We start from the raw sequence: 67,387 nt of genomic DNA, 5'->3' as shown, positions 1-67,387 counted from the left end.
TTTGGATAGGTCTGTGATGTTATCTATATAAAAAAGAAGATGTGGTATGATTGCCAATGAGACAACTCTCCACAAGAGACCAAATGACACAGAAATTAACAGCTATAGGTCACCGGCCGGCCTTCAACAAAGCCCATACCGCATAGTCAGCTATAAAAGGCCCCAAAATCACAAATGTAAAACAATCCAAACGAGAAAATTAACGGCCTTATTAATGTACTAAAAAAATGATCGAGACACAAATATGTAACACAGCAACAAACGACAACCACTGAATTACAGACTCCTATGTCGAGTTTATTGGGATAGATGTGTGATGTTCTCTATTCAAAGTGTATTGGGATAGATGTGCGGTGTTCTCTATTCAGAGTTTATTCGGATAAGTGTGTGGTGTTCTCTATTCAAAGTGTATTGTGATAGATGTGCGGTGTTCTCTTTTCAGAGTTTATTGGGATAGATGTGCGGTGTTCTCTATTCAAAGTGTATTGTGATAGATGTGCGGTGTTCTCTATTCAGAGTTTATTAGGATAGATGTGTGATGTTCTCTATTCAAAGTGTTTTGGGATAGATGTGCGGGGTTCTCTATTCAGAGTTTATTGGGATAAGTGTGTGATGTTGTCTATTCCGAGTTTATTGGGATAGATGTGTAGTGTTCTCTATTCTGAGTTTATTGGGATAGATGTGTAGTGTTTTTTATTTCAAGTGCATTAGGATAAATTTAGTCAACATACTTCCAAACTTTTAAATTTTTAGTGAAAGGAAAGTAACGGGAAAAACACATACAAGAATAAATTCATTTGTTATGTTTTATTAAATAATTCATAAAGAAAATTGAAACATCAACTGAACATAAAAGAAATATTGTCAACTTTACGAGATGGTATATCGGTTAGGTTCAGAATTTATGGTTATATCCAGGATAATATCCATGTTGATTGCAGAAGTAGTTACACTTCTGTTTGATGTATTGGCAATTCTGGCAACACTGCTGGTAGTAATAATATCCTCTGTTATAGTAAATTGGTCTGCATTGGTAATGTAGGCACTTGTTCAAGCCGTAGTTACACTGGTTGTAACATTGATACACATTTGACAGTCTGTTTCTGTTCCTCCAAAATCCAGTTTTAAGACCTTGTACAGTATTGGTATATAGCAAAACAGCACACAGTGCCAGCAATACAAATTTTATCTGGAAAATATATGTTATTGTTTAATCAGTGTAAACAGCACACAGTGCCAGCAATAAAAATTTTATCTGGAAAATATATGTTATTGTTTAATCAGTGTAAACAGCACACAGTGCCAGCAATAAAAATTTCATCTGTAAAATATATGTTATTGTTTAATCAGTGTAAACAGCATACAGTGCCAGCAATACAAATTTTATCTGTAAAATATATGTTATTGTTTAATCAGTGTAAACAGTAAGAGAAAACACTAGTATGATGTCGAAACTCTTAAAACAACAGTCAAGTTTGATGTCATAATCAATACAATCAACATGTGACTGAGGTAATCGAACGAAATCCAATGGGAGCGAGAATCACTCAATAAAGAGAATGTAAAAAAGTTTAAAGATCACATTTCATTCAATTTTTATCTCTTTTCTGGCTCATTGGTAAAAATTGAAAGAGTTTCATCAATTCTATAAACTTTCTCCGTCAGTTGGGAGAATACACGTTGTTATGTGGTAAGGTATGATGACTACTAAATATTAATTAAAAATGCTTTCAATGCGATAGATGACCCTTTTTGTCATACTTTTGTAAACCACTATAATTCATGTTTCGTAGTTGCGGACACACCATATATGCATATACATGTTTGATAGACTCAGCCATGATTTGTGTCTCTCCAAAAGACGACCGATCACATAAAATGTAAATTGTTTTCTCATTGAGAACGATTAACATACGACATACCTGCATGATTGAATTATGCTTTAAAGAAGATAATAAACTGTCCTCAAATTATGTCTTCAAAACCTGTAAATATATAAAGATAGAACATTTTGAAATTTAACACTTATATGAAATCATTTTTAAGTTTTAAAGATTTATAACAAAGATGTGTTCACCTTCATTTTTAAAATGTCGACAGGCGGTATAAATAATGCATTGTACAGGATTCTCTGTATGCATTTTCAACTTCGTATCTACGCCAGTATATTTTAATAAAGATGATCATTCATTAAAAACCAAGATATCTAAAAGATTTGCTTGAAATAACAATTATAAGTATAGACAGTTAACAGAACAGAATCATAGTGTACCCTGGAGGTTTTCCTCTAAGAACATTTGTCATTAAATGACACAGAATAAGTGTTAAGTAAACGTCGTTGAAGACAATCACTGATTAGGTTCATGACTCTCAATAGCATATCTCACTGGGGTCAACGTGATGATCGTAACTGCAATTACGATCATCCCAATATGGCGGACACAAATTCAGGGAAATTTTATAAGGCCGATTTCTCCACTTTAACAGCTTATATTTAGATTTGTATTATGTCAAGAAACATCTTTATAAGCATTGCCATTGAATATTTTTTTCCTACATGATGGAAAAGCAACAAGAAGAACGAAAATCGAGATACAAAAAAACATGATGATGATCGTAACTTTTATTTATTTTTATCAACGATGACCGTAACTTTTACTTAAGATGATCGTAGTTGTCTGTTCCAACGAAGCATTTTCTGATAAATAAAGCTGTCTGGTATGCGAAAAAATGTACTTAATCAGCTAATATTGTAATAATAATGAGGGACGATCACTGGAAGGGAGGGTAACGTCCTATTGATTGGTAAACGGGTAAGTGCACAAATGATGGTTATGATTTTGCGAGATTTTGTAATTTTTTTAATCTATTTCTATATTAAAATGCATTGGGGTTAACAACTTTTTATTGATTTTATATATTTTATATATTTAAGGTATTGGACATTTCATATTTATGCCCAGTTTGGTAAAATTTGAGATTTTTATTCTATGGAACACTTTGTAGGGACAATAGTACCTTTCGAGAACCTGATATTTTTGGGGAATTCGGATTTTATAGTTTTCATTAACAGATATAGGATTTTTTTTAAAGGAGAGGTTGAAAAATATAGCAATGCATTAAGAAGTGTAACCATGTCTGTTGAATGAAAAAAAAATTGAAACCATCAATAAAATAATTCATTGATATTTTTGGCTAAAACAACTTCTTCGACTAACTTCAATAATACATGTCATATTACCGTAAGTATGAGGATTAATAGTTTGAAAAAAAAACATGGAATCTACTATGAATTTGTATACCATTTATTTCAGCCTTTCCTTCAATACATAAAAAGCTTACCCGTGGTAAATATAGGTAACAATAGTCCAGTGGCGGATCCAGAAATTTTCATAAGCGGGGCCCACTGACTGCCTAATAGCCTGGCATCCTGACCCAATCTAATACTTCGTCGATACTGTCAAGCAGTTGGCCAGGATCCCAGGCTAACTGCCTAAGAGGGGACCTGCTCCAGTCATGCTTCAGTGATTCTCTATATAATCAACCAAATGTTTCCCACAAAAGAGGGGGGGCATCCTGGCCTTCCCTCAAAATCGCCTCTGTAGTCTACCAATATTTAATACTCATAGTTTGATTAAGAAAATTCAAAAGCAGGCAAAAGCTAAAACCGAGGGAAACACATTAAAATAAAGTCACTCCATGCCTACCATTACTTACTTCTAAAATATTCAGTGAAAGTTTAGGCCTGCAATCTTAAACTGTATCATGAGGATGATATTTATATTTACTTCATATAAACGTATTCCATTTTGAATGTTAACTAAATTACTCATATGAAAAAAATATTGATGACATTTGTCAGGAAAATGGCCATTGTTATATTATTATATAATTGTTCGTTTCTGTGTGTGTTACAATTTAATGTTGTGTTTTTGTTGTGTCGTTGTTCTCCTCTTATATTTGATGCGTTTCCCTCAGTTTTAGTTTGTAACCCGGATTTGTTTTTATCTCTATCGATTTATGAGTTTCGAACAGTGGTATACTACTGTTGCCTTTATTTTGCATATAAGCCTGCTAATTCCCCCTTATGTCATTGCTTTTTGACAAATTGCGGTGTTCATTTTGTTCAGTTTTAAAATCATACTATGTTCAGTAATACCAATATATCGTGACTGCTAAATAGAATGTTTTGAGTTACGATCATCTTTATATAAAAACAAGTCCAAGTTACGATCATCCATAGACGAAGTTACGATCATCATCGTGTTTTTTTGTATCTCGATTTTCGTTCTTCTGGTTGTTTTTCCATCAATTAGGAAAAACACATTCAATGGCAATGCTTATAAAGATTTTTCTTGACATAATACAAATCTGAAAATAAACTGTTAAAGTGGAGAAATCGGCCTTATAAAATTCCCCTGAATTTGTGTCCGCCATATTGGGATGATCGTAATTGCAGTTACGATCATCACGTTGACACCAGATCAGGTGAAATTGAAATTGGTATTCCTAACAGCAAATACAAAGAAGCATGCACCTAAAGAATAGTGGTGATTTTATTTTTACGAAGTTAACATAGCGTCACTTATAAGTCTTATATAGACGAAATGCAATTCTATAAGCCTGATGTTTTTGGTGAGTTTTTACCAATGCAAAAAAAAAAAAAAAAACGTATAGGAGACTGAGTTACTACAATATTGGAATAAATGTTGTCTTAATTAGAGAATGGAAAACAATTAAAAGCGTAAAAACACTCCGCTTTACGGCAAAATGGACATTGATTTTGAGTTTGCCCACATCTAAAAATACTATAGAACAAATAATAATCTATTTAGGAATAGTATTAAACTCAGTACATTTTTGATTGTCTAACACATCTTTAGATCTCATCTTTTATCATATCTGTTGCTGCTTTATTTTATTATTTCTATTATAACTCTATATGTATAATGTACTTACCCCTGAAGAGTCTTTAAAATCTATAATACTTAGGACATCTGACAACCTATATTTATATTGTGAAATTTCTGGCAATGTGAATAAAGCCTCTTCCTGATTTTGGTTGTGCACATCCTTTAATGCTATATCTGAATAAGAGTTATAATTTTCTTAAATTTTTAAACCTCGCATCCTTAACATTAACATATTCTTAGAATGATTGAGTAATTGTTTTAGAATTGAATAACCTGGAGATTAATACTGATAATTTAGTAAATATACGTGTGAATTGAGTTGTAACAAGTCCACAAAACTGCTGCTGCTAACTTTCTTCTATCGTCATGAAACCACCTATATCAAGTCATTTTCTTGAATTGGGACTTTGAAAATGGTCTAAATCAAATGTAGTAAATCATTGAGTTTTGTACGGTGAAAAAATGTTTTTTTTAACCACCGAACATTGATGTTAAAATTTTTTCATGTACCCTGCCTTTTATAAGCTTACATTAGATGCCATTGTTTTTATAGAGATGTGTGCACACTTTCATCCTTACAGCTGACAATCTTTTGTAGATGTTTAAGGTGCATTGTTTTATAGAGATGTGTGCACACTTTCATCCTTACAGCTGACAATCTTTTGTAGATGTTTAAGGTGCATTGTTCTATAGAGATGTGTGCACACTTTCATCCTTACAGCTGACAATCTTTTGTAGATGTTTAATGTGCATTGTTTTATAGAGATGTATGCACACTTTCATCCTTACAGCTGACAATCTTTTGTATATGTTTAAGGTGCATTGTTTTAAAGAGATGTATGTACACTTTCATCCTTACAGCTGACAATCTTTTGTAGATGTTTAAGGTGCATTGTTTTATAGAGATGTATGCACACTTTCATCCTTACAGCTGACAATCTTTTGTAGTTGTTTAAGGTGTATTGTTTTATAGAGATGTATGCACACTTTCATCCTTACAGCTGACAATCTTTTGTAGATGTTTAAGGTGCATTGTTTTATAGAGATGTATGCACACTTTCATCCTAACAGCTGACAATCTTTTGTAGATGTTTAAGGTGCATTGTTTTTATAGAGATATGTGCACACTTTCATCCTTACAGCTGACAATCTTTTGTAGATGTTTAAGGTGCATTGTTTTTATAGAGATGTGTGCACACTTTCATCCTTACAGCTGACAACCTTTTGTAAATGTTTAAGATGCATTGTTTTTATAGAGATGTGAGCACACTTTCATCCTAACAGCTGACAATCTTTTGTAGATGTTTAAGGTGCATTGTTTTATAGAGATGTATGCACACTTTCATTCTTACAGCTGACAATCTTTAGTAGATGTTTAAGGTGCATTGTTTTAATAAAGAAGTATGCACACTTTCATCCTTACAGCTGACAATCTTTTGTAGATGTTTAAGATGCATTGTTTTATAGAGATGTGTGCACACTTTCATCCTTACAGCTGACAATCTTTTGTAGATGTTTAAGGTGCATTGTTTTATAGAGATGTATGCACACTTTCATCCTTACAGCTGACAACCTTTTGTAAATGTTTAAGATGCATTGTTTTATAGAGATGTATGCACACTTTCATCCTAACAGCTGACAATCTTTTGTAGATGTTTAAGGTGCATTGTTTTTATAGAGATGTGTGCACACTTTCATCCTTACAGCTGACAATCTTTTGTAGATGTTTAAGGTGCATTGTTTTTATAGAGATGTGTGCACACTTTCATCCTTACAGCTGACAACCTTTTGTAAATGTTTAAGATGCATTGTTTTTATAGAGATGTGAGCACACTTTCATCCTAACAGCTGACAATCTTTTGTAGATGTTTAAGGTGCATTGTTTTATAGAGATGTATGCACACTTTCATCCTAACAGCTGACAATCTTTTGGAGATGTTTAAGGTGCATTGTTTTATAGAGATGTATGCACACTTTCATCCTTACAGCTGACAATCTTTTGTAGATGTTTAAGGTGCATTGTTTTATAGAGATGTATGCACACTTTCATCCTTACAGCTGACAATCTTTTGTAGTTGTTAAGGTGCATTGTTTTATAGAGATGTATGCACACTTTCATCCTTACAGCTGACAATCTTTTGCAGATGTTTAAGGTGCATTGTTTTATAGAGATGTATGCACACTTTCATCCTTACAGCTGACAATCTTTTGTAGTTGTTTAAGGTGTATTGTTTTATAGAGATGTATGCACACTTTCATCCTTACAGCTGACAATCTTTTGTAGATTTTTAAGGTGCATTGTTTTTATAGAGATGTGTGCACACTTTCATCCTTACAGCTGACAACCTTTTGTAAATGTTTTAGATGCATTGTTTTTATAGAGATGTGAGCACACTTTCATCCTAACAGCTGACAATCTTTTGTAGATGTTTAAGGTGCATTGTTTTATAGAGATGTATGCACACTTTCATTCTTACAGCTGACAATCTTTAGTAGATGTTTAAGGTGCATTGTTTTTATAAAGAAGTATGCACACTTTCATCCTTACAGCTGACAATCTTTTGTAGATGTTTAAGGTGCATTGTTTTATAGAGATGTGTGCACACTTTCATCCTTACAGCTGACAATCTTTTGTAGATGTTTAAGGTGCATTGTTTTATAGAGATGTGTGCACACTTTAATCCTTACAGCTGACAATCTTTTGTAGATGTTTAATGTGCATTGTTTTATAGAGATGTATGCACACTTTCATCCTTACAGCTGACAATCTTTTGTAGATGTTTAAGGTGCATTGTTTTATAGAGATGTATGTACACTTTCATCCTTACAGCTGACAATCTTTTGTAGATGTTTAAGGTGCATTGTTTTATAGAGATGTATGCACACTTTCATCCTTACAGCTGACAATCTTTTGTAGATGTTTAAGGTGCATTGTTTTTATAGAGATGTGTGCACACTTTCATCCTTACAGCTGACAACCTTTTGTAAATGTTTAAGATGCATTGTTTTTATAGAGATGTGAGCACACTTTCATCCTAACAGCTGACAATCTTTTGTAGATGTTTAAGGTGCATTGTTTTATAGAGATGTATGCACACTTTCATTCTTACAGCTGACAATCTTTAGTAGATGTTTAAGGTGCATTGTTTTTATAAAGAAGTATGCACACTTTCATCCTTACAGCTGACAATCTTTTGTAGATGTTTAAGGTGCATTGTTTTATAGAAATGTGTGCACACTTTCATCCTTACAGCTGACAATCTTTTGTAGATGTTTAAGGTGCATTGTTTTATAGAGATGTATGCACACTTTCATCCTTACAGCTGACAATCTTTTGTAGATGTTTAAGGTGCATTGTTTTATAGAGATGTATGCACACTTTCATCCTTACAGCTGACAATCTTTTGCAGATGTTTAAGGTGCATTGTTTTATAGAGATGTATGCACACTTTCATCCTTACAGCTGACAATCTTTTGTAGTTGTTTAAGGTGTATTGTTTTATAGAGATGTATGCACACTTTCATCCTTACAGCTGACAATCTTTTGTAGATGTTTAAGGTGCATTGTTTTATAGAGATGTATGCACACTTTCATCCTAACAGCTGACAATCTTTTGTAGATGTTTAAGGTGCATTGTTTTTATAGAGATATGTGCACACTTTCATCCTTACAGCTGACAATCTTTTGTAGATGTTTAAGGTGCATTGTTTTATAGAGATGTATGCACACTTTCATCCTAACAGCTGACAATCTTTTGTAGATGTTTAAGGTGCATTGTTTTTATAGAGATATGTGCACACTTTCATCCTTACAGCTGACAATCTTTTGTAGATGTTTAAGGTGCATTGTTTTTAAAGAGATGTGTGCACACTTTCATCTTTACAGCTGACAACCTTTTGTAAATGTTTAAGGTGCATTGTTTTTATAGAGATGTGTGCACACTTTCATCCTTACAGCTGACAACCTTTTGTAAATGTTTAAGATGCATTGTTTTTATAGAGATGTGAGCACACTTTCATCCTAACAGCTGACAATCTTTTGTAGATGTTTAAGGTACATTGTTTTATAGAGATGTATGCACACTTTCATCTATACAGATGACAATCTTTTGTAGTTGTTTAAGGTGTATTGTTTTATAGAGATGTATGCACACTTTCATCCTTACAGCTGACAATCTTTTGTAGATGTTTAAGGTGCATTGTTTTATCGAGATGTATGCACACTTTCATCCTAACAGCTGACAATCTTTTGTAGATGTTTAAGATGCATTGTTTTATAGAGATGTATGCACACTTTCATCCTAACAGCTGACAATCTTTTGTAGATGTTTAAGGTGTATTGTTTTTATAGAGATGTGTGCACACTTTCATCCTTACAGCTGACAACCTTTTGTAAATGTTTATGATGCATTGTTTTTATAGAGATGTGAGCACACTTTCATCCTAACAGCTGACAATCATTTGTAGATGTTTAAGGTGCATTGTTTTATAGAGATGTATGCACACTTTCATCCTTACAGCTGACAATCTTTTGTATATGTTTAAGGTGCATTGTTTTATAGAGATGTACGCACACTTTCATTCTTACAGCTGACAATCTTTAGTAGATGTTTAAGGTGCATTGTTTTTATAAAGAAGTATGCACACTTTCATCCTTACAGCTGACAATCTTTTGTAGATGTTTAAGGTGTATTGTTTTATAGAGATGTATGCACACTTTCATCCTTACAGCTGACAATCTTTTGTAGATGTTTAAGGTGCATTGTTTTATAGAGATGTATGCACACTTTCATCCTTACAGCTGACAATCTTTTGTATATATTTAAGGTGCATTGTTTTATAGAGATGTATGCACACTTTCATCCTTACAGCTGACAATCTTTTGCAGATGCTTAAGGTGCATTGTTTTTATAGAGATGTATGCACACTTTCAACCTTACATCTGACAATCTTTTGTAAATGTTTAAGGTGCATTTATTTAATTACCACTGATTAAAAAAAATATTTCTTTCAAATTAAGGTAAATCATGAGGAGACTAGTTTATGTCACTGTGTCGCTTTGTTGCTTCTCCATCTACTAGATTGAATGTAAACAATATAACTCTGTATCCTAAAGCTAACATGTCGTTTGTTATGCTCATTTTCCATTAACGGTTGGTGTGAAATACTACTGTTTGTCCCTGAGATTGAATCGTGCTTCTACGATAATCCCAATATATCTGTGATATTATTCCAAGGTTTTGTCCGATTTAAGATATAAAAGTTTATCGATGTCGTGGATGTTATTATTATTATTATATGTACCAGCACCTAGAATGAAAGGTGAGAGGATTTTAGGCCTGTATATGTTTCTTTTCTTTATTTCATTTTTAAAATTTAGATCTTTCTTTTTTATGTAGCCGTTCTTAACATGCATGACATATTTGCCACTGGACGTTGCTCAACCAACACTCAAACAGCCATTTATATGTAGTTTGCTTTCACCAGTCATTTATTTTATCTGTATTATTTTCTTCGATTAGTAGTTACTTCATTTTCGGGCGTCGTCCAAAATATTTACGAAAATATCTGTCAGCTATATAAATTGGCGAAAACGTTTATTCAAGTGAATGCTTGCGCAGATTATTATTATCTAAATTATGTCTAATGAGTTTTAAGACAATTTATTAAACGTCTTATAATCAAGCTATAATTGTCTATGCTACTTATAAACAAACACAATTTTCGAATATCAGCCCAGTATCCAGTACTTCGGCATGACAATACAGATTTTGTGTTATCAAAATTTTCTGTTACAAAATTTTGGAAATTATTTTAGATCAAGAAATATATCACCTCATGTAAAGCTCTGATTCTTTTCCCGGCTTTGGCTATACTTGTTTTTGTTTTTTTTTTGGTTAATAGGTAACATCTTTTTAATAAGCTTTGGATTTTAAAATCTTTTGGCCTCGAGCATCACTGAAGAGACAAAGATTGTCGAAATGTTCATCTGGTGCAGAAAAATTGGTACCGTTTATGATTTTATCAATATAAATAGCATAATGCAAAGATAAAAATGCAATTAAATATATTTAATATTTTAAAAAGTACATGAATTGTCAGCATAACTAAAGCGTCTCAATGGTCTACAGTTTAGACAATTCTTACAGTGAACGATCCCTCCACTTAATGCCATGATCCACACTTTGGAAAATTTAGTGGTGGTTTCGGATGTTCATGGAGTTCGCCAACTTGAAAAACTAGGCCCATACCTATCTCTGCGTGAAATTCTATGTGACAGTGAAAAAACCAAAATCCTGAAAAAGACAATAAGTTATTGAGTATAATTGATTCTATCGGGACTACCAATAATATGTTTTCTTTCCTTTAAATTCCTGGTTTGTTTTAGTCAGCAATGCATCGAATTTACATGCAAGAAAGAATGTAACTGACCGGTTTTTATATAATATTTTGTGAGAGGTGGAAGAATATTCTATTATCTAAATCAAGATATCTAAGGTTGTTTTTACTGTAGCTGTGAATGGTGATTAAAAACACAGTTAAATCCGATTTCGATTTGACTTGAGACGTTTAATATCATAAGTTACTTCAAGACTTGTCGTGCTTGATAACCATTTTTTCTTCATCTTACTACTTTTCATTTAAATTTACGCGACTGTTTCTGATTAACAGATCAACGTTACTTTCCGTAAAATGTCTTCATAAATTATATTTTTTCAAATACAGAGCTCATTGCAAGTTTTCTATGGCAGCTTCAAGATGTGTAAAATTGCAACATTGTGTTTTACAGAAAAAATAGTACTGAACATATTCGTCTAAAAAGGTATGACACCAACTTCAATGCGCATGACAGGTTTCTCTGGAATAACCCTTCGAAGATTCGCTCGAGACTAAAAGGTTCGAACGCAAACCTTGCAAAATGTTAGAGAGAATTTTTCCCAAACGGAACAGCCAAAGTCGTCGATTTTAAACTTTGCCTGAGAGAGTTACAAGCTTAATTTTGTACAATAACAATACTAGTGAATTTTAGACGGATGATAAAAGTCCAGTAAACGCACAAAACGTATTTTTTGGAATTATCCTGATCATATACGCTCTGAACCAAAAGAATAAAAATGAAAATAGAATGTCATAATTGCACTCGTATCGTAAAATTCTACTGTCCTTTGGGAGATCAATAAAGCGTCAATTTCATTTAAAACTATCATACTAACTGCAATTACATGACGGGGTATTTGAAATGCACATAAAGCTTTAAAATTCTTTTGAGTTATATACTAATTCTAGTATACAAAATTATCAACTTAAATATAGGTAGATCTTCAAAATTATAGTGAAATAAAAAAAAAACTACGAGTCCACAAAAGATTTTGAATACTTAATTTACCAAAACATTGGAATGAGGTTATGTGTCTTGATGGGGAATTTATGAATCATTGCCATGCTATCACATTATACTCAGTTTTAGTTTGTTTTTTAAAGGTAACACATATAAAACATATTTACCTGGATTAGTAGCATGGAACCTGATAATAGTGTACCCGCCATCTGGTACAGTTATAGTGTCTTTAGCTGCCCGTTTTGTAAGATTTCTGTTCAATAATCCAAGGTCGTCTAGTTTTTTTACTTCCTCTAAAGTTGTAGTGGATCCAAGCTGTAAGTAATATGCAAATGCAAATTATTTATGTCATTATTTTGTCGTCAGTATTCCTATTCTTTAATCTGTACAAAGAAGAATTATTTATGTCATTATTTTGTCGTCAGTATTCCTATTCTTTAATCTGTACAAAGAAGAATTATTTATGTCATTATTTTGTCGTCAGTATTCCCATTCTTTAATCTGTACAAAGAAGAATTATTTATGTCATTATTTTGTCGTCAGTATTCCTATTCTTTAATCTGTACAAAGAAGAATTATTTATGTCATTATTTTGTCGTCAGTATTCCTATTCATTAATCTGTACAAAGAAGAATTATTTATGTCATTATTTTGTCGTCAGTATTCCTATTCTTTAATCTGTACAAAGAAGAATTATTTATGTCATTATTTTGTCGTCAGTATTCCTATTCTTTAATCTGTACAAAGAAGAATTATTTATGTCATTATTTTGTCGTCAGTATTCCTATTCTTTAATCTGTACAAAGAAGAATTATTTATGTCATTATTTTGTCGTCAGTATTCCTATTCATTAATCTGTACAAAGAAGAATTATTTATGTCATTATTTTGTCGTCAGTATTCCTATTCTTTAATCTGTACAAAGAAGAATTATTTATGTCATTATTTTGTCGTCAGTATTCCTATTCATTAATCTGTACAAAGAAGAATTATTTGTGTCATTATTTTGTCGTCAGTATTCCTATTCTTTAATCTGTACAAAGAAGAATTATTTATGTCATTATTTTGTCGTCAGTATTCCTATTCTTTAATCTGTACAAAGAAGAATTATTTGTGTCATTATTTTGTCGTCAGTATTCCTATTCTTTAATCTGTACAAAGAAGAATTATTTGTGTCATTATTTTGTCGTCAGTATTCCTATTCTTTAATCTGTACAAAGAAGAATTATTTATGTCATTATTTTGTCGTCAGTATTCCTATTCTTTAATCTGTACAAAGAAGAATTATTTGTGTCATTATTTTGTCCTCAGTATTCCTATTCTTTAATCTGTACAAAGAAGAATTATTTGCGTGTATTATGCATTCATGACAGTCAATAACAATGACCATTTTGAAGACTGTGGTAAATGGGGGAAGTACAAAATGTATGTGCATAGAGGAACGTTAAATAAAAAAGCATGGTCAAATGAAAATAAATTGAAGGTTTGGACGGTGCATTTTTAAATTTTTCAATATACATTTATAAATGAATGAAACTATAATTTCGAAGCTTGGTTAAGTTGGATCTATTTTGTCTATTAGAGATTTCCAATAAAATGACATACGTACCTAACTCGACGTACGCACGTAACGGGACCGGTAATTGCTAACCTATTAATTTTGTTAAATGCGTCACTTAAGTTTTAACTTAGTATTCCTAAACTATTAAACCCATTCATGATAAATTTTATCAATATCAAGTATTTCTAAGATGATGAAAAACGAAAGAAATCATGATTTTTATATATCACGTGATTATTGAGATTCCCGCCAAAACTTCACTGTCATAAGACTACGTATATACACGTATCTTTACCTATCATACAATTGATTTGAGTCTTCTATCATGGTTTTGACTTTGCAAATGAACCTCTTATTATTTAATATTTGACATGCTTTTATTTTTCGTTATCAGATTGGTGTCCCTTTTTCCTTTCGTCTCTTAATGTTTTATAATATTTAATTTCCGTGGGTATTTATTATTAGACAGAGATTTTTCTAGCAATTTCAGAAATATCGAATTCAAAGTGTTAGTCAGAATTTGTCTCTGTTAAAGTTGATAACTGGGATTACATCATACTTTATTAAGCATCATTTCAACCGTTCTTTTCTTCTGCAGTTAATCTTGTTATTTTTTTTACAATCTCCGATTTTTTTCCCAAGGAAAACATTCGACAAAGGGATGTATGTGTATATTTAAAAAAAATATTAACACAGTTCTTGTACTTCTTGAAATTTTAATAGTTAACATACACTTTTCTTTCAAATGAAAGTCAACATTAAAAAACGAGAATTTTGTAATCAATAATGATATATGTAAATAAATATGTACACCAATTCGTTATATAGATTTTAATTTGGAAGGTGTACTTGATTAGCAATTGATGACTAATCTGCATATAAACATTGACCGCTGTGGATAGTAAACTATCAATTTATAGTACATAGTAATTGGCTAAAAATGTCCTGTCCCCAAGTATCTCTGATTAAAAGTGGACGAGAATGCCAATTTGTATACTTGTTGCATTGTTAAGACAACTATAATGCCACTCCAGTCTTTACAGTAATTTTCTTTTTAAAATGTACTTTTAATTAATAAGGCTTGATATTGTCATAGTTGTTTTTGGATTATGGATTCTAAAACTATCACACATTGATTGAGTTAAGCAAAACATTTTAGTTTCAATTTTTGACTCGCCTTAGAGGTATATATTTATATATAAAAGTTAAACTCTACGACATATCCATGCATAGGATCACCAGTGAAGGTGATACACGGCTGAAAACACATTTTATATTAATAATTTCTTTAAATATGTATATAGTTATCAAAGGTACCAGGCTTATAATTTGATACGCCAAACGCGCGTTTTGTCTACATAAGACTCATCAGTGACGCTCAGATCAAAATAGTTAGAAAGCCAAACAAGTATAAAATTGAAGAGCATTGAGGACCAAAAATTCCATATGTAAACCAAGCTCTCTGAAAAAAGGTTTTTCCAGGTTGTTCTTATGTCGTGCTGTTGCACCACTGTCCCAGGCTTAGGGGGAGGGGGTTGAACACTCATTCCTTATGTGCCTGTCCCATGTCAAGAGCCTGTGATTCACTTGTTGACGTTGGTTCATATCTGTTATATTTGTTTTCCGTAAATTGTTTTGTTTTAAATCAGGCCGGTAGTTTTCTCAATTGAATTATTTCATATTTTTCAAGTTGGTTCCTTTTATAGTCGACTATACGGTATGGATTTTTCTCATTGATGAAGGCCGTACGGTTGCCAATCATGGCTTACATCCACTTCATTTCTTATTGGCAATCATACCATATCTCCTTATTTTTCTTATTTTTTTTTAACTAAATACGTTTGATATTCTCAGATAATTTAACATGTAAGAATTAGCTTTCAGTACCTGTGGGTACTTTAAGATCGGTACTCTTTGTCTTTCATTATAAAAATGTAATTGTTTTAGGCTTAGTTCAATATTGATTAGTTGAGCTGTTTCGAACTGAATTTTACAGGTTTTTTTCTTCTTATATTGTACTGTTACACCAGAGTGTTGAGCGCTGGTAAACGCGTTTAATCAGGCCAAATTCTATATTGGCTTTCCAAAGTCAGGAGCTTTCAATTCAGTGGATGTCGTTGGTTACTTTCTGTCATTTTGGGGTTAATTTTACTCTTGTAAAAATGTTTATTTTCGTTTGACATGTTTACATTTTTCAAAGTCAATGCCTTATATACTATAGTATCTGATAATACGGTATGAGTATTTGCTTATTGTTGACGACAGCACGAGCCACTGTAGTCGTAATTCACGCCATTTGGACTCTGTTTGATAGTTGGACGCTCCAAACGGATCCAGGTATATACATGTCGGAGTGTAATGAATAAATCGAAAATAGAATGCATGCTAAGCATACTAATGCTTTTGAAGAGAAAATTGTAAATATTTGTTGAACCGGGATAGACTGGCGGACGGACAGACAGAGTGCTTGCAATATGAGTGCAGGTACAATATTTTATCAGTGCATGTATCTTAGATGCTAGTGGTAAGGAAGTCTGGATAAAAACGGGGTAATATTTACTTGTTAAAAAATATTTTATACTATTTAGAATAATAATTGCATACCTACTGGATATTAATACAATAGCAAGTCACAAGGATAATGGAAACACCATTTTACAATAAAAACTAAGCTTTTTGATACAAAGAAACAAGGAGAAAAACCAAACAAATTATGCAACAAAACAAGTGTTGCTAGAATAGTAATATATGCACATAAAGTATGAAATATATAAACAGAATTTATTAGATATGGGATTGACTGGTAGCAGATTAGCCTCGATTACGGGTTCAATTATTTTGTTGGACCCCCTGATCGAATGATTTTAAAACTGGATTTTTCGGCTTCACCACCAAGCATGATGCATTCACGAGTAAGAGCAGGTGTTGGTTTAATCAAAGAAAGACAAGTGTGTCTTTGTATCGGGTACGCTAATTTACCTAGCATATAAAAATGCGCCTGTAAGTGTTGGTCATGTACAAAAAGGTATAATCATTTATCATTATCATTTCATCATCCTTAATATATATGTAATATTAGTCGCTGGATATAAGACAAGCATCAGTATCATCATCATCATAAGTATTATAGCTTGAGGCTAAATATTCGTCGTATTCATTATAGCTTGTAAGTATCGTAGCTTGAGGCTAAATTCTTATCTGATATTTTAGCCAATTTATGTCGAGAACTTATTTTACGCATGCATCTCTTTTCTACATAGTTTTTATAAATGTCCAAGTTAAAGCTAATAGAGATCATAGAAGTATGTTTATCAAATGATCATGTCTACTCACAATTAAAACAGTTAGAAAGGGATTGACTCGTCCGACTAAAACGAAGCACAAAAACAGCAATTACTAGTATTTCCAAATAAACTCCATGTACCGATCTTAGAGTATATATTCACAGCTACTGAACACTATGATCTTAAAAACAACTACTACTAATAAATACAGAATAATTATCCAGTCTAGAATATTAATCAATTATTTCGTACTGTTACACCACTGTATTATGTAAGTGGGCCCGTTAACATGTTTAACTCTGCCACATTATGTATGGATGTGACTGTCCCAAGTAAGGAGCCTGTAATCCAGTGGTTATCGTTTGTTGCTGTGCTTTCGTTCATTTTTTTGTACATTATTTAGGCCGTTAGTTTTATACTTGTAGTTGTTTTACATTTGTCATTTTGTGGCCTCTTATAGCTGACTACTCGGTTTGGGCTTTGCTCATTGTTGAAGGTCGTACGGTGGCCAATAGTTGTTAATTTCTCTGTCATTTGGTCTCTTGTGAAGAGTTGTCGAATTGGCAATCATACTACATCTTCTTTTTTGTACACATCACAAATTAAGTAAAAAAGTACATAAACCTGTCCTAAGTCGGGAATCTGATTACAGTAGTTGTCGTCTGTTTATGTAGTTCATACGTGTTTCTCGTTTCTCGTTTTTATATAGATTAGACCGTTGGTTTTTCCGTTTGAATGGTTTTACACTAGTAATTTTTTGGGGCCTTTTATAACTTGCTGTTCGGTGTGAGTCAATGCTCCGTGTTGAAGGCCGTACCTTGACCTTTAATGGTTTACTTTTATAAATTGTAACTTGGATGGAGTGTTGTCTCATTGGCACTCATACCACATCTTCCTATATCTATAAACACTAGAAAAGCAAGACCTTGTGTCATGTCAAAAGCACAGAGTGCCTGTAGGACCATTCGTGTTCATAACTGTATAGCAGATTATATGTAGTTTCTATAAAATGTAATGATAATTTATCAGTAAAAGATACATGATTATTTGTTAGTGGAATTATATATAGCTAGATAAATGAATATCTATATTAAAAGAAACATCAGAAACGAGAATATGTGTCCATTAGATTTCACGCCAGTATCACATTTCCGTGTTGAGTGAGCTCTAAATCTAGGAAAAAATCCAATTCAGTTTGTAGTCTTAAACTTTTAAATCTCGTGCGAGATGTCTAAATTAATGTTCAAACATTGTTGTTTTTAAAACGTATTTATCAAAGTCAAACGACAATCATTTAATTTTTTTTTTTGGTGCCATACAATTTGTGATTATAGCCGGATCCAAGATATTTGAATGAGGGCATAGTTCCCGATAATTGAATTTATACTGCCGAGCGGAGCAACGCGAAAAAGAATTAGACGATTTTATACTAAACATTTGTATAGATAACATGGAAAACGTGAGATTTTCCAAATTATTTAGCGATCGAAAGGGGGGAGTACGCCCTCTACCCCTGTATCTGTGAATGCACGTTTAGGTATACATGGACAAAAACCTCGTCCCATGCATTATTATAGTTGAAGACTAAAAAATACTATTTGATAAATGTATCAATGATATAAATTTCTGTCAAATTATCCTGAATTAAATTATAGAATTTTTATTTTTTTTTAAAGTTAGTCGCGTACACCTTTTACATTCGGGTGTGTTGGAATCTACTTTTTAAACGTTAAAACGTATAAAAACAAAAAAAAGAGATAAACTTCTCGCTTCGAATTTCATTATTTTAATATTTTCATGCTAAATGTTTATTTGGTAGTTTTTAAAATTCACAATTTGAGAAGAACTGAAATATGGGTCCAGTGAAATGACAAGAAATGGTGGGTGTATTTGATTACAAGTTGATAGCTTAAGTATTCCATTAAAATATTTTTGTCAATAAAATCATTCAAAATTTAATGACAAAATATTTAAAGATTAAAAAAAGTAGTTGGGATTGATTTTTACATTAAGTCTATATCAGCAAAAAATGCGTGTTCAAACAGCAAAAAGTGCATGCAGTGTATGCTCCCCTCCGTCATGCTTCAATGCAATAGGACGAAATACGTTGAGTTAGGTCGGTTATGTCGAGTAAAGTCATTTTATTGGAAATCTCTATTACTACTCGATTAAACTTTTCAAATTTTGTTTTATGTTTTTGAATTCTTAAATAAGCTTGTCTAAATAAAGCATGTGCCGCAATACTGAGGTGTTGCATCAACATTACTATCTGTTAATTTTATCTTATCTTCCGATTAACTGGACGTCCACGCTGAAACACAAACCCCCGTACATGCAGTTAAGTTCTCTATGCTTTAAAAGAAAGGAGATAGTAATAATCAGACCACATATTTAGCCCCTGCAATTCAAAAATCAAAGCGAATTATAGAAATATTATAATATATCCTTCAAATTTTCTCAAAACATTATTTTGTAAGGTATCCCTTTTGATAGTCTGAATAGTGTCGTAATTATTTGTTTCCATATATAAAAATTGAATGCAAACCTTATAAAGCTACTAAATGAAAAAGACATACGATACCAAACTTATCAGGATTGAATATATATTTATAACATACTGTTCAATGACTGAAATATGCATACGATCTTTAACAACACAACAAAAGGTACAATTCTACCAACCCTATCCATCCCAACTACTCGGAAATAATTCCCATGTAAATGCATGGGATGGTTTGCATCATATGTATGCCCTTCATCAATCAGCACCAGTTCTACTGTATCTCCTAGTGACACTTTCTGTACATGTACACATTCACAATACTCATTGGTACAGTCAGTTGTCTTACTCAGTGTCTCTGGATTGCACAATAATTCCTACATAAAAAGAAATAATTGCTTGATTAGGTTAGTCAATGCACCTGTTCTAGATATATTCACACAAATGAGTTCTTAACTTAATAATAAAAAAGTATCACTATGTTTAGTTTATTTTATGAAGCTGGTACAATGTATATCTTTGTATATGTGTTTGAGAATAATTCTTAATTTTTCTTCATGTTATTTCTAGTAAAATTTCATCTTAAAATGGCATCTGTCATGTGTTTGTTGTTAGTTAGCTATACCTCTACCAACTTAAAAAAGGAAGTCTTTCTCTGACATTACTGGATTAAAATATAATGGTGTGAATAACAGAAAATGTAAATTGTAAGTCAGTGAAACAGCAACCCAACGACACAAACAACCAACAAAAATCTAGAGGCCAAGAAAAATAGTTCTCATCAAGTTTCAATGAATTAAACAGAGAGTAGCAGGGTTCTGCCATCAACACTAACTTCTCCAAATGAAAAAAAGCATCAAGATATGACGTCAGACAACCACTGAAGAGGTTTCTGAGTTAGGACACAAAAAAATTTAACATGAAGATGTGGTAGGGTTAAACTACTTTATCGAGATCTCATCAATCCCAGTGTTCCAACATGAAGATGTGGTAGGGTTAAACTACTTTATCGAGATCTCATCAATCCCAGTGTTCCCACATGAAGATGTGGTATGGTAAACTACTTTATCGAGATCTCATCAATCCCAGTGTTCCCACATGAAGATGTGGTAGGGTTAAACTACTTTATCGAGATCTCATCAATCCCAGTGTTCCCACATGAAGATGTGGTAGGGTTAACCTACTTTATCGAGATCTCATCAATCCCAGTGTTCCCACATGAAGATGTGGTAGGGTTAAACTACTTTATCGAGATATCATCAATCCCAGTGTTTAATCTCGATTAATCCACTAACAAACGGGAAAAAGAACTTCAACAATGACCATATCTATCCAATCAGCATGACCTCATTATACTATATGTGGAACAAACTGATGTTATTTTTTCTCACTTTGAAAGCGCAAGACATCAATTTAACTTTTATTGCCGTAATAGTCCCCAAGTTGTACTGTCAAACCTCTAGACAGAGGTATTTACCGCTTACAGTACCATAGATATTACTGTCATCTTGGAGGCAATAATATTGCCATCTATATGACAATTAATTTATCATCGCAACACATAACAACGTGGTAAAACGTATAAAAAGTATAGTTCATTAACGTACGATCGAATGTTTTTTGCGCATGACAATATTTGAATTTCTACTTTTGTTACTAGCTGAAATTAATGACAACTTAAAGAAATTTTAAATTATGCTTGACGATATAGATTCTGATTTACCATTGTTTAGAATATTTGTCATTTAATCGATTTGCACAGATTCGATGAAACCGAAAAAGTATATACCTTTTTCGGTACCCTAAACTATGTTTTGTATAACAAAAGTTATGATAGTTTTTCTTGAAATAAAATCTACAAGATTTAAGATATCTTTTGGTTGTTTGTGCTGATGGGTAACTGATCCAACATCTCATTTTAAACATACCAATAAATAACATTTTTTGTATAAAATAATATCACTGTTGGATGGACGTTACACTTTCAAAGAGTTTTGTTGTGATGTTTCAACTTTTAAGACTAGAACTATAGATACTGTCACCCAGTAGACAGAACACATTATCATCAGTCTAAATCGTCAGTTGTTGTTCTTTTTCCTATAAAAAGCGTGTACTTAACAGAGTATCTGCATGCAAATATACGATGCATGTACCAATTTTAAAGACTTTTATAGACTTACGAATAGAGCATCTAGCAGTTTAGACTAGACGGTCTACAATCGTCGAAAAAGAATGTCATATTCATTTTTTAAGTCTTCTTTTAACTTACCTTTGGAATGGCATTAAATTGCGATAATACAGGTGATGGTGGTAAAATGTTAGATATGTGATTAATCTGTGGCGTAAAATGGATATGGTCATGCATTTGGTACATATCATTTAATCGGTAGTTGCTAATATTGTAGAAGTCCATCGCCAAATAAAAGCGTTTGTCGGGAATATCTTTAAGGGATGCATCATCGTCAAGTTTTGATACCAAAGTGGAGACTGGAATAAGTGTCTCTGTCTCTTTAGTATTCAATGGGTTCAGTATCTGTAATTAAAACGATGGTAGAAAATAAAATATTACTGTATTGACATACATGTTTAAACGAATGATATGAACAAAAAACGCCGATATCACAATAGAAATTTCAACCAAAAGTTAATTTGTTTTTTTGTAAAATGAACATTCTTACAAGGAACTCTTATGAGTTATGTTTGTCTATCGTTTCTGATACACAGTTTATTCAATTGAAGGCGTCTTTATAGTTTTTTAGTATTTTTTTAACTTGTCCCCCCCCCAATATCTTTGCCTTTATCGGGGGGAGGGGTGTCTCCAAGGATACATGTATGTTGACGTGACGTTGCTTTGTAAATCGGGCAAATATTTGTTTTGTCTATGCTATATTGTTTCAGCGTTTAAGGCATGTCGTTATGTCATATAAAGCTTACTTCTTTGAATTAAAAAAAAAATTTGCCATACATTGATCTCAAAGTGTTCATTTTACGTTTTTTTTTTGTTCTATTAAATGTTAGATCATTGCGTTGTTGAGGTTTTCCAATATATATTTTTTATTTATAAAATATTTATAATTTATGAATAGTCTAGATCTATTATACTTTATAAAAAATATTAATTAGGATGACATTTTTACAGAAAGTCATAAATATTAGTCATTCATTTATACCCTGCATGTAACTTTATGTACTACAGGGGTGTTTAACGACCTTCACTACCCATGCAAGTCTCTTACAGTCGGAACTTTGAACTTATACTACCAAAATAGGGACTTCTATATACCTTTCCATCTCTTTTTCCATCATCATGAAATCTTGATTCCGAGGGGTCAGTCTCATTGGCTCCTCGATATCTTATTATAGCAAGCTGAGAAGCATTTTTCACTTCGCAGTCTGCAAGTCCTACTACTCTCATCCAGTAATTGTCAACCGGCTGATCACCGTTTATGATGACGTCATAGCGCTCTCCGTTGTACATTACCAGACTTTCCACTTCTATTGGTTCGACTGGAGTTCCGTCCGTAGCTATAACTGTTAAGTTGTGGTCATCAATAGAGATTAGTTTTGGACAATAAAGTAGACCGTTACTGATCAGTCGAAAGCGGTATTGGCGACCAGAGTCGATTGTGAAAACTTCAAATGGCGTGTAGACTTCACTTCCTGTAGACGCCGTAAACTTTTGAAATGCTCCCTTTCCTAAGACATAAAATTATGAATAAAAACAAAAGAAATCATTAAAACTTAAGGGATGATAAGTGTATCAAAATATTCTATATGAGATATAAGTAGAAGATCCTTTGAAATCGATAATCATGGTAATCTTTCAATTCCCGCGGAGACGAACGTTACTTTACCTGCTTTACACGGAGAGATTAGAGAGATGCGAGCGGGTATGGGAGAAACGAAAATAAAAAGTTCCTGAAAATACGTGTTTGGAACTAAAACCGGCTTTATTCTAGAAAGAGCATACAAAAACTGTCTTCAGTTAAGACGAAATACACATTAGACAGAACTCGTTATCCTTTAAAAAAAAAAGAAAAGAAAATAGATCTTATTACGTCAAGAAATTGTCAAAAACATCGCATTTCCACTATAATTGTTAAGTTCCCATTATAGAGATCACACAGTCCTAGAAAAAAAAATTGAAAGTAATATAACAGGAAAATCTAGATAGCAAACAAGGTGTTCAATTAATCAAATAACCCAACCATTGCTCAACAGTACGTTGAAATTAAGAGATACAAATTGTTTGAATTATCTACAGAAAAGGTACTTGACTCGAGCCTACCAGAAACAGATAATGTCTTTCTGAGCTATCTTCGACAAAGTAGTCATTTGTCCCAAATGATACGTTTTTTAAAAGTGTTTTAAGTTGGGATATATCCTAAAGATAATCGTAAGGAGCACCTAAGATCACCCCCAGTTTTTGGTGGGGTTCATGTTGCTCAGTCTATAGTTTTCTATGTTGTGTTTTGTGTACTGTTGTTCGTCTGTTGGTCTTTTTCTTTTTTAGCCATGGCGTTGTCGGTTTATTTTCGACTTGTGAGTTTGAATGTCCCTTTGGTATCTTTCGCCTCTCTTTTAAGTTAGTTCATCAAAACATATGTCTTAAGATGTGAATTATAAGATAACCATTTACTATAACTTACTTACTTTAATCAAAAGAAGTAAAATATAATGAAAACATTTATGATCGTAAATTTTCTAGACATTAATAGTTGTTTCAAGGCTGGTTTACAATTTCGACTGATATTTCTAAAAATACAGTCATTCCAAATTGTACCAAAGTCTTGGCCATTCCTCTTATAGCAAACTTGTACGATCTAATCACCCTCCATATGTCACGTGTCCTTCAGAGAAAGCTCTGCGTGAAACAAGACTTGAGATATCTTCAATGTACTTTTCTTTAGATCTAAATTCATTGCATCGTTTAACAAAATGTGCTTTTTCATTTATCTATTGATAATTAATTTTGTATTCATCTAAATACCTTAAACGGTAACGACACATCATTAAATTAACAGAACCAACATCATCTATTTGGAAAATTAATAGGGTCTCTTTCAGATAGTCCATGTACATTCACATATTGTTGTATATCTTAGCGATTTTGAGCTCGACATATGATATAGGTAATGTCTACAGTTAAAAACGTAAACTATGTTTAATTTTATTGTGTCGTTTGATTATTGTATTGTTGTTTTTCACTCAATGCCCCATTTTTATTTATATGTATCGTGTAAAAAATGTGCAAAAAATGTACCGTTTATTAGCATTGATGCTGGTTTATTGTCACCATCCGCAAGATAATGATGGGCAAATTTGTTGATTGACAGCTCTGTTAACCAATCGTTAATGATTACTGTATACTCTGGTGTGTCAATGTCGTACATGTTGTACTGTGGATCTTGTTCAGGGGTTTGACGTATGACTAACGGTCCAAAGAATCCATCAGATCTCTGTAATCCTGAGTGAGCATGCCAAAAGTGTGTTCCTGGTGTCGATGCCTTAAATCTAAAGATACAATATTAGAACTATTATTTGGATCGGTCTGTCTGATCTTTATTTGTTTAGCTTTGACATAATGCGTGGCAAAGTAATGACAAGGTGGATGAACGGGTTAATGTATTGACTGTGCTACAATGCTTGGTCGAAATTAATAAATGCCTATTGTTCATGCCACATTATAGTATATCTTTTTGCTTTCTTTATTTGTTGTCGTCCAGGCTACATTTTGTAACAGAAATACGAGTATGCTGGATATTTGATGTCTGTTATATTTTTAAATACAAATTTTGTTTGCATATAAGATCATACAAGTCAGTTAGAAATGATAAGATAAGACATTACTGCTATATTATTGTAGGAAAATACAATATAGAGATTCATTTCTATAAAGTTGCGTTTATCTCTTTGAGTTTGTTTGTAAAATCTCCATTATATAATAATAATAGTTTTTCACACTGTTATAAACGTACTTGTACTGGAATGAAGTGTATGGTAGTATTGGACACTGTGTTACCATGGCTACACCATCCATAAATTGTGATTCTTTCTGGTGTATACCATGCCAGTGTATAGATGTTCCTTCGCTACCCTCCAGCTTATTATGAACATTTACAACTATTGTATCATTGTAACATACCTGTAAACATAAATATGGTTTCATTGTGGTTTGAAGTACATGTAGATGTAACCGTACAAATAAAAATACACGGAGAGAAAATAATGAAAACAAGAGCACAGGTTGAAGAGCGAATAAAGTTATTGGACACATAAACCTTCAAATATATTAATCGTAGGAGGAAGACCAATTATAAATGTAAATAAGGGATCTTTATGATTTGCTTGTTCAGTTTTTATTTACAAGACTATTTTTCTTTTCCAGTTAAGAAAAGCAGGTGGTATTTACTACCTTGTTCGCTTATCTTAACCGCTTTCTTTTACATTTGTTCGATTGTATTTGCAAACCAATCACTCAATAATCGAAGTACGTGCTACCGAACGCATACACAATTCATTCGGACGACACATCCGTTAAAGTATTGATCGGCCACTTATTGTCATTTTTAATGATTACGTAAGGTATTTTGACTTACTTAAGGAACAAAGGTTACCTTTTGTACTTTGCTTCGTTTTATCTTTATATGATAATCGGGAAAGTAGTGATTACCTTTGGAGTTGATATTAATGGAAGCATTTGAGGCATGGTTCTAAAGAGACACGAAGACATATGACCCAATAACTTTCAAAACTGAGAGATACGTGATCGTACAATTTTCATAAAACAAAATCGATTTTAAGGTTGAATAATAGTTGGACCTGGTTATTCGTCCTTGTAACATATGAATTTCATTACAGATATTAAATAAGAGGTTAAGATTTCCTTCAGATTGTTTAAAAGGATCTGACATAATAAGCTTAATCAATAATATCATGTTGATTACTAGTAATACTAGACTCTAGAATCTAGACTCCTCATACATTTTACTTCATGGTTTTCAATTCTATAGTCTAGGCTGACCTTAGACGGCCTTTGCTGTGTTTGTGCTTTTTTGTAATAAACGTACCCTTTATGCTTATTCAAAGCTTATTTAGCTGAACTTCCTTTTTATCAGAGATGATGTGCTTAATTGTGACTAAAATAACTCATAATTAACGCATGGAAGATACTACTATCAAAACGGTGATTGATATATGGTGCTCCGAAAGAGTTATTAAATCTATCCTATTTAAGAAGTCTTTCTTAATTCAATCGCTGTAAAGTTATGATAAATGTTAAGAGTTTAGAGAGAGCTTTTATCTGAATGAACATAAATTCAGCTAACAATCAATGTTTGTGCAGAGGCTTGTACAGTTTTTGGAACGGAATAATTAGATAAATTTATATATCTTACATGAATTCCAGGGCCAGGTAACATCCTGTTCACAGTGATTATTCCCCTTTGATTCCCATCCGCTGGAACACAATGAGGTCGTTCACAATCTGTTGTATTGTAAGGACAGTCGTAACAAGACTTTGTAAGAGTATAATAGTATTCAACTGTAAAGTTGTATTCACATGTCATTGGATAATCTGTTTTACATGGTCTTATGCACGGGTGGTCCTTGTAGTCTGAAACAAATATGTTAGAATGCAAAGAAAAATATGTCAAAATAAAAATGGGTGTAACTATATGTCCCCACACCGGACAATCTTCAAAAATAAGCAAAACCCTATCCATATTTGGCTTTAAATGACCCCGACATGACAATATGGAAAACAAGTCAAATCAGAAAACTACCGGCCTGATTTGTGAACTTGAAAAACCCTAGGTTAAGAAATGTTGTACTGAATTGCGAAATTATATTAGTTTTCAGAGGATATTACTTTTAAAAATATACCATCTGAACCATGAATCAGCATTACATGTAGCTACGTGGTATAAAACAACATCTAATGTGATGTGTAAGCTGAAATTTTGTCTTTACAACAGTAACATAATATCCGTTTCAAAAAATTAAATGTATATGTACAGTCTCGTATGATTGACAGTAAATATCTTTTCATGCAGCTTATTGGCTGAAAAATCCCTAAATGGCTTATGCCTTACTGGCCATAAGAACTTTCTCAGATTTATTCAAGTAAGTACATATTAGTTTTAAAGAAAAACCCAGAAAAGAAATATCTTAAATATCCTTTTATTTTATTCTTTACAAAAAAGAATTCCATTGAATACATAGTGAATTCAAAGAAACGAAAATTAGCGATCGTGCCGACAGTGTTGTTTTAGATTTGTTTTCATTTTAATTGAACGGTCTTGAGGGTTTCTAAGACAGTAAATGTTTTGACAGTTCTTTTTATACAAGATACAGTGTATATTTCTTTAAGGAAAGGGATGTTGCTAGATTGCATTGCTGTCTCATTTACTTTAAACACCATCTATTTTCTTGCATATTTGATAAGAATATTTGCATTCTTTTCTTCTTAAAAAATATGAAATAATATTGTAGTTTATTTAATATTACCTTTTTTTCTTTAAAAGCTATGCTCAATATTATTATTTATTTCTATGTTTACTTGTTTCTAAACTTATCCGTCTCCAAAAATTAATAATTCATACCTCGTAATAAAATATGACCATGCGATTCCACCAAAAATAGTAATATAATTGTCTTCAAAATGAGCAAGTTTGTTTCCATAAATTGTACCATTGTATTTTTTTTATTAACCGATGCTTCTTTCACTTTATTTCAGATTGAAATAGTTCACTTTTATAATAGTTCACTTTTATAGCATACGGGAAGTTTAATTAATTTGATAAGAAAATCTTATGTCAATTTACCCTCTTTTTCATCATGTAAAATAAAGTTCACCCCTGCTCATATATAATAAATCATCGATTTTAACTGATAGGTACTTTAGTACGTGCATAGTATATCGTATACAAGTACTTATGGTCATTGAAAACTCAGCTTTAATTATAAAAAAGGCATGTGGTATCAAAGAAAAGTAGATGCAAATTATAGTACATTTAAATAAAATTAACTCCACTTACCTCTTTCGATCAATGATTTTTCTCCCTACTTTTTAAGAAGCATGGTCGGGACGCTTCTAGAAATGCCCTAGGTTTGTCTCGGTTTATATAATAATAACTTCACTAATTCTTTTCGATCACCCTGCATCCAAATGGACATGACATAGAGGTTATAACTTATCCAAGTTTTAAAAAAGTTAATAGAAATTTTTATACAAATATAATTTTAATTATCATAATCGTGACTCTCTATATTCTATAGGGAACTATGTAATTTGATCACTTAGAAGTGTGCAATTAAACAAGGCATTTTGCCCAAAAAAATATGCATACTCATGGTAAAGAAAACAGTAACGTCAAAGATATAAGTACTGTTTATGTCTTGATTAAGAGACTCATGAGTTAAATTATGAAGAGTTAAGCCCATTTTAATATGTGTTAGATGTTTTTCTGCTTTGTATCGATCTGAAGAGTTAAGCCCTTTTCAACTTATATTTATAGTTTGTTCTTGTGTTGTACTGTTACACCACTCCTAAGTTAGGGGAGGGTTGGCGCCTTCAAAAATGTTTTATACCGCCCCATTCTTTATGTGCCTCTCCCAAGTCATGAGCCTGTAGTTCAGTGGTTGTCGTTGTTTCATATGTCTTCCATATTTGTTTTTCGTAAAATTAGGCCGTTAGTTTTCTCAATTGAATTGTTTCATATTTTCATGCCCAAAAAAATATGCATACTCATGGTAAATGAAGTGAATATAAGCAATTATAGGCAACCGTACGGCCTTCAAAAACGTGAAAAAAAAACCGTATAGTCGGCTATAAAAGGCTCACGAGTTAAATTATGAAGAGTTTTTATAGCCGACTATACGGTATTTTTTTTCACGTTTTTGAAGGTTGCCTATAATTGCTTATATTCACTTCATTTGAACTTTGAGGGATAGTAGTCTCATTGGCAATCATACCACATCTCCTTCTTTTAAACTATAGCAAATTATCTGATATTACACCCAAATCTGATGAATTTATGTTTTTTTTTTATTTCAAATCTAATGGTTTTGTTTTTTATTCAATAAGACGTATATGCGAGTAAAGTATACAGTAGTTCGTGAAACTACTTTTATGCTTGCAGAATATCAGCTTAGAAAGTTGAAATTCGGTCTGTATTATCTTTTTTAGATTTTTGTGGTGAAGCGGACGACTTATTCAACGAATACAATATATGGTCACTTGAAGAGCTGACACAACAAACGACGGTTTCAATAAAACAGAGTTTTGCTGCATTCAGGCAGGCAGGCTGACCCCATAAACATGTGTTGATATTTTTATGTCAATAGTATTCTGAATTTAAAGAACAAACATCATGATCATAACATCATAATATTTTTTTCCAATAGCCAAAATACCATTTTAACTTGACATAAGCCTATGTTAAAATACATGTATCAGCATTTAGTTGGAAAAGTTTAAGTTTGTAGGACAGTGCCCAATACTTCGAGTTGACCTTTTATAATGAACTTTTAAAATGCTTTAACTATTTTCCCAATAGTTTTAAGTCACTATAATAAAACCGATGTACATATTCTCATAAGATCTTCGAACTCTATCTAATCAATCTAATCCTCAATGTTCATCTTATCAGAACAAAGAAACCTTGAACAATGGCAGACAATCTAGATACCGTTGACTATGTTGTTATAGGAATCTATTTTATTGCAGTTTTATGTGTCGGCATTTGGGTAAGTTAAATATTCTCGTCGCTGACATTTACATGTACCGTTACGTTTTTTGACTAGTAGTGTTGACAGTTATTGAGTAAAACAATCGATAGATAAAGATATTAACCTCTGGTGTCATGTTTGTTGTACCTACGATTTCTGACCTAAAACATAGATTTTGATATGAATGAAAGGTGAATGAAAGGTGATGTAGGTATCTGACAATGACTTTAACCCCGTCGCATTTTTGCGCCTGTCCCAAGTCAGGAGCCTCTGGCCTTTGTATGTTTTTTTAATTTTAGTTCATTTATATGTTTTGGAGTTTAGTGTGACGTCCATTTTCACTGAACTAGTACACACTTTTATTTAGGGGCCAGCTGAGGACCACCTCCGGGTGCGGGATGTTCTCGCTGCGTTGAAGACCCATTGGTGGCCTTCGGTTGTTGTCTGCTCTTTAGTCGGGTTGTTGTCTCTTTGACATATTCCCCATTTCCATTCTCAATTTTATTAGTAAAACTATAAAACAGAAATATAATTATTGGCGAGCATACTAGAGTCTTTAACGATAGGCAAATGTATAAACATGAGTCATATAGTAAACTCTAAATATCATTCCTGAATACAGGTTCTAGACTAGTTGCGAAAAAATTTAGTAGAGACTACCAAAAATATCTAGAATCACATCAACATCGTTTAAAGTACAAACTGAGATATCAACAAAAGACAATCGATGACAAACACACTGTGATATCAACAAAGACAATCAAAGTACAAACACACACTGTGATATCAGCAAAGACAATCAAAGTACAAACACACTGTGCGAATCAAAAAAAACAATCAAAGAACAGACACACTGTGATATCAACAAAGACAATCAAAGTACAAACGCACTGTGATATCAACAAAGACAATCAGAGAACAAACACACTGAGATATCAATAAAGACAATCAAAGTACAGACACACTGTGCTATCAACAAAGACAATCAAAGTACAAACGCACTGTGATATCAACAAAGACAATCAGAGAACAAACACACTGAGATATCAAGAAAGAGAATCAAAGAACAGACACACTGTGATATCAACAAAGACAATCGAAGTACAAACGCACTGTGATATCAACAAAGACCATCAGAGAACAAACGCACTGTGATATCAACAAAGACAATCAAAGAACAGACACACTGTGCTATCAACAAAGACCATCAAAGTACTGACACACTGTGATATCAACAAAGACCATCAAAGTACAGACACACTGTGATATCAACAAAGACCATCAAAGTTCAGACGCACTGAGATATCAACAAAGACCATCAAAGTACGGACAAACTGAGATATCAACAAAGACCATCAGAGTACGGACACACTGTTATATCAACAAAGACCATCAGAGTACGGACACACTGTGATATCAACAAAGACCATCAAAGTACAGACAAACTGTGATATCAACAAAGATAATTTAGTACCCCTATCTATATCGATTAGTAGAAGAACGGACGTTGTGTCCATATGTTCATAGAAGAGCATAATTTACAATAAAAACTGGTTCTGAAAATGTATCAGCCTTACAATACCAGATGATAAAAGTAAAAGTACAAGTAAAGTGACAATGAATATTATATGTGCCATACTAAAGAAAATACTAAAAGCAAGCTCTTTGTAATTACTCTGCAGCTGATAAACAAATATGCTTTCGTACACTTTGATATTTTGCAATACTATGACTCTTGGTATTTTCTCCCCTTTCTTATACATCAACATCAAGAACATTGCAGAATACACAATTGTGCGGCAATTGAGAAAAGCAAATATCAAATGAAACTTGTTAGTCGTATTTCAAACTGCAAAAAGGCGAATCGCAATTTATCCCCGAAAAATACATGATGCAATGATTTAAAAATATTGTAAATCATAAATTTTGCCAATAAGTCTATTCCACTATGCAGCAACAAATATTTGAACAATTCGTACAGCAATGTAAACAAACAATTATATCATATTAAACTTGAAAAGTTCGAAGAAGATATTTAATTTACACGTATATTCATAGATTTTCATTGTATCAAGATGTGTTAATTTCTTTTAGTTAATGCAAAATACAGATTTGATAATTGTATGATTTTAGTCAACATGTCGTCCAAACAGAGGCAACACAACAGGATACTTTTTGGCGGGAAAATCAATGCACTGGATACCCGTAAGTACAAAGTATGAGAGATATAATCATCAAATCGAACGAAATGGAACGTATAAATTGCTTTAAAGTCAAGTATTATAGGCCTGTATAGGCGTTAGTGTTGTGTCTAAATAAATCAGAATAAAAATATCATAAACTGAAGTCGTACTTAGTTTGTAATTTTAACCAACACATGAAATCCGTCTAGTCCAGTTTGTAGGTATCATGCGCCTCGTAGCTGGGGTAATGTAAAGTGAAATATGAAAATTAATGTTGCCCGCGCTATTTCAAAACTCCTTTACTGCATGAGAAGGGATGAGGTATATGTCTGTATGCTTTTGATACCTTTCTCTTTCTTGTAACAAAGGTCTGAGACTCAGAACTTTTCTATACAACTTCCCATGAAAAACTTATTCGAACTATTACTGGGGACGCTTGTTTTGAAAACCCGGAGTAGGTGTAAATCAAACCATTTTAAAATGGAAAACTTCTGTTGAATAGTTCTCTGCTTCTGTTTTGATACATATCAGAAATGGTTAAAAGCGAACATGTAATTTGTCATTCAGCAGTTTCTTATTTCCTATTTCTGCTAATACTTTTTCTGCCATTAAACTAAAATTGTCCCTTGTATATTTGGTTAATGTTTTAGTTCGTAAGATTTATTGTACATGATTGTTACACTTAGGTCGGTGCATCCATTTATGCCAGTAACATAGGAGCTCCAATGTTTATTGGTTTAGCTGGAACAGCTGCTGCTTCCGGGTTGGCTGTTACTATTTATGAGTGGATTGTAAGTATTTGATTGAAGTTGATTTGACGGAAAATGCTTACAGTATTAGAGTCTAAAGTAATGGAAATAAAAAATATTCTAAAATGCACATTCCATATTCAATTTGAGTGGAAAATGATATATGGCTACAGTCGTTTTCCAAAAAACTCCAATAACGTGATCGTTTTTCTGTATACTGAATAGCTTTCGTTAGTCGAGTAATGCCTTTCCTCGTCGGCTTTATCTGAGGTTGTAACATGGTACATGGTATATAGTGGCAAGTAGATGGTGTACCTTGCAGATCAGCTGGGTCCCCCCCCCCTTTTTTTTTGTCTGTCTCAAAGGATGATAATTTTACTTACCATAATGTCACATAAAATTTTATCGTCAGTTAAAGACCTTCTTTGCTACACTCAAAAACTATAGTTTAGACTGCAAACAGTACAAAATGAAACAAACAAACACAAAGAAGCTTAGGATGCCACTTGTATGTACATATATGTATTGTTATAAATGATAATTTATTGAATCTCATTTTAGGCTGTATATTTCTTGGTAGCACTTGGATGGGTGTTTCTACCGGTTTATATTTCTTCTGGTGTGAGTAATGTGATATATGCATATGCCATCAAATGAATGAAATTAATTACCTTTGTTCCAAAATTAGATATTTGCTTTTTATTTCATTGCAATTTTCTAATGTGCTATCTCGATAAGCAATATTGTTTCAATTTATCATACCTTGGTATATGAATTTAAATATCCATACTTTTCAACACAAAAAGAAAATCTCCGTTTCCGTTGAGCTAAAATTGAAATTTTCAATACTAGGAAATTCCTGTAATTCAATCATTTACTAAATTAAATTTCGTTTTGCAGCAGCATTCACGTTTGAACTTTTTGTAAAATTTGGTACATGTCCATGAAGCCTTTAGAAACAAACGTTCAGTCTATAACTAAATTTAGAAGATGCCAAAAAAGACAACCGATAATCAAAGATCGAAGGAAGACCACCAAAGCCAAAACTATTCTGTTTAATATAACAATTAATACGAAACCAAAGTTCAAACAACCGATCGTAAAACACTACACACAATGTTAAAGGTTATGAACAGGTAACATACGATAACGGGACCGAACTTAGGTATTTCAAAAGGATAAAGCAGTTCCTACTCCTTTAAACCATTGTGGTGACGTCAGCCTATTCATTTACCGTGGATTCTTTTTCTAGAATCAACGCTTCCTAAATCTGACGCTGAAATTGACTCACCAAATTATATTCAATTGTTTCCTTTGTGTGCCTAATTTCATTAAGTTTGAATTGGCTAATCTACTGATTTCTGTTCACTAATGAAATTAATTTAAAAACTTACCTTTAATTTTTGTAATTTTTATATGCCTTCACTGGGAATCGAACCCTTCCTTGAAATCTGTTATGTGTGACTGACATCAACACATCGACGAAACCTCTCGGCTACCAATGGGTTACACTATAGATGTCTATTTTATATATTTAAATGAACATCTGATATACATTGGTTGGTTCATCGGACACACAGGGCTTGTACCTTTATATAGACACAATAGGCAGTCGTATAGTATGTGTTGGTAGCCGCGAGGTTAGCATGGTTAAAATCAATGAGTTAAAGATAGGGATTTGTAAGTTTAGGTTCGAATCCCTGTATTCTCTCTGTTGTTCCAATTCTGAAGTTATCCTGGTTTGATTCTAATTTTGCATGCTACAGTGGATATTTTTTTATAATAATAGCGAGTTTTACCGGGTTTGTTTTTATTATTATTGGCTATTTCACATGTTTGAAACAAAAATGATTACATTCTATTTGTCAATTTTTCTTTAATAAATATAGTATGATTTCATCTGTTTTACTACATAATTTTACAAAGGTTTGTTCGCAAATTCCTATGCGAGAAAATCGTGATGTGCATAGAGTGCTAGAAAAATTTCGATAACATACTTATTATATATACTTTATATATGCTTTTTTGTCGGGTTGTTTTCTCTTTGACACGTTCCCCATTTCCATTTTCAATTTTGTTAGAAATAATTTCGAATATGTCTTATTTTGTATAAACAGATAATATTCATATGCCTGGTAATATAAAGATCTTTAAAGGTAGAAGTGTTATATTGGTATTTTGTTAACCAATTAATTGTGATCTGAAATTTATCAATGCATCGTTGGACACGATAACATGGTTATTTAAACTCACTTACAATACCTTCTAATTAAGAAAAGTCTTTAATTTTGAAAAGAAATTAACACAATAGTTTAAGTTATAGATACAATGGATAAGCGTAGATTCATGAAAAACAAACCATTCGCCCTCCGGGCTCATGGTTTCTTTTTCAAGAATCCACGCTTATCCATTGTATCTATATAACATAGATACACCCATCATGTTGCTCATGACAAATACAAATTCGATGATAAGTTGTATTTTGTGATATTATACACCAGGAAAGGTAAACGGGATTTTGGCTACGAGAAATGGATCTAATAGGTTGCATTGATTGTTCTATTTCTTTTTATATATATATGTCTATGTTAAAGATATGTTTTTCTTTACTATCACTTATATCATAATTCTCTAACGATTTGATTTTGTTTTTAAGGTTTTTACGATGCCAGAATATTTGCGGAAACGATTTGGTGGAAAGAGAATAAGACTGTTTTCCTCGTTCTTTGCATTAATAGGATTTATTCTATTTAACATCTCGGTAAGAACATGTTATAAAATATTCCAATGGTGTGGACGTACTGACAGCGACCTCGGTAAGAACATGTTATAAAATACTCCAATGGTATGGACGTACTGACAGCGACTCAATATATGAAAATATAAGTTAATGAACACAAAGTAATCAATTTTATTGATTAATACAAAAGTTAGTCGTATTCAACTAAATCCGACATAAATATAATTAGAATATAGCAAAGTGCTCTCGACCAATGAAATTGTAGGATTTGGTGTCTCTTAATTGTGAAGAATGAATGAAATCATGTTCTTAGTAAGGGATTATCCTATTGTTTAGGCCTACTTACAGTTTAAAACAAAGAGTTTCTATACATGAGTTACAAATGCCCCAAAGCACATTTATCAGTTTGAAAGAATTTGTGATTAAAACTGACTAAAAGTTGAATTTTGAAAAAAAATCAAAATTAGATGAAGTTTACTGGTGCAGTAACATTGGTTACTGGATCTGCGGTTGGTGAAAATAGTAATTTCCAATATTCTGATAAAATTCTAAAAAAAGGAATTTAATTTAACTTTTGAATATATTTTAAACTATTTTAAAGGCATTGTATTTGAACATTTCCCTGACATAATGAAGTAGTATTTGATGTAAAGGACTGGACTAAAATATTGGCTGTAAAATAAAATTTATTTGTAACTCATATTTTGAATTTATTGATTTGAAATGGAAATAAACAAAAAAAAAACACTAAAATATTACATGATTTACATTCATACTCACAATCAGGAAACATTTCTTACCATTTCATTGTACTGTTGTGTCATCTAATGTATAAAACATAATTTATTATATTTTCCAAAATTATAAGAAGGTCCTTACATCACTAAAACTAATCCATAAATCAAATCATGCCTAAAAAGGAAGTCATGCATTAATTACAAACATTGCACTGACAATGAAAGTAATTCTTAAATACAACCAATCAAGAGATCATTTAAGCCTTGAGCACTTTACAATATTCTAAGTTTGTAAGAGAATGATAATCCCTTACTTCATGATAAGTACTCGCTAACGCTCGTACTTAATCATGAAGAAAGGGATTATCATTCTCTTACATATACGTATCAAACAGAAGTGATTATGAGTACGTCATTTTGTGCCGAGGACATTACATTACCGACAGCAATATAATACCTAATTTTCTACATTCAAAAACAGAAGTTAAGACGGCATAACATACCAAAATAAAAACAAATAAATTGAAGGCTTCTAACCCTAGAGATCAAACTGAATGCTTATTTTTTAAGATCAGCGGTGTGATCATGTACAGTAACTGTACATGCGAAAAATTATGAATTATAACAAAAAACATTGAACAAATTACACAAAAAATGGAAGAAAAACACAAAAGAAACATCAATATCATTTCACAAAATCGGTATATTTGCCGTCGATTTGATTGCTTTTTGCAATGCATGCAAATATTTTACTTGAATTCTTCGTGTATTGGATAACTGAATAATTCAGAATATAACTATTAGATATACAAATTATTAACCATTAAATAAAACATGAACATTTATTTTATTTAGATAGAAATATACTCGGGCGCCATTTTCCTGCAACAGATTTTGAAATGGAATATGTATTTATGCGTTGTCCTGATATTGATCGTAACAGCTGTATTTACAGTTATAGGTAAGTTTTTATAAATTCTTACGCATATCTTTTAGATACGGGATTGCGTTACCGAAAACAGTATGATTATTGCTCTCAAGTGTATAAACAATTCAATTTTTGATAAAGATCAACTTGAAAGATACGTGTAGCAAATAACTTTCCGCACGTACCAGTACACAACTCATTTATCAAAGAGTTCTCTTGTTTTTTTCTCCTTTTGAACTTCTATTATTTAATTGTAATTTCATATGATATTGAAAACTATAAAGAGAAGAAAGGATGTAACAGACTCAATTATCAAAATGAAATTTTTAAAGAAAAAACAAAATAAATAACAAAATAAAAGTTTTCTTAACAAGAAACAAGCAGTATAATGGAGTCGAAGAATTGTCTCGTGGTAGTCGTTTACATTAGGATTCTAATTACTAGTAGATCAACCTTTTGGATGCACTAATTGGGTAATCTGTCTATTTAGGTGGTTTAGCGTCCGTTATTTACACAGACACCTTACAGTCAGCTGTTCTTCTCGTCAGTGCTACGATCTTAGCGGTCATGGGTAAGAATATTCAATGAATATACTTTACTATATATATAAACATAACACTGTCAGGAATTTATTAATTAATTTGGTAAGAGGAAGTACAAAAAAATCACAAGATATGCTTAATAGGTTGCTATGCGGTATAGGTTTTGCTCATTGTTGAAGGCCGTACAGTGACCTATATTTGCTAACCTCTTCGTCATTTGGTCTCTGGTAGAAAGTTGTCTCATCGACGATCCTACCACATCTTCTTATTTTCATATTAACATGGTAAATCAATATATACGTGAAACCTTTTCCCTTGATGTACCATTTTATGCGGTACATATAAGTGCTTGTCTGTCCTTTCTCTGGCTAGACAATTCTAACTCGTTACTTTCTGGGAAATTAATTGAAAGAAGGAATTTGTCAGCAATTTGATGTTTATCATAATATTTGCAGACATGTCAAAAAAAGCCTAATCTTTTACAGATTGAACTTCTGAATTTTTTAACTGTTTAAACTAATTTTAATGTATGTTGAAAAAGACTAATCTAGTCACACGTGTTACTTGTGTGTCTCAGTACAAATTTTACATTATACAGTAATTTGGTGATATTTTACTGACAAACATGTTGTAGTAAGCAAATAAAACAATTAATTGAAAGAAATACTAGTATACATTATTGTTTAAGGGCCAGCTGAAGCCCACCTCCGGGTGCGGGATTTTCTCGGCTGTGTTTAAGACCCATTGGTGGTCTTTGGCTGTTTTCTGCTCTTTTGTCGGGTTGTTGTCTCTTTGACACAATCCCCCTTTCCAATTTCCCCTCTTTCAATTCTATTTATTATTACACGGTTTTCTGAGAGCGAACAGTAAATAGTGATATAGGAGTCCGTTCGTAGGTCCGTTCTTTTTTATTCTTTTTGTCAGCAATTTTATATGAAAAATAATATTTTTTCAAGACGACACGCAGACTTGCCCTCATTTCCAGTATACTGAAAACTCTAACTTTTATCAACAGATAAACGCGTCATTTATTACTTAATAACATCCAAACAATGGTTACCGTTCGAAAATCAAACCTCTACCTTTTTTTAATGTTGAAACTCGTTTACCAAGTTTTCCATAGTAACGTTTTAACATAAGTGGAAGAGACTGATTAATTTAAGTTAGACTTTACAGAATTAAATATTACCATAATTTAATAAGTGACATTTTAGGCCTGAAAGAGGTTGGTGGATGGAGTGGTTTGACAACCAAGTATATGACAAGTATCGCCAATCAAACTTTCAACAACCAGTCATATCAGGAATGCGGTAAACCACGCGTAGATTCGTTTCACATTCTTAGAAGTCCTGTTTCCGGCGATATTCCATGGACTGGAGCATTTACAGGGTTATCGTTCTTGGGACTCTATGTATGGAGTCAGGATCAGGTAATTTATGTCAGCCTTTAAAAACTTAACGAATAAATTCATCTTACAAAAAGAGCTCAAGTTTTTATATTTTAAAATTTCGAACAACTCGTTAATATCACTGCTTGTATGTAAAAAGGAGATGATATATAATTGCCAACGAGACAACTGTTCAACAGAGTTCAAATAAAGAGTATTTAAGAAATTATAGGCCACCATACGGCTTCAACAATGAGTAAAACCCATACCGTATAGTCAGCTATAAAAGGTCCCTACATTACAAAATGTGAAACAATGCAAACAACGATGAACGAAAAAAACATATATGGCAACTGACAGCAACAAACGGCAACTACTGAAATACAGGCCCCTGAATTAGTACAGGTAAAATAGAATGTGGAAGGGTTATACATATTTGTGAGCTCCTAACCCTCCCCTAACCTGATACAATGGTGTAACAGCACAACATATTAAGAACAAACTATAACAGTTTGAAATAGCTTGACTCATCAGATCGGAACGAAACACAACACAACACATTTCATAAAGACAGAAGACACAAAGTACCGATCTAAGAGTACTTCTAGTTACTGAAAGCTAATTCTGCTTTTATGAATCATAAATGTATACATATTTTGTTATGTATTTCTTATGTTTACATCGTAGCATTTTAGTCCGTTGAAATCTGGTTCAGGAGAGTTTGTACCTTTAATGGTATTACTAAATAAAACTAGTGGTCAACAACCGTTAATGGTATTATTAAATAAACCTAGTGGTCATTTTAGTTAATGCAAACATACTGGAAAAAAATGGTCACATAACACGAAGAAAAAAAAGGAATTGCAAAGTCAATAGCCATATCAAATGTAATTGACTTTGTATAGAATGGCGATTTTTAATAATTAATTTTTGAAGATTTTTAAAACTCAGTGAGTTTTAGCTGTATATTGGCTGTAGTATGGATTCGTCTAACATTTATTGTATATCTTTTCAGTTGATTGTACAAAGAACTCTTTCTGCTAAGAATATGGTGCATGCTAAAGCTGCAACTTTGTTTGCTTCCGTACTAAAATTGACCGGATTATTATTATTCATAATACCTGGAATGATCAGTAGAATACTATACACAGGTTTGCAGATAGACAAACTCTAAATTTGTTAGACAAAATATGAATCTACAGATAAAGTTCTATTCAAGTAAATTTCAATACATCATTATACATATGAATAGAAAGAAAAGGACGTTGATTTATATTAAACGATAATCCCAATAATTTTATTACTTGAAGATAACAAAATATATATGAACGCTCTTATACACTGTATGTGCTTGTATGTTGAACTTAAAATATTCCTTGATATATATAACTATGTTTACTTGTGATTATTTATATATGATTTTCACTACATAATTATATTGGATGATAATTCAACAAATAATCCACAAAACCCACAAAAGGATATAAAGTATATTCAAATCCCAAAAAGGAAAGTGCATGTCAATTCAATTTTGTTCAGGCAATGACCAATTCGTTCTATATATAAGTTAAATTTAATAAATTAGAAAAACGATAAAATTTAAGAATGGAAACACTTTTAAAAGGCACTAATAACAAAAGAAAAGATAAGGATGGATATACATGGGAATAAATATCAAAAATCAATGCAAAGTCATAACCAAGTTATTAAAAAAAACCAGTTTGTATTGCTGGTATTAGTATGTACAAGTCTTCAACAATAAACTAAAAGATAACATCTGTGCCAATCGGACGGTTTGAGGCATACTTTATGTTATTTTCTTTAGATATAATAATAGACATCTGACTATGCGGTATGGGTCATTTTCATTGTTGAAGGCCGTTCGGTGATATGTAGTTGTTAACTTTTATGTCATTTGGTCTCTGGTGGAGAACCAACCACATCTTCTTATGTTTATATTACTTAGATGAAATAGCCTGTGCTGATCCCAAATCCTGTGATGAATTCTGTAATAACAAAGCTGGATGTAGTAACTTTGCGTATCCTTTGTTGGTTATCAGACTACTGCCAAAAGGTAACGTATCTATTACTATTATGATTGTGAAACGTAAGATAATATATGGAATTCAATCAAAAAATAGAAGTCAAAGAAAAAGAAACAGAAACATGGCTTAAATATAAAGTCGAAAATACAAGTACAAAATATTACAAAGTAACTAAATAAAAGATCAAACAGCACACACCTAACTAAAAGGTAGTAAACTCATTTGCTCTAGAAAGGTTAGCAGTTTCTGTTTCCTTAGTGGAACTGACTGTTTTCCTTTTCAAATTAGGTGATGAATTATAATTACCAAGGCACTTTTTTTATATAGATTAGACTGTTGGTTTTCCTGTTTGAATTGTTTTACACTATTCTTTTTTGGGCCCTTTATATCTTGCTGTTCGGTGTGAGCCAAGGCTCCGTGTTGAAGGCCGTACTTTGACCTATAATTGTTTACTTTTTACAAATTTTGACTTGGATGGATTGCTGTCTCATTGGCACTCATACCACATCTTCTTATTTATGTTTAACAAATTATTAGAAAAATTGAAATCACGATGGTTATCCGTACCCTTTTACTGTAAACTTTTTACATAATATGATCATTTATGTGGGAATATCAATGAACCTTACATTTTTAATCTGAAAAGACATCATGTGCGTTTATTTGCACGTGAAAGAAGGCTTGAGATAGATAGAGAAAGAATAGCTTTTAACCTGATGTTCAGTGGTTGTCGTTTGTTGATGTGGTTCATAAGTGTTTCTCGTTTCTCGTTTTTTATATAGATTAGACCGTTGGTTTTCCTGTTTGAATGGTTTTACACAAGTCATTTTTGGGGCCCTTTATAGCTTGCTGTATGGTGTGAGCCAAGGCTCCGTGTTGAAGGTCGTACTTTGACCTATAATGGTTTACTTTTACAAATTGTGAATTGGATGGAGAGTTGTTTCATTGGCACTCATACCACATCTTCTTATATCTATTTTAATTTCAAAATTGTTATGAGCATTTGAATATTATTTCTTGTTGTAAATGTATTAGCTGTGTTTTCTTTTGAAGGACTGCGAGGACTAATGTTAGCAGCTCTTTTGGCAGCGTTAATGAGTTCGATGACATCTATATTGAATAGTGGTAGTTCTATTATGACCATGGACATTTGGAGACAATTCCGGAAACAAGCACCACAATCCGAACTGATGATTGTAGGAAGACTAACAGTTCTTGTTCTTGTCGTACTTAGCGTGTTATGGCTTCCGATATTAAAGACGGCGGAGGGAGGAATAATTTGGTTTTACATGCAAGCGATCAGATCTTACCTGATACCACCTATGTGTGTTCTGTTTGTCTTGGGTTTGTTCTGGAAGAGACTCACAGAACAGGTAATTTGAGCTTGTTAAATGATAATCATTTACTAAAAAAAAATATGATAGTCAAAATCAAAACCAAAATGAATATTAAGTAAGTCATCGTGCCATCTATGCTTAATGTTTTGCCGTCAATGGTTTAATATCTTTTATATGACAGATAATTATGGCGTTATACACGAAGCCTACATCATATGATACTCTGGTGAAACACAATAAAGGGAACAAGTAAGGCTGCTCTTGAGGTCAAAAATAAAGGTCAACACAATAGAAAAAAAATTGTGATCTTGAATAAGTAATGCTTGAAATTTGTAAAACTCTTTGGTTAGTGGAAAAAAAACAATGAGAAATGTTTTATTTTCTACTTTGTATGGGGTAAGGTAAGTGCTGGTTACGGACACTACTTGTAAAATTAACCTCTAGAAAATTATGTCTTTAATGAACTATTCCAAGTCTTTTTGCACAATTATAATTACAATGCAATTCATTAACAAAATACCAACCAAAACAAATCACAGGAATTTTTGCAAAATTATACCTCTTTCTTAATTAGTGGAAAAAGGATTATTGTAAGAACAGCACCACTCTTAAAATGAAAGACTGTATTGTATACATGTCGCCCATTAAAACCATTAAGAGTTGACCTTCTATTCATTGGAATATAAATCACAGCAGGAGATGTATTCCTTACATTAAATGGTATATAAGATAAACTCAGTAAGTTATTTGAGTTACGAACACTACATTTATCTTATGTTTTTAATTTACTCAATATGAATAACTATTCATGGGTAACATATTAAGTTAGTGCATTTTCTTTTTATTGTTTGCATTTTTTATCAACAGAATGACCCATGATTGTAAATAAATATATTTAATTAAAGTAATTTCCAATGTAAACATACATGACATGTTGACATGGATGGGACCAAGTATATCATTTCAAATCTGAAGTTATACCATAAACATAATTATCTAAACAAAGTAGGTGCTATGCACTTAAAGGAATAATAAAAAAAGCATATTTTCAAAAAAAAAATCATTAGAATTACATTTGTTAATCGGGAAAAAAAGAAATGCTGATGGTTACGGACACTACACACTGGCTACTTTTCCCAACAATTTTCTATAAATAACATACTTTTTGTTGATTAAAGAGTAGTCATTTATACAGAACTTCATGAAATAAATGTTATGCTATCATAAGACACTACCAGAATTGTAGATAAAACAAAAATAAAGCATACTTTACCTTCAAATATACTTGAGCTCATTAAATTATTTTTTAAGTGTATTTTATAAAATGTCATATAATACTAATGTCAAGTACAGATCTTTAACAAATCTACATGCTAGTATACATGGTATAAATCAATTGGAGGAAGAAAAAACACAAGATTTTGAAAAATGAAAAAAAAAATTTCATTTTTTTTGACTCCGAATAAAGAAAATCCCTGGGTTACGGAAAATAATGTGAAGATATAAAAACCATAAAAATAATCATGGAGATGAATTTTCTTAACCTAACATTACAAAAGAACTCATCTTTTGAGTTTATGACAAACTGATACCAAAATGGGGGTTTTACAATATGATTTTCTGGTTACAAATTTGTATGTCAAGGAATATTATCAGCTCAAATATTTTTAACAATTATCTGTTTTTATAATTTTTAATCAAAAGACATTGATGATGGAGCAAAGTAGACATCATAAAACCTAGAAATTAAGCCTATTTTGATGAAATAAAAATATTTATAATATCATGGTTACGGACACTACATCATTTTTGTAGTGTCTGTAACCATATTTTCATTTATTCTGACTAAATTCTAATAAGAAGGTGCAAAATGTTGTTATTATTTTAGTGTAAAGTATCAAATCTATAAAGAAAATAGCTTATTGTTTACGGTAGCTATTCTTTCTAGGAGAATAATAAGCTGGTTACGGACACGACTCTTTTTTGAAAAATATTTTTTTCTACTTTGAAAATTTCAAAAATATTCTGTATGAATCATATTATTTATATAACTGTTTCATTTTAGTATTATTATATTTGAGTATGTTGACATACATTTTTAACGAATTATCTTGCAATTAGTTTTATTTTCAGGGCCATAAATGATCAACACTTAATAAATTGAAGATGTATTTATAACGAATCACCACTCTTACAATTCTGCAAATTAAATTTTTAAATTAGCTCAGATTTTTGTAATGTTGGAATCATTTTAATCGCCATTTAATAATCTGTAAATGATAACATGAGAGGTGATCATTGCACTTACTGTTAAAAAGATTTTGAAAATAAAAACTATGTAAGGTTTGAGGCGCAACCGCATAACGTCTAAAAATTACCATTTTTGGACCACTAGTCTCACCGGTGTTCAAAAAATATTCAAGATAGAATCTAAAAATTTTGAATGAGGTTAAAACATTCAATATACTGTCAATTATTAAAAACAGAAAACTGGCATCCTAATATATTCAAGTTAGCTGTATAGCTTACATAACAAAGACCAATCGTAAATGTTGTTTCACCAGACTATAATAGATCAAGTCGGCTTTGTCACTATTGCAAAGAACCAATGTGAGTTATAATATCTTAGTCGTGATCGATTTGTGACCGTCGAACAAATGAATCAAGGCTTCCTATAATGTCTACATTTATCGTCCAACGTCATTGTAACGTGTATATTGGGTCTGTTTGCACAATATATAACCATATATATTTGTATTTTTTATTTCAGGGAGCCTTCTGGGGACTAATCCTTGGCCTTATTGTAGGGATAATAAGGATGGTCTTAGATTTTTCCTTTCCTGCACCCCTCTGTGGCAGTGGAGATTCAGACAACCGCCCAGCAGTAGTGAGCAAAGTAGACTTTCTACATTTTGCAGCAATCTTAGGTTTAGTCACAACAGGAGCAATGACTCTAATTAGCATGTTTACTGAACCTAGACCAGAAAGAAAGGTATTAACATCGACCTTTGTTATAGAAACATAGGATATTAAGTTGTGTAAAAAAGACTATGATAGTCAGATATTACTACAAATCACATTCTTAACTTGAAATCAGTCGATCGTGTTTTATCCATGTCAATATGTGATGGAATAGTTGATAAATTATAATTGAGTAAAGCACCAGCGGCCAAATTTTGAATGTTTATTTCTCTGAATAAAAATGACATATTTCATAAGTATTTAAACGAAGAAGAACAGAAACAGATTGAATATTTACTAGACAAAATCCAACTGCAAAAGATTTCCAAACGACAAGTTAAGGGCTCACCTACCGTGATCGCAAAGAATGGGCATCTTATTTTTCTGTCTTTCTTACCCTTACTTTATTTTCTAATGGTATTTTCTTCTAATAACAATAAATTTAAAGGGTCTTCAAAAATAAATGTTCAATAATGTTAAACTTGAGTCCTTGGCTTTCAAATATGTGGCTTTGAGGATTCCTGATGAAGTTAAATCCAGAAAAGCGCTTCGAACGCATGAAACTTATAACGTGTTGTTTTCATTTTTTAGTCCTATGAATTCGTCTCATCTTTTTATAGTTGAAAAAAGTAACATGGTGGACCAGAAACGATGAGGATGAACCTGAATTATCTTCTGATGAGGAAGATGATTTCGGATTTGATTCTGAGAATGATCAAGAACAATCCGCTGAAACATTGAATACTAGTAGTAAGTATCAGTCCTTTAGGAAAAGTGTGACATTGGAGACGGTTCAAAGTATTTCAATTTAGAATTTCAAATCGAAAACCTAATGCAAAATTGAAGATCTGATATAACTCGAAAAGGATGAAAGGTAAAGGCGTAAGCACGAAGACTCTTCAAAGTGTATTTGTCCTCGTTCAATGTCATTGGCTTTGAACTAGCTGTCAGTAACTACGAGTACTCTCAGAAATATTCGTCCTCGTTAAATGATTGAACCTTCTTTCGTGATAATGCCTCACTATTGTTCATTAAAATAGGTTAACTTAAATGGAGTTTATTGGTAACATATTTATTTACCACGTCTGTAATCGGATACAAAGTATACGAGGAAGTCGAGGTCTTTTTACGAGTATCTTCATGAAATATATATTTTAAGAACACATTTATATATTCGTTTTCTTTAAACAGATGTAAAATGTCAAATGCTACAGAAATGCAAAGATTGGATATGTGGTACTATAAAGGAACCAGAATGTAAGTTATCTACTGAGGAAAAAAGTTTACTGAGAAAAAAGATGACCTCCTTGTCGGAGAAAACAAGGAACAGACGAATACTGAACTGCGCAGCAGTGTTAATAACAATAGGAACTACAGTACTTATAGCAGTGTTTCACTGACAAGAACTGAAGTATTGTTTCAATGACAAGAACTGCAGTATTTATAGCAATTTATTTCACTGACAAGAACTACAGTATTTATACCAGTATTTCACTGACAAGAACTACAGTATTTATACCAGTATTTCACTGACAAGAACTACAGTATTTATAGTGCTCAGTATTTCACTTGACAAGAACTACAGTACTTATAGCAGTATTTTAGTGACAAGAACTACAGAATTTATACCAGTATTTCACGGACAAGAGCTGTGGTTTATGTATCAAACATTTGATCATACGTGTAATATACGGGTGCTAATGTTTTTTATTTTATATCGGAAATATTTATTTTGAAATTAAGAATGGGACTGACAGATCTTGAGAAAAGAAGAATTTCCTCTTATGATTTCTTTTGTTCACATATCAGCCCATAAAAGTCCGTGATATCGTCTACTATAACAAGATTTGTTTATAAGTAAAATAAAACTATTAAGGCATAGACATTTCAACCACCACAACGAAACTGCACTATGTTTTGTTTTTTTCCATAATACAGAGTAGATGAAATGATAGTAAAATGCACACATTTTATTAGCTCAACAGAGCTAGTGTGCTCATGAATGACGAAAATCTATTTTTAGGGGTCAATTATGGAGTACTGAAAATTAGGTGACATCCCGTAAGTCCGACAACCAATATTCCGACATCCCATTATTCCGACAGTCCATTATTCCGACATCCCATTACTCCGACAGCCTATTACTCCGACATCCGATTATTCCGACAGCTCATTATTCCGACAATGCATCTGTCATAAGTGTATGGGTAAATTTTCTCCAAAAAGACCAACTCCGTCCTCGATAATATATGTGGTTGTGCGTTTAGATACCGATTATTCTTCCTATGCGGCATATTTGCCTCAGTGCCTTGGAGTTGATACTCATGCATATTGCAACTGCTGGGTCCTTATTCTTGTCCTCCCTTTTCGTTTTACGGGTCCGGGTATTTTATTTGTCTTTATATTTCGGCGTTTGTGTGTCTATTGTCATTCTGTGCTGTTCTAGTCCCCGGTTTTGATTTTGTATCTTGATTTACCTTCTTTTTATTGGATCTTCGGTTTCCCTCCTTTCGTATAAAGGTAGTGAGGTTTCGATCATCATTATTAACTACATAAATAAATATATTCGAGTTGGATAACCCTACCCACTTTTTTGATAGTAACACTTTCAACCCCTTGTATCACTCAATTAAGTTTTATTTAATTTTGTCGCGGAAATGTTATATTTTTCATGAAAGACAAGAAGTTAGGAGAAACAGGGTAATTTGTCGTAAACCCAGCGTATATTCTTTTATTGAAAACATGTAAACGGAGCATCCATAACTACTTAGGTCAGAAAAAACATGGGTCATTATTCTTAAAGCATGGCTGTATGTATCACAATGGGGTTCTTTTTCATTTTTATATTTTGGTGAAAAACAATCATAACAAAACAAAATTCAACAGATGTCAATATATATACGTTGGTTTAACTAGTTTTATGTGTCTATTGGTTGTTCTTGTGTAATATATAAGGAGATGTGGTATGCTTGCCAATGAGACAACTATCCACCAAAGTTCCAATGAAGTCGATGTAAGCAATTATAGGCAACCGTACGGACCTCAACAATAAGAAAAACCCATTCCGTATAGTTGGCTATAAAAAGGCCCCGACATGAAAAATATGAAACAATTCATTTGAAAAACTAACGGCCTAATTTATAACAAAACAATTTACGAAAAACAAATATGACAGACATGAACCAATGACAACCACTAAACTACAGCCTCCTGACTTGGGACAGGCACATAAAGAATGTGGCAGGGTTATACATGTTTGAAGACGCCAACCCTCCCCAAACCTGGGACAGTGGTATAACAGTACAACATAAGAACAAAGTATAAAAATCAGGTGAAAAGGGCTTCATCAGATCGATACAAAGCAGAACTTCATCCAACGAAAACACAGACCGGACGTGGCAGGGAATTTATACATCACTCACAACAACAAAAACACAAAATACAGATCTGAGAGTACTCGTAATTACTGACAGCTAATTCAAAGCAAATAAAAACTAAACAATCGTGTATCTAAGACACTTTGTGTCTTACTTGCCCCGCGTGTGTCTTTGTCAGACTATTTTCCTTCTGGACTAACGCTTGGTTTGTCTACCATGCATTGGTTAAGTCAAGAAAACTGTTGAGGCAAACTGACTGTGGATAACACTAATTTATAAATTTTTAATTTCTATTTTGGAGTAAACTGGCGCCAATGTGTTAAAAAAGCGCGTGATGCTGAATGTCTATTTCTAAATGTGAATATTGAAGAAAACAGATACTACTACTAGTATTATTAACACTATCTTGTAAAATGTAGAGTAAAGGCAACAGTAGTATACCGCTGTTCAATAGTCATAAATAGATTGAGCGAAAACAAATCCGGGTCACAAACCAAAACCGAGGGAAACACATCAACTATAAGAGGAAAACAACGGAACAACAGAAACACTGAACTGCTACAAAAACAAACATACATATAACGGACTGTTTGATAACAACTGCCATTTTCCTGACATGGTACAGGACATTTTAAGAAAAAATGGTGGGTTGAACCTGGTTTTATGGCTAGCCAAACCTCCCAATTAAGTGTATGTAAATGCATCACAATACGGGGCCCCAGTAGAATACCCCCTTAGGTCGCGCAAAAAAAATGCATCAGTTTGACTCACTTTTAAGCAAATTTAAGATAATTTTTTTACAAGTCGTACGTTGTTTTAAATGAGACGCAGAGTCGCCCATCTAATCCCCAAGGTGGAGGTTCGGATTTGGCCATATTGGAGCCACACAATATCCAATATACATAATAGATTCTGTATTCTATAAAGCAAATCATATTCTGACCCCGCCTACCGGGTAATTTGTTGGAAATAGTTTGATGAGAATCTGTATGAACAATTCCCTGTATAACGTAATTCGAATTCTGCATATATATACGTAATTAAAATTCTGTATAGTCTGTATTTGCGTATGCAAAGAATTGTTACGATATAATTCCGTATTTACGGAATTCGAAGTCTATCCATACGGAAATATTTCTTTTTTTTTAATTCTGTAAATACACTGAGTAAACGATTTCTGTAAAGGCGCGAAAATAAATGATTGAATAATATACCTCTATACACAAATTTTAATTACGTATGTACAGATTTCGAATTAAGAATATAAAAAGTATTCGAACTACCTATATAATATATCGTAATTATTTCTGTACATCTGTAATAACATATACGTTATAAGGTCCGGGGACACAGTTATCGTCCTTTGATTTTCGTTATACAAATAGAGTCCTTAGTATGGACAGTGTATAACTTGCAAAAATTCATCTACCTTCCAAATTATTATTTTTATATTTATGCAACAAATAGTAAGGACGGGGGGGGGGGTGAAATTACATGTAAAAAAAAATTGGGGCATGAATTTTCAGGTAAAGTAGTGATTTGGTCCAGTTTGAAAAGGTCAAAAATTAGTATGTCTGAAGCTGTCAAACTGAATTACAGACCCCCTTAACATAAAATTGTCAATATTTTGAGTTAGAGCCGATAGACTTTTCTACACTACACTGTAAAAATCTTTTTTGGATAGAGCAGGTGCGATTTTTTTAATTTGCGGTTTTTATCTAAAAGAAATAACTGTGTTCTCGGGCCATAACACAGACAAACATATTTGTTTTACACTGATGCCGCGCAATAATTATTTCTAAGTGTCGAACTGATGGGTTGTCGGATTATTGGGTTGTCGGACTAACAGGTTGTCGGACCAATGGGCTGTCGGAACAATGGGCCGTCGCACTAATGAGCTGTCGGACTAATGGACTGTCGGAATAATGGCGTGTAACCGAAAATTATCAACTGACTGAATGTTTTTGTGTGGAAACGTACCTAGATCTTCTGTCTCATGTTAAATGCAGAAGGAATTATTCCGAAGACCCTGAAACTAATTTTGATTTTTATTATATATTTTTATTTAAGTTTAATTTTAATATTTAAGTCATATCAAATAAGAGATTTATATTTATATTTCAATTTTATATTTGGACGGGTAATTCGTGAACATGTGAGAAATATTTCGGAGTAAGAAATATTACAAATATAGAAAAAGTACAGATGTAAAAAAAATCTCGTATATAATATAAAGATGGATATACACACGACGGCCATGTCAATTTAATGCATTTACATCTTAGTGTGTACTACTATTTTTTTCTTGTTTAATTTAATCTACTAGTATTCAAATGTGGAAGGCACTAATAAAAAAACAATAACTTTTAAATATATATCTTAAAAATATTTTCTGGTAAACTGCTTGGTTTATTGTTTCTATTTTGATCAATATAATATCGCTATTCATACTCACTCTTAAATAAAATACGTACGTCATTTTCTTTTTTTTTTATTAGAGACAACATTATTCTTATACGAAGTAAATAGGATTATTGTTAGGAAGTAATTTTATGAAAGTATGCTTAAGTTTGATCTTCATTTTCTATCCAAATACTAAGTTTTTAAAGGTCAACCACATAGGTAATAATTTTAGTTTAAACATTAAGGATGTATTCTTATTCCAAAAATCATTGAAGTACATTGTATGTACATTTTTCAAATAGTGGTATTAGGTATCCACCACTTTCACATAGATCTCAAGTTTAAAGATTACTTTATTCCCTGCCCGACTTTGGCTTTACTCTTTTGTCATTTTTGATTTGTATGCTCTTCATATCTTTAATAAGCTTTGGATTTTCTAATGTTTTATTGATATCCATCTAAGCAATTTTAACTTACTAATATCTTTATTATGTAAATAAATTAAGATAAAATTAAAAACCAATTGTTCAGAGAACAATTGAAGGTCTTTCCACCCATAAAGATCTATTTTGATATAAAAATATTAAAATTCGGTTTAAAATGTCATTTCCAGCGTCAAATGATAGCTTATTGTACGCTGATTCCAAAAATATATGGTTTCTATACATTTTGTTTTAAATAAGGGAGATGATTTGTTACTTCCGGTTTGAAAAATGTTACTTCCGGTATAATTTGAATGTTTACTTGACACTGATTCCAAAAATATATGGTTCTAAATACTTTTATATTAAATAAGTAGAAAAAATAGCTACTTCCGGTTTACACAAGGTCACTTCCGGTTGGATTTTTCAAGGTCAAATGGCTTGCAACCTAATGCAAAAAGTCCCATGGCTTTATCATGTATACATATGAGGTAAAAGCAAAGGTCAAAATCTAGAACGTCAAATTTACCTATGACCTTGAGCTCAATTTCAAGGTCATAAACCAAGGACCTCAAATCAAAAGACCCTAGGTCTTAGTTATATATGGTTAATGAATTATATTACCATACGCGTATTTTTAAATACAAGAGGGGAGAAAACTCTAATTTAATGTTAGCGCACCCTTTAAACCAAAATGTATGTGTTACGACATGTCGCAACTAACAATTTAGTAATGATATGTTGTCGATAACTGATACTGTTTTTGAAAAGAAGTGAAAATAAGCCAAAATCAAAATTTAGAATATGACCTTGACCTTTGACCTTGACCAAATTTTCTTTTTTTTGGACCAAGGACCTCAAATCAAAAGACCTAGGTCTCTATCACTTATGGTTTACCAGATAGAAATGCATATCACTTATATCAAATACATAAGGGGAAATAACTCTCATATGGAGTCTCCGGAACGCTTCGGTGAAAACCAAACTCAACATCCTGAAGATATAGCGAGCAATTTGGTAAAATAAATTTGTCGTAATCTTTTACGGTTGCGAAGGAGTAGCGGCCACAAGAAAAACAGTGTTTGGGGAGATAACTCTTACAACTTAAAGTATTCGGTTAAGCGGTTGTCAGTTTCAAAAGCGTATAAACTGTTCGATATCATATACCAAATATCTAAGCGACATCTTATGAAACAACAATACTACGCAAGAAAAAAATTAGGCGGAAGAAAAAAAAAAAATAATAATAATAATAATAATCAGAACAAAAGCAATAGGTCTTTCCACGGAAAAGTGGAAAGACCTAATGATATATATGGGTTAACCGTGTCTACTTTAACTGTACACATATTATTAGTCCCCTATTTCATAAACTAAATGGGAATAGCTGTGACGTGTTGGTTAATAGGATGTTTCAATTTATTGGAAGGAATAGACATTATAATTTGAACTGTGGGAACAAAAAAAATGTCAGCGTACTTTAAACTTAAAACATAATCACAAGTATAACACTGGACTTAGTTGATGTTTACTGGCCAACTTGAAATTTATAATCCCCATGCAGGTTTTTTTAATAATGCAATAGATTGAACTTTAATTATTTTTATTTTTTTGTAAATTTTGCACTTTTCAACAGATTACGTTGTATAATACATTGATTCATATCTGTAATACTGTTTAATTATATATATCTTTATTAGCCTCCCTTAGGAGAGATAGTGATACGAATACAATATTAATGAATAACACAATATAAATAAAGTTTGAACTGATAAACACACACACACACAAAAAAAAGGAGAAATTACTTTAACCTTATTTCACATTGTTAATTAGGAATGAGAAAATAAAATGTTTTGCAAAATTTGTAAACGTATGTGACGCATAAAAATTGAAAACGTTTTTTTCTGCTCACAGTCTAGTTCGAATTCTGTTTCGCATGACAGTAAAATATAACAGAAATCTTCATTAGCTAAGGAACCAAGAAAAGCATTAAAAGTTATTGGGTTTATACATAGTAACTAGCACTAGAATTCATCCCGAATGTCAGATAGGCATTCCACGACGAAATTGCGTGAATACACGGGTCGGTGAAAAGTTTACATTTATCACATAAAATAATATCACTGTTCGTATTAAGGACCAAACAACACAGGGAAACTATATAATTGGCCTGTTTACGCAAATATGGAAAATCTAATGCAACAGTCCATGCAGGATGAGGCTGGAATATTTTATGTATCTTCTTGAATATGTTAAAGTCACTATCTATACTTCTACGTTGCTGCCATTCCTTTAGTTCATATTCAAAAATAGATCTGTGAACTATTCGTTTCCATATACGCTGAGACGGAAAAGTTCCGCTAGTCATAAACTTTGTTAAATAGTTCGATAAATGGTATTTGTAGAGTAAATCTACACAGTCCTTTGAAAAATCTGATGCACAATTGATGTTCTGTTGATTATAATACTTTAGTTCGAAAAGTCTACGTACAAGAATACGGAATGAAATTGCTGTTTGTGGTAAATTACAAATTCGTCAGAAGAACAGTAACTTACGTTCATTAATAAAACTGTCTAGGTTAAACCAACCAATAAGAGAAAGGCACATATCAGTTCTTGTATGGTTAGGCAATCCTTGAATGAACTTGCATACATAGTGATGCGTTCGTTTAGAATATTAAAATCACTTTTTTTAAATTTGGTGCGTATATGAAACGCTTTTCTGGATTTACCTTCATCAGCATCGCTCAAACCCAAAATTTTTAATGCCAGGAATGTTACAAAACGTGAGTTCTTATAGGTATTAATTTTAGTTTAAACATTAAGGATGTATTCTTATTCCAAAAATCATTGAAGTACATTGTATGTACATTTTTCAAATAGTGGTATTAGGTATCCACCACTTTCACATAGATCTCAAGTTTAAAGATTACTTTATTCCCTGCCCGACTTTGGCTTTACTCTTTTGTCATTTTTGATTTGTATGCTCTTCATATCTTTAATAAGCTTTGGATTTTCTAATGTTTTATTGATATCCATCTAAGCAATTTTAACTTACTAATATCTTTATTATGTAAATAAATTAAGATAAAATTAAAAACCAATTGTTCAGAGAACAATTGAAGGTCTTTCCACCCATAAAGATCTATTTTGATATAAAAATATTAAAATTCGGTTTAAAATGTCATTTCCAGCGTCAAATGATAGCTTATTGTACGCTGATTCCAAAAATATATGGTTTCTATACATTTTGTTTTAAATAAGGGAGATGATTTGTTACTTCCGGTTTGAAAAATGTTACTTCCGGTATAATTTGAATGTTTACTTGACACTGATTCCAAAAATATATGGTTCTAAATACTTTTATATTAAATAAGTAGAAAAAATAGCTACTTCCGGTTTACACAAGGTCACTTCCGGTTGGATTTTTCAAGGTCAAATGGCTTGCAACCTAATGCAAAAAGTCCCATGGCTTTATCATGTATACATATGAGGTAAAAGCAAAGGTCAAAATCTAGAACGTCAAATTTACCTATGACCTTGAGCTCAATTTCAAGGTCATAAACCAAGGACCTCAAATCAAAAGACCCTAGGTCTTAGTTATATATGGTTAATGAATTATATTACCATACGCGTATTTTTAAATACAAGAGGGGAGAAAACTCTAATTTAATGTTAGCGCACCCTTTAAACCAAAATGTATGTGTTACGACATGTCGCAACTAACAATTTAGTAATGATATGTTGTCGATAACTGATACTGTTTTTGAAAAGAAGTGAAAATAAGCCAAAATCAAAATTTAGAATATGACCTTGACCTTTGACCTTGACCAAATTTTCTTTTTTTTGGACCAAGGACCTCAAATCAAAAGACCTAGGTCTCTATCACTTATGGTTTACCAGATAGAAATGCATATCACTTATATCAAATACATAAGGGGAAATAACTCTCATATGGAGTCTCCGGAACGCTTCGGTGAAAACCAAACTCAACATCCTGAAGATATAGCGAGCAATTTGGTAAAATAAATTTGTCGTAATCTTTTACGGTTGCGAAGGAGTAGCGGCCACAAGAAAAACAGTGTTTGGGGAGATAACTCTTACAACTTAAAGTATTCGGTTAAGCGGTTGTCAGTTTCAAAAGCGTATAAACTGTTCGATATCATATACCAAATATCTAAGCGACATCTTATGAAACAACAATACTACGCAAGAAAAAAATTAGGCGGAAGAAAAAAAAAAAATAATAATAATAATAATAATCAGAACAAAAGCAATAGGTCTTTCCACGGAAAAGTGGAAAGACCTAATGATATATATGGGTTAACCGTGTCTACTTTAACTGTACACATATTATTAGTCCCCTATTTCATAAACTAAATGGGAATAGCTGTGACGTGTTGGTTAATAGGATGTTTCAATTTATTGGAAGGAATAGACATTATAATTTGAACTGTGGGAACAAAAAAAATGTCAGCGTACTTTAAACTTAAAACATAATCACAAGTATAACACTGGACTTAGTTGATGTTTACTGGCCAACTTGAAATTTATAATCCCCATGCAGGTTTTTTTAATAATGCAATAGATTGAACTTTAATTATTTTTATTTTTTTGTAAATTTTGCACTTTTCAACAGATTACGTTGTATAATACATTGATTCATATCTGTAATACTGTTTAATTATATATATCTTTATTAGCCTCCCTTAGGAGAGATAGTGATACGAATACAATATTAATGAATAACACAATATAAATAAAGTTTGAACTGATAAACACACACACACACAAAAAAAAGGAGAAATTACTTTAACCTTATTTCACATTGTTAATTAGGAATGAGAAAATAAAATGTTTTGCAAAATTTGTAAACGTATGTGACGCATAAAAATTGAAAACGTTTTTTTCTGCTCACAGTCTAGTTCGAATTCTGTTTCGCATGACAGTAAAATATAACAGAAATCTTCATTAGCTAAGGAACCAAGAAAAGCATTAAAAGTTATTGGGTTTATACATAGTAACTAGCACCAGAATTCATCCCGAATGTCAGATAGGCATTCCACGACGAAATTGCGTGAATACACGGGTCGGTGAAAAGTTTACATTTATCACATAAAATAATATCACTGTTCGTATTAAGGACCAAACAACACAGGGAAACTATATAATTGGCCTGTTTACGCAAATATGGAAAATCTAATGCAACAGTCCATGCAGGATGAGGCTGGAATATTTTATGTATCTTCTTGAATATGTTAAAGTCACTATCTATACTTCTACGTTGCTGCCATTCCTTTAGTTCATATTCAAAAATAGATCTGTGAACTATTCGTTTCCATATACGCTGAGACGGAAAAGTTCCGCTAGTCATAAACTTTGTTAAATAGTTCGATAAATGGTATTTGTAGAGTAAATCTACACAGTCCTTTGAAAAATCTGATGCACAATTGATGTTCTGTTGATTATAATACTTTAGTTCGAAAAGTCTACGTACAAGAATACGGAATGAAATTGCTGTTTGTGGTAAATTACAAATTCGTCAGAAGAACAGTAACTTACGTTCATTAATAAAACTGTCTAGGTTAAACCAACCAATAAGAGAAAGGCACATATCAGTTCTTGTATGGTTAGGCAATCCTTGAATGAACTTGCATACATAGTGATGCGTTCGTTTAGAATATTAAAATCACTTTTTTTAAATTTGGTGCGTATATGAAACGCTTTTCTGGATTTACCTTCATCAGCATCGCTCAAACCCAAAATTTTTAATGCCAGGAATGTTACAAAACGTGAGTTCTTATAGGTATTAATTTTAGTTTAAACATTAAGGATGTATTCTTATTCCAAAAATCATTGAAGTACATTGTATGTACATTTTTCAAATAGTGGTATTAGGTATCCACCACTTTCACATAGATCTCAAGTTTAAAGATTACTTTATTCCCTGCCCGACTTTGGCTTTACTCTTTTGTCATTTTTGATTTGTATGCTCTTCATATCTTTAATAAGCTTTGGATTTTCTAATGTTTTATTGATATCCATCTAAGCAATTTTAACTTACTAATATCTTTATTATGTAAATAAATTAAGATAAAATTAAAAACCAATTCATACTGAACTATTAGTTCGGTCAAGAAAGACAACTCGTACTAAAAAAAGGGAGGTAACTCAATTTTTTTATAAAGGGAAACGAGTTTATCAGTATTTCCGAGGAACATGTTGGTTTTTGCACGCCAGCTTGTGTACATAAATAATCAAATATCGGATCACAACAGGTTTTCAATGTTTGATGATCGATATCCACGCCTAATTCCAATAGTATAATAATTTGTAATCTTAATAGGAAACCGAGTTTAGAATCAAATTAGAATTATTACGGTTTATATATAATAATTTCAATTAGTTTTTATTATACGAGATCTTTGAACATTTTTCTAAACATGCAAACTCTGATAAGTAAAAAAGAAGTATTTGATTTTATAAGACAAAAAAAAAAAAAAAAAACACACACAGAGAAAAAAAGAAAAAGAAATCTGCCCACCTAAAATATTGAATTTTGCCATGTCTGGTTGAATGACTATATATATTTTGATTCTTATACAGACAATGCATTACATCGGTACAGAGAAAAATTATAAACTCATATTAACTCAATTTAACTATTAACGAACTTAGTGAAATGTTTGCTTCTTTTTTCATCTCTGAACTGCAAGATGGCGAAATGCATATAAGAAATCTAACAATGCAAGTTTAAAATTGAGAACGATTTAAAACAAAATTGATTTCATTTCTTCAATACATGTGGTATACATAACTTTGGCCACTAATAATAAATAAAAAGTATTATGTAATCAAATTTGGTTAAATATCTATTTCAAGTTTCCTAATTTGTTGGAAATAGTTTGATGAGAATCTGTATGAACAATTCCCTGTATAACGTAATTCGAATTCTGCATATATATACGTAATTAAAATTCTGTATAGTCTGTATTTGCGTATGCAAAGAATTGTTACGATATAATTCCGTATTTACGGAATTCGAAGTCTATCCATACGGAAATATTTCTTTTTTTTTAATTCTGTAAGTACACTGAGTAAACGATTTCTGTAAAGGCGCGAAAATAAATAATTGAATAATATAAATAAATAATTGAATAATATACCTCTATACACAAATTTTAATTACGTATGTACAGATTTCGAATTAAGAGTATAAAAAGTATTCGAACTACCTATATAATATATCGTAATTATTTCTGTACATCTGTAATAACATATACGTTATAAGTTCCGGGGACACAGTTATCGTCCTTTGATTTTCGTTATACAAATAGAGTCCTTAGTATGGACAGTGTATAACTTGCAAAAAATCATCTACCTTCCAAATTACATGTAAAAAAAAATTGGGGCATGAATTTTCAGGTAAAGTAGTGATTTGGTCCAGTTTGAAAAGGTCAAAAATTAGTATGTCTGAAGCTGTCAAACTGAATTACAGACCCCCTTAACATAAAATTGTCCATATTTTGAGTTAGAGCCGATAGACTTTTCTATAATTTTGATATAATTTGTCCCAAAAGTAGTACACTACACTGTAAAAATCTTTTTTGGATAGAGCAGGTGCGATTTTTTTAATTTGCGGTTTTTATCTAAAAGAAATAACACAGGCCATAACACAGACAAACATATTTTTTTTACACTGATGCCGCGCAATAATTATTTCTAAGTGTCGAACTGATGGGTTGTCGGATTATTGGGTTGTCGGACTAATAGGTTGTCGGACCAATGGGCTGTCGGAACAATGGGCCGTCGCACTAATGAGCTGTCGGACTAATGGACTGTCGGAATAATGGCGTGTAACCGAAAATTATCAACTGACTGAATGTTTTTGTGTGGAACCGTACCTAGATCTTCTGTCTCATGTTAAATGCAGAAGGAATTATTCCGAAGACCCTGAAACTAATTTTGATTTTTATTATATATTTTTTGCAAGTTTAATTTTAATATTTAAGTCATATCAAATAAGAGATTTATATTTATATTTCAATTAATATTTGGACGGTTAATTCGTGAACATGTGAGAAATATTTCGGAGTAAGAAATATTACAAATATAGAAAAAGTACAGATGTAAAAAAAATCTCGTATATAATATAAAGATGGATATACACACGACGGCCATGTCAATTAAATGCATTTACATCTTAGTGTGTACTACTATTTTTTTCTTGTTTAATTTAATCTACTAGTATTCAAATGTGGAAGGCACTAATAAAAAAACAATAACTTTTAAATATATATCTTAACAATATTTTCTGGTAAACTGTTTGGTTTATTGTTTCTATTTTGATCAATATAATATCGCTATTCATACTCACTCTTAAATAAAATACGTACGTCATTTTCTTTTTTTTTTATTAGAGACAACATTATTCTTATACGAAGTAAATAGGATTATTGTTAGGAAGTAATTTTATGAAAGTATGCTTAAGTTTGATCTTCATTTTCTATCCAAATACTAAGTTTTTAAAGGTCAACCACATAGGTAATAATTTTAGTTTAAACATTAAGGATGTATTCTTATTCCAAAAATCATTGAAGTACATTGTATGTACATTTTTCAAATAGTGGTATTAGGTATCCACCACTTTCACATAGATCTCAAGTTTAAAGATTACTTTATTCCCTGCCCGACTTTGGCTTTACTCTTTTGTCATTTTTGATTTGTATGCTCTTCATATCTTTAATAAGCTTTGGATTTTCTAATATTTTATTGATATCCATCTAAGCAATTTTAACTTACTAATATCTTTATTATGTAAATAAATTAAGATAAAATTAAAAACCAATTCATACTGAACTATTAGTTCGGTCAAGAAAGACAACTCGTACTAACAAAAGGGAGGTAACTCAATTTTTTTATAAAGGGAAACGAGTTTATCAGTATTTCCGAGGAACATGTTGGTTTTTGCACGCCAGCTTGTGTACATACATAATCAAATATCGGATCACAACAGGTTTTCAATGTTTGATGATCGATATCCACGCCTAATTCCAATAGTATAATAATTTGTAATCTTAATAGGAAACCGAGTTTAGAATCAAATTAGAATTATTACGGTTTATATATAATAATTTCAATTAGTTTTTATTATACGAGATCTTTGAACATTTTTCTAAACATGCAAACTCTGATAAGTAAAAAAGAAGTATTTGATTTTATAAGACAAAAAAAAAAAAAAAACACACACAGAGAAAAAAAGAAAAAGAAATCTGCCCACCTAAAATATTGAATTTTGCCATGTCTGGTTGAATGACTATATATATTTTGATTCTTATACAGACAATGCATTACATCGGTACAGAGAAAAATTATAAACTCATATTAACTCAATTTAACTATTAACGAACTTAGTGAAATGTTTGCTTCTTTTTTCATCTCTGAACTGCAAGATGGCGAAATGCATATAAGAAATCTAACAATGCAAGTTTAAAATTGAGAACGATTTAAAACAAAATTGATTTCACTTCTTCAATACATGTGGTATACATAACTTTGGCCACTAATAATAAATAAAAAGTATTATGTAATCAAATTTGGTTAAATATCTATTTCAAGTTTTTGATGGTAGTAAGGTAAACATAAATAAACAGAATTAACACCTTTATGTTATTGCTTCGAAAACGATGATGTCCTACTGATTTTATGGCCATCATACTCATCTTATATTCCTAAGTTTTAAGAAGACACATTTAACCAATTAATTGTATGGTGTGTTATAACATTGGATATCAAAATAAAGGTAAATGCAGAAAAGCGCTTTGGACGCATCAAAATCATTAAGTGATATTGTCAATGTTAGACATGAATCCCAAAGTTTTTCATTTGGAAAAGTTTTTTTTCTAATTTCATTTTACATTTTAGCAGATATAATAAGTACAAGTTGATTCGAAAGGCTGTGTCATGACTAAACAATTGCAGAGATTGTTTAAACACTCTTTTTTTATTTAGGCTAAATTCCTTTATAGAAGTTAAGCGGAACTTAACCTTTTTTCGCTTATATTTCAATATCTCAACATCTCGGGTAACTTAAGATAGTACCACCGTGTCCTATAACTATTTTCTTGACTTAAAACACTCAGTATGTCCACATTCTATGACAAACACTAGCTCGTGGTCTTTATTCAATACCGTTTGAATTCAACTCTTTTTCTAACCTTCAGCGCACCCATCGCACATTCTTTGAAAGATCATGTTAAGCGTTATAGAACAGTTTAGTGTTGTTATTGATTTATTCAGTCGGTTGTCCATTGAATTAATACAAGCTTTCCATGAAGGGTTGAGACATAAAAAAGAATGAACAATTTTAGTGTGAATGCACCTTGAAATACAAATGAGAAATTTTTTACATTCTACTGCAAAGTTTTCGGCATCTTAAGGTGCAAAAGATTAATTTTATATCATGCGCAGATATGATTGACGGATTTGCTTGGCGTCGAGTGACAAATAGTTCATGCATATTCGGAACGAGAACAAATCAACAATAATTCAATAAGTGGAACGACTAGGAAAAACACGATGAAGAACAGAAATTTCGAATGCAACTCGAAAATGAATTTTTTGCCATCAAACCCCTGAAAGAGTTGTTGCAAGGGTATATATATATGCTAACGTAAAGGAGATGTGGCATCGGACGTGGCTGCGTGTTTATACATTCAGCACAATGAAGCGAATAGATATAAGAAGATGTGGTATGAGTGCCAATAAGACAACTCTATATCTAAGTCAAAATTTGTAAAATGAAAAATTATAGGTCAAAGTACGGCCTTCAACACGGAGCCTTGGCTTACACCGAACAGCAAGCTATAAAGAATACCCATTTACTGCCAGATGGAAGAAGAGAAGTCCACAGATTGCCATATATGTTATACTCCATTGCTTGGGTTGGGATAACTTTTATACGGGATATGATAAATTAACTAGCCACACACTCGCACAAAAGTCTTGGCCATGCAAAATCATGATTTGTAGAATATTTGTCATACAATAATGGAAGTTTCCAATGTACTTTAAATCAATAGCTTTAAACATTAGCTTGGTTAAAAAAAAGGGACATGTCGGTGAAAAGAGAACCATAATTATTTCTGGTGGGATTGCATATGGTCTCAGTTGAAAATAAAACGTCAACCTAACATAATAATAAAAAAAATTTGGTCAATAAAATAAAATAAAAAATCATATCACTGACACAGTTTCACAGTTTCAATATTTTTGTCGAATTAAGAGTGTTTTTTTTTAATATGATTTGTCCGTTCCTAAAGCAAGACATTTGTTTTTTACTATGGCATCTTAAAAAAGATGGACTTATAAGTCTACTTTGTGTTTAAGTTAATAATGAGGAATACGTGTGTGTATCTTTTATTTGACACAGTAGATCTAAACCTCCATGCATGCTGCGAGACTTTATGATTTCGGTCGTTATGTAATCAATTAAGTAACAATCTATTATGCGATTTTTTAGAATTAAAACTTTTCAAAATATGTTACAGTTTCGAGTATTTTTGTTTATTTTCATATTCGTTTTAATTAATCATTTTATAATTATGTTTATTTCTAAAGGAATATATGTAACGGATCTCCGTGAACTATGACAAAGTTTTAAGTTAACACGGGGTATTTTCCAAATACATGTAGCTAACTTAGCCAAATCAAAAACTCGTCAAAGATAAAACTCTGAAAGATTTCAACTTGAAATGATAAGAAAAGTGTGAGAAATTAATAATGTATACACGGTGACATTACACGCATCACTCCCTGTGGAGAACAATCTTAATTAGCTACTTGAATCACACAAATCAATGTTGGTATCCCGGGGTGTGTAGGTTTATGCAGTACATGTAAAAAGTTAATTCGTAAATATTTTTGTTAAAAACATATTTTAAACTTTATCATAGTATTGGGAAGTTTATGTGTTTTTTCAGGGAAGATATTATTGTTAGTTAGCTTACGGTTATGGAAAAATTATGGAATAATAATTACTAATATTGAAATTTTAATAATTAAAAAAAAATCATGTCATTTGTTCTGTTAAAAAAATATAGCTGGTGCAACCAAAGAACCTAATCCAATTGATGTTTTATATGGTCACGATATATGGAATAACGATGAAGATTCTTATTTTATTTCCACATGCATCCGCTACAATAACACCAGTCTAACCTAATAATAATACGTGTGTATTTTGTCAAAGTTTTTCTTTGAAGCTTTTAGCAAATTTATTTTTGTCATAGTAATGAAAAATATATTAAGATTGTTAATTTGTTGGAAGTTCACTTTTCAACATAATGATTCCATTGTATACTTTATCCTCTCTCATGATTGAAAAGTGGAAAACACAAAAAAAAACATATACCTTGTGTATTGCAAGTATTGCTACTTTAATGTTACATGTAGAGTAAACATGTATACATTCATAATTATATTGGTTATCAAAGTCTTAAAGGATATAATCATACTGATTCATAAAAGTATAAGTGTTTGCTGATGACTTCGTATCCAAGCGTGTAATATTCTCTATTCCATGACAAATTAAAGAATTTTCAATTTTCAACCATAAAAAGACGGGAGAATTACAAAAGTTAATTTTAAGGCAAAAATATCATTTTATTTCCCTGTCTTTGGAGATTATAAAAATATCGACGCCAAAATAAGAAAATAACGAATACTATTTATTACTGAAGCAAACAGATGTCAGGGGTTCGCAAAACAATGCCTTCTCTGTATACATTAAACGGGCTACTTCGCTATTTATGGTAGCAAATTTTAAATCAAAAGTGACGGATGTTTAAAATATCTTATTTTCATAAAATTTACATCATTACACAGTTTAAACCTTTAATAAACTTTATTTAACGGCGCGAAGAAGAAATTTAAAAGTTAATATAAAGTAATACGGGTATAAAAACTATTTGCCCATACAAATCTATAGTAAAATTAATTGCTGTCTGTGGACAATTACTAGCGCATGCGCATTAAAGACCGAACGAATTCTTGTACATGCCGGTTCAGAGAACAATTGAAGGTCTTTCTACCCATAAAGATCTATTTTGATATAAAAATATTAAAATTCGGTTTAAAATGTCATTTCCAGCGTCAAATGATAGCTTATTGTACGCTGATTCCAAAAATATATGGTTTCTATACATTTTGTTTTAAATAAGGGAGATGATTTGTTACTTCCGGTTTGAAAAATGTTACTTCCGGTATAATTTGAATGTTTACTTGACACTGATTCCAAAAATATATGGTTCTAAATACTTTTATATTAAATAAGTAGAAAAAATAGCTACTTCCGGTTTACACAAGGTTACTTCCGGTTGGATTTTTCAAGGTCAAATGGCTTGCAACCTAATGCAAAAAGTCCCATGGCTTTATCATGTATACATATGAGGTAAAAGCAAGGTCAAAATCTAGAACGTCAAATTTACCTATGACCTTGAGCTCAATTTCAAGGTCATAAACCAAGGACCTCAAATCAAAAGACCCTTGGTCTTAGTTATATATGGTTAATGAATTATATCACCATACGCGTATTTTTAAATACAAGAGGGGAGAAAACTCTAATTTAATGTTAGCGCACCCTTTAAACCAAAATGTATGTGTTACGACATGTCGCAACTGACAATTTAGTAATGATATGTTGTCGATAACTTATACTGTTTTTGAAAAGAAGTGAAAATAAGCCAAAATCAAAATTTAGAATATGACCTTGACCTTTGACCTTGACCAAATTTTCTTTTTTTTGGACCAAGGACCTCAAATCAAAAGACCTAGGTCTCTATCACTTATGGTTTACCAGATAGAAATGCATATCACTTATATCAAATACATAAGGGGAAATAACTCTCATATGGAGTCTCCGGAACGCTTCGGTGAAAACCAAACTCAACATCCTGAAGATATAGCGAGCAATTTGGTAAAATAAATTTGTCGTAATCTTTTACGGTTGCGAAGGAGTAGCGGCCACAAGAAAAACAGTGTTTGGGGAGATAACTCTTACAACGTAAAGTATTCGGTTAAGCGGTTGTCAGTTTCAAAAGCGTATAAACTGTTCGATATCATATACCAAATATCTAAGCGACATCTTATGAAACAACAATACTACGCAAGAAAAAAATTAGGCGGAAGAAAAAAAAAAAAATAATAATAATAATAATCAGAACAAAAGCAATAGGTCTTTCCACGGAAAAGTGGAAAGACCTAATGATATATATGGGTTAACCGTGTCTACTTTAACTGTACACATATTATTAGTCCCCTATTTCATAAACTAAATGGGAATAGCTGTGACGTGTTGGTTAATAGCATGTTTCAATTTATTGGAAGGAATGGACATTATAATTTGAACTATGGGAACAAAAAAAATGTCAGCGTACTTTAAACTTAAAACATAATCACAAGTATAACACTGGACTTAGTTGATGTTTACTGGCCAACTTGAAATTTATAATCCCCATGCAGGTTTTTTTAATAATGCAATAGATTGAACTTTAATTATTTTTATTTTTTTGTAAATTTTGCACTTTTCAACAGATTACGTTGTATAATACATTGATTCATATCTGTAATACTGTTTAATTATATATATCTTTATTAGCCTCCCTTAGGAGAGATAGTGATACGAATACAATATTAATGAATAACACAATATAAATAAGGTTTGAACTGATAAACACACACACAAAAAAAAAGGAGAAATTACTTTAACCTTATTTCACATTGTTAATTAGGAATGAGAAAATAAACTGTTTTGCAAAATTTGTAAACGTATGTGACGCATAAAAATTGAAAACGTTTTTTTCTGCTCACAGTCTAGTTCGAATTCTGTTTCGCATGACAGTAAAATATAACAGAAATCTTCATTAGCTAAGGAACCAAGAAAAGCATTAAAAGTTATTGGGTTTATACATAGTAACTAGCACCAGAATTCATCCCGAATGTCAGATAGGCATTCCACGACGAAATTGCGTGAATACACGGGTCGGTGAAAAGTTTACATTTATCACATAAAATAATATCACTGTTCGTATTAAGGACCAAACAACACAGGGAAACTATATAATTGGCCTGTTTACGCAAATATGGAAAATCTAATGCAACAGTCCATGCAGGATGAGGCTGGAATATTTTATGTATCTTCTTGAATATGTTAAAGTCACTATCTATACTTCTACGTTGCTGCCATTC

The 67,387-nt window shown here is 31.9% G+C and overlaps 2 protein-coding genes across 2 annotated transcripts; one reads left to right on the top strand and one right to left on the bottom strand.

The window, feature by feature from the left end:
* Window positions 1–11,014: 11,014 nt before the first annotated feature.
* Window positions 11,015–27,696, bottom strand: LOC127715755 (uncharacterized). Its single transcript, XM_052221905.1, has 9 exons — window positions 27,690–27,696; window positions 26,994–27,211; window positions 25,575–25,741; window positions 24,860–25,110; window positions 22,880–23,292; window positions 21,866–22,129; window positions 19,779–19,973; window positions 12,420–12,567; window positions 11,015–11,209 (listed from the first exon to the last, which is right to left on the bottom strand). The coding sequence occupies exons 1-9, from the start codon at window positions 27,694–27,696 to the stop codon at window positions 11,079–11,081; spliced, it is 1,794 nt and encodes a 597-aa protein (XP_052077865.1). The 3' UTR covers window positions 11,015–11,078.
* A 2,571-nt stretch (window positions 27,697–30,267) lies between these two features.
* On the top strand, window positions 30,268–49,737 carry LOC127715754 (sodium/glucose cotransporter 4-like). The gene is made up of 14 exons (XM_052221904.1): window positions 30,268–30,345; window positions 32,461–32,532; window positions 33,197–33,301; window positions 33,821–33,880; window positions 35,916–36,020; window positions 37,592–37,697; window positions 38,155–38,235; window positions 39,421–39,635; window positions 40,609–40,744; window positions 41,560–41,667; window positions 42,692–43,011; window positions 45,746–45,967; window positions 46,557–46,686; window positions 49,733–49,737. Exons 1-14 carry the CDS (start codon window positions 30,268–30,270, stop codon window positions 49,735–49,737), a joined length of 1,743 nt encoding a protein of 580 aa, XP_052077864.1.
* The last annotated feature ends 17,650 nt before the right edge of the window (window positions 49,738–67,387 follow it).

Source organism: Mytilus californianus, unplaced genomic scaffold, assembly GCF_021869535.1.
Source record: "Mytilus californianus isolate M0D057914Y unplaced genomic scaffold, xbMytCali1.0.p SCAF_9, whole genome shotgun sequence".
In the NCBI taxonomy this organism is placed as follows: domain Eukaryota; kingdom Metazoa; phylum Mollusca; class Bivalvia; order Mytilida; family Mytilidae; genus Mytilus; species Mytilus californianus.
Note: the sequence above shows the minus strand (reverse complement) of the source record. Positions and strands in the feature narration are given on the sequence as shown.

What these genes read in the sequence shown, in the direction of transcription:
- LOC127715755 (XM_052221905.1), bottom strand. An exon ending in ATGGAAAAAGAGATGGAAAG is followed by an intron (nt 22,130 to 22,879) that starts GTATATAGAAGT and finishes TTTTAATTACAG; the next exon opens with ATACTGAACCCATTGAATAC. An exon ending in GTTCCATGCTACTAATCCAG is followed by an intron (nt 11,210 to 12,419) that starts GTAAATATGTTT and finishes TGTCTTTTTCAG; the next exon opens with GATTTTGGTTTTTTCACTGT.
- LOC127715754 (XM_052221904.1), top strand. Translation starts at nt 30,268, where the DNA reads ATGGCAGACAATCTAGATACCGTTGACTATGTTGTTATAGGAATCTAT. An exon ending in TACGATCTTAGCGGTCATGG is followed by an intron (nt 38,236 to 39,420) that starts GTAAGAATATTC and finishes GTGACATTTTAG; the next exon opens with GCCTGAAAGAGGTTGGTGGA. An exon ending in GGAAGAGACTCACAGAACAG is followed by an intron (nt 43,012 to 45,745) that starts GTAATTTGAGCT and finishes TTTTTATTTCAG; the next exon opens with GGAGCCTTCTGGGGACTAAT.